The 72,089-nt window shown below is 36.2% G+C and overlaps 1 protein-coding gene and 1 long non-coding RNA gene across 7 annotated transcripts; one reads left to right on the forward strand and one right to left on the reverse strand.

The window, feature by feature from the left end:
• Window positions 1-15,219: 15,219 nt before the first annotated feature.
• Window positions 15,220-20,108, forward strand: LOC145121123 (Transducin/WD40 repeat-like superfamily protein). Of its 6 annotated transcripts, none has more exons than XM_079056904.1 (10): window positions 15,220-15,420; window positions 16,378-16,545; window positions 16,636-16,803; window positions 16,900-16,986; window positions 18,281-18,415; window positions 18,510-18,620; window positions 18,713-18,804; window positions 18,880-18,985; window positions 19,284-19,370; window positions 19,485-20,108. In XM_079056904.1, the coding sequence occupies exons 2-10, from the start codon at window positions 16,384-16,386 to the stop codon at window positions 19,896-19,898; spliced, it is 1,362 nt and encodes a 453-aa protein (XP_078913030.1). In that variant the 5' UTR covers window positions 15,220-15,420; window positions 16,378-16,383; the 3' UTR covers window positions 19,899-20,108. The 6 variants fall into 6 exon arrangements, with proteins under 6 accessions (XP_078913030.1, XP_078913032.1, XP_078913031.1 ...); XM_079056906.1 differs by having other exon boundaries at window positions 16,393-16,545; XM_079056905.1 differs by having other exon boundaries at window positions 15,220-15,382.
• A 290-nt stretch (window positions 20,109-20,398) lies between these two features.
• Window positions 20,399-23,101, reverse strand: LOC145121125 (uncharacterized). Its single transcript, XR_013714508.1, has 2 exons — window positions 22,706-23,101; window positions 20,399-20,658 (listed from the first exon to the last, which is right to left on the reverse strand). It is a non-coding gene; the product is annotated as an uncharacterized LOC145121125 (long non-coding RNA).
• Between the last annotated feature and the right edge of the window lie 48,988 nt (window positions 23,102-72,089).

Below are 72,089 nucleotides of genomic sequence, written 5' to 3' on the forward strand. Positions count from 1 at the left end.
AGAGTGGAAATATGAATTTAATTCTTTCATTTGTGGTAGTGTCTAAATTTTCCAAATAAGGAAAGATTCTCATCACCCAATTTTCAGTTTGATAGAAACTTGGAATCATGCAAGTTGTATAGTATGATGAATGAGAACTTTCAAGCATTGGAAAATTAAGACTAATTACTTGTTCACATGGATGTGTGAGTCAAGTAAAGGACTAAGGGATCAAGTACACATTCTTGTGCACTAATCAAGCCCACCACAAATGTAACTTGAGTGACACATCTTAAAGAAGGTTTATTAACACTAGTGAAATGTAAGAGTAAAAGGTTTTCTACTCTTGTACATTTGAGTTTGGTAAGTTGTGATGTTTTGGATAAAACAGAGACCAACTTAGGCCAATTGTGTTAAGTGTTTGTCTTGATTAGAATCAACACTATCTCTTGAATATTTGGCAAGAAAGTCTTATAGGTCAAGGAGACAGTGGGAGTCTAAAAGATCCTGAAAGGGTTTCAAGAAGTAATCAAGAATAAAACCTGTATTTCATCACTAGCACGCAACTAGAGGTTTATAACCTATCGTGTTGACATTTATGTGCCCATTCCAGTTAAGTTGGCTATACATTTGAGATCTACATGTTCTCAATTGTTTACATAGCTACTTGGAAGCAATGGCAGGCCCTTGAGCTGCCAGGTGGCAAGAAGTTAAGATTGCACAAGTTCAATCCATATGAGTTAGGATTTGTCACTAACCTAGTCTTGTGATTATGGTTTGAGAAATTCACATGGATAAGAACACATACACCATAAAATCTAAGTGTCATAAAGTTTCTCTCCGATTCATGAAAATGATGGTGAGGAAATTCTTTCACTAAGTAGATTTTAAGTAGATATCAATTGTGATATTTGCAGTTCTCAAAGTCGTTAGTGGAGCGTGCGTGGTTAACCGACACACTAACATTGACTTATGAGAAATGGCAAAATGTCTAAACAATTGAGACTATGATTATGGCATCCCTTTTCATAGTTCTGAAATTGTTTAGACACACCTGTGATCCATCTAAGATAAGGTGTATGATTTTGATAAAGTCTTATCAAAGCAATCTAGTATCAGAAATCTGAACTTTGGTAAGAACGTCAATAAAGTATTGACTTCTAGAGGTCCAGCTGTTTTCTGGATACATGTCAAAGCTAGTGGGAGCATAAGTGTTATGCTAATAATCATCATGTTAGTGGGAGCATGATAATTATGATAAGTATTGCAAGTTAGCAATGTTAATTATAGAAAACAAAAGTTTCAATTCGTGAGGTTGCAGGGGTTGAAAAAGTTGTTTTGTTATAATTAGGGGAGAGGAAATTATACTTCATTTCAATTCTAAAAAGCTTAGATTGAGTTTATAATCATTCTAAAGAGCTTATATTGAGATTTTAATCACCTTTAGTCAAAAATATATATATGAATTTCATGTTGGATTGGTTCAACTTAAAAAAATTCTATATATTGCGTTCTCAAAATTCGATTATGATTACGACATCCCTTTTCATAGTCAAATTTTGAGAATATGGCAAACAAAAAATTATTATGGCAAAAGACTGGTCTAGAACCATGTCTTTATGTGAAACATCATGAATCGTGTCCCATTTACTTTGGGTACAAGATCGATTACATGTGCTATAATATTTATCCTTTCTGAATTTTCCAAATGCCTTGGGGCATTAAGGGGAACAATGTCTAGAATTGGATATGACTAAAGTGATTAAGCAATTATCGAGGACAATCTAAGGTTTACCAAAGATTGGTTGCTTAAGGACAGTTGGAAGTATACTGTTAATATTGGAAGGACCATATTGACATAGTCTGAAAAGAGGCAACTCTTGTTCAGAAGTGGTAGTCAAAATGGGAATATAGAGTTGTCTTCATAGGTGGAAGCAATCTGTGTAAGGTTAAAGAAACTTAATGCAAGAAGCATGTTCAAAGCAATGCCCTTTGAATTTGAGACATCGTTTCCATGGAATTTCTCTCCATTGGAATACTCTGTAATGATTGTTTCCAAGTCTTTGTGGCTTTGTGCATAATCATTACAAGAGGAACAGTGCATATAAGTTTAAAATCTAAACAGATTTCGATAAATGTTAGGAATTCTTACATTTACGACGAGGATTTGGAAGTGTGAAAAGAAAATCATTGAAATTATGTTCAATCGATCTAGTTCACAAAGTAAGGATCATAGATAAACATAGAGTGCATACTTGGTGTATGGCAAAGCTATTGTTTAGAAAAACATAGTGTACATGCTTGGAGCATGGGACAACTAGTGTTTTTAATTCAAGTATAAAGTTGATAAAACCGAAACAATGAATAATGAGTAATCAGTATGGTGATAAATAAAAGTGGTCTATTTATATTCATAGGGTTTGATATCATATTTGATTCATTTATTCTTGTGTTTCACTTTGCATGTTTTGACTTCCATAATAACTAGGTTATTCTTCCGGATTGACTAAGTTATTCAAACCATCCACAGTCGGTCATATGTTGGAAGTAGATATGAATCAAGACTGTCATGGGTTGGCTTGTATAGGTCCAAGTTGGTGGACAAAGTTGTGCTACAACACTCATGAGTGCTCATAAGTTCTGAGTATTGGATTCAACCCGCGCTCATTTGAATCACTTCATGGATTTTATCACGAGTGATCATGAGACGATAATATCTTATATTCTTCAAACCTAGAGATATGAGTTGTTACTATGAGTTGGTTATACATTGATTGCACGAAAACGCATTTGGTAACTCGATGTTATAAAACGTGCCTTTGTGTATGATTCAACAAGTAGTAGAACAAGCCATATGAGTCGAAGTTTATCCATTCCTTTTACCTTCAGGATAAAAGCGATATCTGTGGGCCCCTCGATGATTTAGCGATGACACCCTAAGTTCTTGGCCAAGCCAGGACTGATTTGATTTGTTCAATCAGTCAGTCATCATAAATCAGAAATCGGGAAACAACAAATGGACAGAGAGAATGATTATAATCCATGTCTCAGTCCATATGATATCTAGAATGGAGGAATATATGATCCCTTATCTAATGGACAAGTCATTGACAAAGGTCAGAGTTCATTGACAAGGTCAGAGTTCGACAACGGCTTTAAGAGCTACGATTGCCAGTTAGGTTTTGAAGTGATACTCAATAATAGTTTTAGACTTATCCAAGTGGGAGACTGTTGGATTAATGTCTAAGTCCATAACTATAATTGGTATGTACTTGACCCAACTTGGCATGGTCCATTTGGGTTGCACTTCACCGAAACAATTTATATGGATAATCCTTTGAGAACAGCATGCTTATGATTTATATTAATATATTATAAGTTCTAATATATTAATATATAATCATATTATTTAATTAGTATTGATCAAGAATTAATTTATAATTAATTAAGTGATCAAAAGGAACTAATTAAATATGGACTCTTAGATATATATGTGTTGTGGGCCAAGTTCATTTAGGTTGGGCTAAGTCTTCATGGATAGTCCATGGAGCTTTAACCCATGGATCCTAGGAAATGAAAGGTCATGGGTATTAGGGTTTAACCCTAATCCTCCACACTATATAAAGGGTCTTATGGTTCATGAAATTAGGCTAGTGGCTAGTGTGGATACACTAAAGAGGGCAATAACCGATTTCATAAGTGTGAGCCAAGTATCCATATTCTCTAAAGTCTTCCAAGGTGTTTTGGTGATTTGTGATTCCACTTGAGGCTTCCACACTATTGGGGCTAAGCTCTTAAAGTTCAAGATTTCAAGCTTCATTAAAAGGTATGTATTCTAACTTGTTATATTACCCAACTATCAAGGATTGTATGCTAGATAGGGTAATACCTTGGAATATTCATATTTGCATGTATAATAGAGAAAACATAGATCCAAGGTATTTAGGGTTGCATGTACACTTAGGAGTATTAGAATGCTCAAATCCCAACAATTGCATCGACGCCCCTCGCGGTCCTCGGCAATTTGGTGATAAAATCCATAGAAATTTGTTCCCACTTCCACTGGGGAATCTCAAGTGGCTGTAACTTGCCATGCGGACGCTGATGCTCGGCCTTAACCTTGTGACAGGTCAAGCACCTTTCCACAAACCACGCGACATCCCTCTTCATACAGGGCCACCAATACTCTCTCTTCAGGTCCAAATACATCTTAGTGGCCCCGGGATGGATCGAGAACCTCAATCTGTGTGCCTCTTCCATCACCCGCTCCCTCTTGCGGTTCTCTAGCATCACGGCCTCTGCCTGGGCCTCCCTAATGGTGTCCAACACCGGAGTCATCACCGTCAATCACATATAAGTATCTCGAATCGGGGCACTCTCTGCCCTACGACTCAGAGCGTCAGCTACAACATTAGCTTTGCCCGGGTGGTACAGGATCTCACAATCGTAATCTTTTACCACATCCAACCATCTCCTCTGGCGCATATTCAGGTTGGGCTGATCCATCAAATACTTCAAGCTCTTGTGGTCCGTGTATATGGTACACCGAACCCTATACAGATAGTGACGCCAGATCTTGAGGGCGAACACCACTGCCCCCAACTCCAGATCGTGGGTGGGATACCTCGTCTCATGAGGCTTCAGCTGCCTCGATGCATACACTATCACATGCCCCTTCTGCATAAGTACCGCACCTAACCCCGATATCGATGCGTCGTAGTACACCACAAAATCCTCCATTCCCTCTGGAAGGGATAACACCGGGGCTTCGCACAACCTCTGGCGAAGAGTCTCGAACGAGGTCTGCTGCTCCGGACCCCATGAAAAAGCAACGCCCTTCCGGGTCAACTTGGTGAGAGGCATGGCAATCTTGGAGAAATCCTTGATAAATCTCCGATAGTAGCCGGCCAACCCCAGAAAACTCCTGATCTCGGTGGGGGATCTCGGCACCTCCCAACTCATCACAGCCTCAATCTTGGCCGGATCGACCAATATCCCATTCTGGTTAACGAGATGCCCCAAGAATTGGACCTCTCGTAACCAGAAATCGCACTTGGAGAATTTGCCGTAAAGCCTCTCCGATCTCAATACTCCAAGGATCTCTCTCAAATGCTCCTCATGCTGCTCCCTGGATCTCGAATACACCAGTATATCGTCGATGAACACGATCACCGAACGATCCAACATCGGTCTGCACACCCTGTTCATGAGATCCATGAACGCTGCCAGTGCATTGGTGAGCCCAAAAGGCATCACCACGAACTCGTAATGCCCATAACGAGTCCTGAACGCCGCCTTCTGGATATCCTCATCACACACTCTCATCTGATGATATCCAGACCTCAGATCGATCTTGGAGAACCAAGACGCTCCCTGCAACTGATCGAACAAATCATCGATCCTCGGTAAGGGGTAACGGTTCTTGACCGTTAACTTGTTCACTCCCGGTAATCGATGCACATCCGGTGTGAACCATCCTTTTTCTTTACAAAAAGGATCGACGCTCCCCATGGCGAGCTACTCGGCCGAATAAACCCCTTCCCCAACAGCTCCTGAAGCTGTGAGGATAACTCCTGCATCTCTGGTGGCGCAAGGCGATAGGGCGCCTTGGCGATAGGTGCTGCCCCCGGAACCAAATCGATACGGAACTCTACTTGCCTCTCGGGAGGCACACCCGACACTCCTCGGGGAAAACATCCGGGAACTCACGCACTATCGGAACCTCATCGACCGATCTCGGCCTCTTCGCATCAAACCTCGTATCCACCATGTAAGCCACAAACCCACTACAGCCCTGCTGTAGGCTCTGCCTCGCTCTAGCGGCCGAACAAAACGCTGACCCAGAACGGGTACCCTCGCCGTACACCGTAAGAACTCCCCCACTAGGGTCTCTTATGGTCACCAGCTGTCGCTCGCAGTCGATAACCGCTCCAAATCTGCTCAACCAGTCCATGCCCACGATAACACAGACATCTCCCATCGCAATCGGGACCAAATCAATCGGAAACTCAACGCCGAAGATCTCGAGTACACATCCTCGAATCACATCAGTGGCATACACCGCTCTCTCGTCAGCTATGGAAACCCGCAGAGGTCGACTCAACGCCTCTCGACGGATACTGATGTGCTGACTAAAGGCTAATGATACAAAAGATCGACTCGCACCTGAGTCAAATAACACCAAGGCAGGTACAAAACTCACAAGAAAAGTACCTACACATATCATAATATAAGCATAATATCTCAAACTCAAAATAAATACATGCAAGAATACATACCAGCCACGACATCGGGCGCTGCGCGAACCTCCTCCGCTGTCAACTGGAAGGCTCTCCCTCGTGCCTTCGGTGCCTCGGCCTTCACCCGCTGACTCTCGGTAGCTCATACAGTAGCAGGGGCAGATCCCTGCAATGCTCCCTGTGCTAACCCCCGCAGCTGCGGACACTCGGCCTTCTGGTGTCCGGTCTAGTTGCAGTGGAAACAGACTGCAAACCCCTTGGGGCAATCCTTGGCCATGTGCCCCTCCTTGCCACACTTGTATCAAGACCCTGCTCTACAAATCCCCTCATGACCCTTGCCGCACTTGCCACAAGTGCGGCCCTTCTGGTTCCCTGATCTCGAATCGGCGGGCTTGGCCCGCTTGGCTGCCGGCTGGGACTGTGCCGGTCGCCGATCCCTCTCCTGAGACTCCGCCTCCTCCCCAGCCTGAGTCTCAAGCTCTATCTCCCTCTTCCGAGCATTCGCCTGAAGCTCGGCAAATGTCCGGTACGACGAGTTCGCCACGAACTCGCGGATGTCTCTCCTCAAAATGCTCAGATACCGACTCATGCGTGCCTGCTCGGAAGACACGTGCTCAGGGCAGAACATCGCCCTCTCATGGAACATCCTGGTGATCACAGTAACAGACTCAGTACCCTGCTTGAGGGTCAAGAACTCCTGGGCCAACCGTTCCCTTTCCACCGGGGGAACGTACTCATCACGGAACATAGCGGTGAACCTCTCCCAGGTCACTGCGGCAAGCTCTGCAGAAGAATAGTGCGCTGTCACAAACTTCCACCAGTCCTTCGCTCCCAAGAGAAGCTGGTTCAGCGTGAACCGAACTCTCAGATGCTACGGACAAGAACACGTATAGAAGCATCCCTCGATGTCAGAAACCCATCTCATCGCAGCAATCAGATCCTGCGTCCCATCAAACTCTGGTGGCTTCGTGTTGCTGAACTCCCGGAACAGCAACGCATCACCACCCTGAGGTCTAGAAGCAGCAACAGTTGCGGTAGCTGCAGCGGCTGTAGCCTCAGTAACCGTTGCGTATCTCTCATCAAAGGTCTCAATCAATGTGGTCTTAATAGACCCAAACATCTCTGGAATCTCTGCGCGGATAGCCGCAGCCACCCCCTCGTGGATCATCTGACGAAGCTCCTCGTCACTCACACCGCTGGTCTCTGGTCTGTGGCGTGTCCCAACCATGATGTCTCTGAAATACAACATAAGAAATATCAGAGACTCGCTCGAGCATACTCATACTCGGCAACTCAGCCCTACTTGTTCCTCAGTACCCCAAGGATTCTTACTTGGACTGCGTGCTGATCCGATGTCTTCAGTAGTACGGACCCAATACTACCATCCACACCGCATCAGTATTCACCCCAAGTCCTCCTCCTAGGATCCCAAATCCCAAGTACTCTACTCTCACTATGCATAGGCTACTCTCTAGCAGACCTCTCATAAGCTCCTCGCTGCTATCTACTCACTCTCAAGCATCTCCCAGCAGCAAAACCCCTAGGCTAAGGCATCACGAATCAGGCCACTCTAGTCCTAATAAGAATACCTAGCCTACTCTAGCATGCATAACATATCATATCATATCTCATAACACATAATATAAGGGTATTTTGGGAAATCACCGTTCGGGCGCTGGCTGATCGTACACACTGCTCTTTTCAAAACCTTTTATTCCTTTAGAAAAATTTTGTTTTATTTCGAAAAGTTTCTCAAATCCTCAGTTTGAGTTCAATTGCGCCCGAAGGTGCATCCGAATCCCTCAAACCAATGCTCTGATACCAACTTGTATCATCGTAAATTCCAAAACAATTTTTCACTTTTAAAAATATAATTTCATTCATAAATATTATCAATCTCCATGTATCACATATCAATCCATAAAATTCACCCCAAGATCACAATACATAAAAACTCCACAAGTGTGTACTGATCATGCCGGCGCCTTCCCGCGATCCTCACTGGTACCTGAAACACATAACACAAAACACTGTAAGCATAAATGCTTAGTGAGTTCCCCAAAATACCACATATAACACATATTAGCCACTCGAGGCTATCACTCTGTGGGCCCACTGACCCTAACTCTGTGGACCCTCTGGTCCTAACTCTGTGGACCTTCCGGTCCTAACTCTGTAAACTCTGGAATAAACACAACATAAATCACATAGAAATAATGCAATGCAACACATCACATACATAGCATACAAGATACTCTGTCACTTAACTCTACTTACCACTCAAGGTAAAGTATAGTGAGAAGACTCACCTCGGATAGCTCGGTAAACCTCGAACTCAGAAATACTGATCTAGCCTTCGCCTAATCACATCAAATAATTACTCTAATTAATACGATTTTCAAGGACTAGGCTAATCCATCTCTAAGTTCTCTAAGAAGGGTAAAAAACCATTATACCCCGCCAATGGCTCACAAGCCCAAACATTGACTCAACCCTAAAAGTCAACGAAGTCAACTCTAGTCAACGGTCAAACTTTGACCAGATTCGTCGAGTGCATCCGGGCGACTCGGCGAGTCCACGCGGGTCCTCTGAATCCTTCTAAGCCTCACTTGGCACGTCGAGTCCCTCCTCCACTCGCCGGGTTTCTCTGCAACGAATCGCGGGGCAACCCCGACTCGACTCGTCGAGTCCACTTATGCACTCGGCGAGTTGCTCCCATGACAACACTCAAATGACCTTCCGAGGTCAGATCTGCTTCTCTAAACCATAGATTTGACTTCCCCATGACCAATAACCACGTAAAGGTCGAATCTTGACTCATATGAAACACACCCAAGGCTTCTTTTAGCGAAATAGCCTCTAAAATGGCAACCTAGGTTCATATCTCTAATGGAATAGCATAAAGCCAGATAGATAGGACTCTCTGGACCTCTTAAGGCCCAGATCTAAGAAGAACTCCACCTTGGGACCTCACATACTTCGAATCCAAGTTAAAGAAGGCATAAGAAAACCCTAGATTCAAGTAGATCACAAAATACACGAGATTGAGCACAGATTAATACCTCTAGCAGCCTCTTCTGATCAAATGGTGGTAGATCTGAGCTCCTCAATCTTCCTTGCTTGCCCTCCTTCCTTCTTTCTTGCAAAAATCACACTTAGAATGATGAAAACGACTCTTTCTCTCTCTTACAACGCTCTCAGGTGCTCTGGTGCTCTCAAGGGTGATGGTGGCCGCAAATGAGGGCCATAAGGTCCCTTAAATAGGGCACAGGCCCGGGGATTTAGGGTTTCAACCCACAGCGCCTACTCGGCGAGTCTGCTCTTGGACTCGTCGAGTAGTTCATTAAACTTACGTGGCCACCCCGCTTCTACTCGGCGAGTTATAGCACCAACTCGTCGAGTAGATCAAAGATTCACAAAATAAATAATTAAAATAATATACCTGAAAATCCGGGTGTTACAACGGTTTTAGTGTTTACGGTCCAATGACCTTACGGTCATGGAGTTCACGGTCTAATGACCTTACGGTCATAAGGTTTACGGTCCATGGGTTCACGGTCCATGGGTTTACGGTCATTGAAGGGTGTACGGTCTAAGGAGATACAACCGTAAACTCATCAATCTTGCACAAATGATGGTTTTTCGAGGGCTTCATTCAAAGGCATCGAGTTCTAGGGACCATGCTTAGCCTTAGGAAGGGTAAAGGCTATAAGAACACCCTTTATAAGGGTTTACGGTCTATGAAGATTCATAGGACCGTAAACTCTCTTGTTCATGCAAAGAGTGATGATCTTAAGTCCAAAATGAAGGATTGTAACTAGATAGATGTAAAGGAGGATGGTGCTTACGATTTGGAGGCAAATGGGGGTGTTTTCGGTCCAAAACACAACCGTGTTCTTGAGGATTCTTGAAGATAGCTTGAACTCGATGAAGGTAGAGAGAGAGAGAGAGAGAGAGAGAGTAGAGAGAGAAAGCCTTTGTAGTGTTTAAAGTGTGAAATGAAGGCCAAATACTCTATATATAGGGTAGAGTTCTCGGTCAAAAGAAGGGGAGTCCACCTGACCGTAAACGGGTTTACGGTCTACACGAGTTTACGGTCGTAAACTCATCCTGACCGTGAACTCGGTGATTTTCGAAGAAGTTTCAAGTTTTTCGCGTGATTCCCGGTTTATTCCGAATCGTATAAAATACATATTATTTATTTAAAACTGAAGATCCTTCCCAAACTAAGAAATTTGACGGAATTAAATAAAAACCCAAATTTTATTAACGGAAACTGGATAAGGATAACGGGAAACGTTTCGGGTTGTCACAATATATATATATTGTTTATAAGTTCATAATAACGATATTGAACTTAAACATTAGCTATAATTAAAGTATGGTAAGCATAACTCACTTACTAGGAGGTTTGGCTAGGAACCGGGCTCTGCGGGGGAAAAAATTCCGAGCCGAAAGCTCTTCTTCTCGGAGCCTTCTGGCGCTCAGGGATTCGCCTCTTAGCACTTGGGAAGTACTAAGGGTTGGGAGGGGCTAAGAGGGGTGTTTGAGAGAGAAAGAATGGGAAGGTGTGAGTTTTTGGGGTGATTTGCGCCTCTATTTATAGGCTGAGTCCGGTTCGAACGCGTGGCGTTCCCTTGCTGAACGTTGGGCGTTCGTGGCCATGTGTCATCATCTGGTGCCAAGCCGTGGTGAGGAAGCAGTGGCTCAGATCGTGCCACGTGTCGCTCCATAGTTACTCCAAAAACTAATTATCTTCTAAAATCCGTAACTTTTGAATACGAGCTCCATTTTTGACGTTCTTTATATCCACGTGTAGGTATTGACGGGATATACAACTTTCGTTTAGACTCCATCGGCTAATTTTTGACTTTATTTTTAAATTTATATTTTAACAGACTTAGACAGTTAAAATCCGTTAAAAATTCATAACGTTTTCATCCGTCGTCCGTTTTCGACTGTCTTTATATCTTTGAGCTCCTATTAATGAGATCTTCAATTCTCATTTAGTTTGTGTCGGCTGAAAATCGATCAATTTAAAATTTGATTTTCGGGCTCTGCACTGCTTTGCCAAATCTTAGAAAAATCATAACTTCCTCATACGAAGTCAGATTTGGACGTTCTTTTTACGCACACTTTCGGTTTAACGTATACTACGAATTTTGTTTAGATCGCTAAGGATAAAAAGTATTTTATCGCAAACTCGCTTTTTACGTCACACAACGTCGTGCCGGTTTTGTCGCAAAACTTCGACAGGTCATAACTTCTTCGTTATAACTCGGATTTCAGCGTTCTTTATATGTACAGAACCCTTGTGACATATAGTATAACTTGGTTAAGAGTATTTATTTCTAATAATCTTCTATCAAAAAGTCATTTTTGATGCTTATTGTCTCTAAATTGACTAGCCCGAATCTGCGGGTGTTACAATTAGCTCCCCTTAGGATGATTACTTCCCGGAATCATCAAAGAAAAGGGCTTGTATAATAACTACATACGTTATCTTTTCATCCTAGGTAATAACCGTAACTCTTATTTCTTTTCTAATGAGTTTCTAACTCTTGGACTTCTTGACTGTTGGCGATGCTCAATCTTGCATCTGCTCCTTGTACTATATTGGACTTTCAATTGTAACCTTCGAGTTACAATCTCGATTCCTATTGGAAACTCCTTCTTCTTCATAACAGGATTAGGATAAGTTATTTCCTTCGATTACCATAAATAGCCCGATGTGTCATGTTCTAATGACCTATCATCGTATGATGCAACGCTTAGACTCAGGTCTTTTAGAGTCAAATTCCAGAACCGATTATACCTTCCTTCATGATCCAATGTGATATAATCACATTTAAGCATGTAGCACTTCTAGCTACAAGTTTCTTACCTTAACAATGGTTGTGATGCTTCTATTGATCGCTTCGATTATTTTTCATTTCAATATTCTGGCTTAAGTCAGATGCTACATCGATCTTGGTTCTCTAAACCACATAGAATACATATCTTAGTCGGAATCGATATGATATGACCACTAGGGTCGGAATAACAATCATCTTCTTAGTCATTACCGAAACGATGGTAATGACAGACATGAACACAACATAATCAATTATTAGCGCCTTGGTAACTTCGTGACTTTCCCTGATCAAAGTGTGAGTCATGTGCTTCCGGTAGTATAGACCTCTACTACCTTTCACACCTACTCATACTTGTCCCAAGTATTGTCTCGCAGTCCCCAAGTTCTTATTTCCTAAAATCACAAAACTATTTAACACATACAAATGTGTCCAAATAATCATAAAAATTTCCCTAGACTCTACTAGGACTTCTTTTATGCGTATCTTCAATCATCAATTATGCTTCAACTCGGTTAGTGGTGGAAATGCCAGATGATGGGATAACTTCATGGATTATACCAAAAATCTTTCTTTCTGCAAATCGAAAGTGTACTTCTCCCGTACTAGACGTATTATTTATTAGACGCATTCTAAAGGCAAGATACCCCTCTCACGGTATCTTCCGATAGGTATCATTCACTATCATCAGCTTTTTTATTTACTCTATTTGCTCAGTCTGGTACGAGTCCTTATCATGACGTTCCGTACACCGTAATAGTTGTTCAAGACGAGAAATTTAATATAGAGAAGGTTTAGACGCATAATCCTCCTTATTACTCCGAAAAGTTACATGCCAGTTCTAATACCGTAACTAAACGTTTAGAAATCTGAACACATAAAATTTCCAGATCCGGTTGGCAATAGGCTATAGATCTGATCAAACAATAGCATCATAAAGCATATAAGGCATCTCATAGCATAAATCATTTAGCACATAAAAGTAATTTAGGTATTTCCCCTAAATAAGCTAGTGCTCGTATCTATTCAGGCATACTTCCTAAATATAGCATACACTCATATCACAATCATCGCTTAACATTCTAAGTTTAAGTCTAGAAATTTCCTAAAATTCCTAGTTCGCTTAAACTAATGCTCTGATACCAACTGTGACATCCCCAAATTCACGGTCATTTTAAAATTTTTATTAATGCTTATTTTAAAATTTTTATAACGATATTTAACTTAAATATAAGGTATACTTACAGTAGGGTAAGCATAACTCGCTTACTAGGAGGTTTGGCTAGAAACCGGGCTCTGCGGGGGCAAAACTTCCAAGCCGAAAGCTCTTCTTCTCGGAGCCTTCTGGCGCTCAGGGATTCGCCTCTTAGCACTTGGGAAGTACTAAGGGTTGGGAGGGGATAAGAGGGGTGTTTGAGAGAGAAAGAATGGGAAATGTGTGAGTTTTTGGGGTGATTTGCGCCTCTATTTATAGGATGATTCCGGTTCGAACGCGGGGCGTTCCCTTGCCGAACGATGGGCGTTCGTGGCTAGGTGTCATCATCTGGTGCCAAGCTGTGGTGAGGAAGCAGTGCTCAGATCGCGCCACGTGTCGCTCGCTAGTTACTCCAAAAACTAATTTTCTTCTAAATTTCGTAACTTTTGCATACGAGCTTCGTTTTTGATGTTCTTTATATCCACGCGTAGGTATTGGCGGGATCTACAACTTTGGTTTAGACTCCGTAGACTAATTTTTGACTTTATTTATAAAGTTATATTTTAACAGACTTAGACAATTAAAATCCATAAAAAAAATCATAATTTTTTCATCCGACGTCCGTTTTCGACTGTCTTTATATCGTTGAGCTCCTATTAATGAGATCTTCAATTCTTATTTAGGTTGTGTCGGCTAAAAATCGATCGATCTAAAATTCGATTTACGGGCTGTGCACTGTTGTGTCAAATCTTAGAAAAATCATAACTTTCTCATACGAAGTCGGATTTGGACGTTCTTTTTACGCAAACTCTCGGTTTAACGTATACTACGACTTTCGTTTAGATCACTAAGGCTAAAAAGTATTTTGTCGTAAACTCACTTTTTACGTCACACAACGTCGTGCCAATTTTGTCACGAAACTTCGACATGTCATAACTTCTTCGTTATAACTCGGATTTCAACGTTTTTTTTATATGTACGAAACCTTTGTGACATATACTATAACTTGGTTAAAACTATTTATTCTTAATAATCTTCTATCAAAAAGTTATTTTTGAGGCTTATTGTCTCTAAATTGACTAGCCCGAATCTTCGGGCGTTTCATCCAGAACCTTTAAGCATCATATTTGGTCCTTGTTGAGGTCATTAAGTCATAAAGTTTGGATCTTGTGGAGTTTTATCCTCTCATACAAGTATTGGTGACCTTTTATGAAGATTAGGAAGTTTAGATTATGGTTTGGACCTCATTAAGTCATGCAAATTCATAAAGTCAGGAACTTTATGACTTAAGACACCCCTTAAGGGTCAGATGTGGCCCCTGACATATGTATGAAAGACCATGATCTGGACCTGACAAGTGTATGAAAGATCAAGATCTTGCCCTTGACATTTGTATGTAGGATGTTAGTTGTCTTTGTGATACTTGCATGGAAGACCAGGATGTGACCCCCGATACTTGTTTGTAAGACCGGGATTTGGCCCTTGACATTGCAAGGAAAGACCATGATTTGGCCCATGGCAAAAAGTGACTGTAAGACTATGATTCGACCCATATCATTCACTATTGTTTGTATGATATGTAGTATTTTGGGAAACTCACTAAGCTTGTTTATGTTTAAAAATGTTTTTAGATACTTGCAGTTCCAAAGAGAAGATCCCGACTTGACTGCACTGCATCTCCCGAAGGCTTTTTCCGTATTGACTATTTTTTAGTCTATTGTGATGTTTAGATGTCTTTTTGAAACAAATAAATAAATGATTTTGGTTTATTTAAAAGAAAGTTTTACTAGTATTTATTTACTTAAAGTAAAACCCAAAAAGGACGGGTGATGACTAATGAACTTCTATGTAGGGTCGAGTCACGAGTCTCAGTCGTAAGTCGACGTCCAGGGACCCACAGTCCCAAACCTTCACCCGAACCTCCTTCTATAAGTATGGCCCACTCGGCACTATACAAACTCCATTTTGCTAAATCCTCAGTTTTCTCTCTTCCATTCCAGACTCTTCTTTTCATCTATTTCACATACATTTGTTCATTCTGGTCTCCGATCGGACTTTTCCATCAATCTTAGCCGGAATTTTTAACCTCCGGTGGCTGATCTCATCCTATCTTACCAGTAAGATCTCCAGTTTGACGTAATTCATCGTATTTTAGGTATTCTTTTCTTTTGCAGTAATTTGTTTTGTTGTTTGTAGCCTAACGCGAAGACTTTAGCCCGTTCATAATCTGTGTGGTTTAAAACTGAATATTAGTGGTGAATTTAGGCTGTCGTGTGCTTTTTTGCTTTTGCTTATAATTTTTCCTTTGTTGATTTCATTTCGTTATGTTCGTTGACAGATCCTCCAGTTTTGACTAGCTCGTGGACTTTTTTTAGTAAATCTTATTTATGCTTTGATTAGAAGTAAAATTTATTGTCCTCAAAGCATAAGGTGATTCATGTAGCTTGTTCGTCATATTATGATCGTGAATTTGGCGTTACGTATTGTTTTGCTCTTTTTGCTTTAATTTTATCAGTTTTGTTGGCCGATTGGTTTCTAATTACATTGGTGAAGTGAATGCGTATTTTTCTGTTCATCTATGTTCGTCTTGTCGTATGTGATTATATTTCATCCACACCTGCGATGATCAATGCATGCAAAGTTGTACGTCAAGCATTGCGAGTTGTACTTTATGCATTGCAAGTTGTACGTTATGCATGAGAAGTTGTACATTATGCGTGCAGGCGACTGGAAGCCCAATACATTCTGGTTATACCGTTTTGGCTATTTTCTCTATGCTTCTGAATCCTATCGACGTTATTCCCCATTTAATTTACTTTGAGGCCAAACTAATTATTTTTCAAGTTCCTGATTTATGTGTTTTTTTAAACAAAAAAGTTGATTCCAAATTGATCTAATATATGTATTTGATAAGGGTTTGTCTGCCTTCGTAAAAATTTCAATAAATCATATCAACTCTGAAGCTGAAAATTGGTCTTCTAAACCTTATAAATCAAATCATACCTCTTTTTCGTTCTTTCCTTTCACTAAATACCCCTTTGTTAAGATGATTTTACCCTTTTCTTGTGCAAAAGGGGAACAAATTTTGTTTAAATAGACCTAATATTTGTAGGACAATATGGCGCAGTTTCAGAACCAAGAACTTGAGTATATGATTGACGATGAATATTATGATATGACCGATTTTGAGCACAACAACAACAACAATAACAACAATCGCCTGCAAAAAAGTTGTGCCGAAGATTCAATGGACTCAGATTTCGAGGACGATTTTGACCAGGTATAACATATGCTTTCAGTAAACATAAAGTAGAATTATTTCTTGAAATTCTTGATCTTCATTTACAGTTGAGGTTTTTTGATTTATCAGAACAAGTCAAAAACGGATACATCAGCTGAAGAAGCTAGAAACGGGAAAGATATACAAGGGATTCCATGGGAGAGGCTCAATTTTACAAGAGACAAGTACAGAGAAACAAGATTAAAGCAATACAAAAACTATGAGAACATTCCACACTCTCGTGAACATTTAGAAAAGGTATATTTAAAACTTATAATTCTTGTGTTCTTTTTTTCCCATTCCTGTTTGTACCTTATATAATTCTTGTGTTTCTTCTTGTTATATAATTTACAGGTGTGCAAGAAAGTAGACAAAAGTCAGACTCTTTATGATTTTCAGTTCAATACAAGGCTTGTGAAGCCAACAGTCGTTCATTTTCAGGTATACAACTTCACTCCTGGTTTAATTTTCCTTCTATTTATATGTCTGTGTATTGAAGTAGTATCTGTGTGGAAGTTTTTATCATTCATTTATTCTATGAGCTCAAGTCAGTTTCACATTATGCACAGACTTTCTGTTTCTATAGTGAGCACCATTTGGTATTTAGTTGTGGAGTTTCTTTTATAACATTGATATTGATAATAAAGACAAGAACTTGATATGATATGAGACTTGGTTTTAATGTATAGGCTCAATTGAGCCTGAGTCTTGTATTCACTAAAAATCCTTTTTGTGCAGATTAAAATAAGTGCATTGGCATTGTTATATGATGAGAGTTTTAAATAAGATGTGCAATCCTGAAATTGTGCAAAAGTTGGTTCTTAATCCCAACAGCTGACCATATCATTCTTATGCTATGTTGTGGACATGGAAGCATTGGGGAGGTATATATAAATTGGACTCTTATGTTTGTACTTTGAATGTTGAGTTTAATAATTAATTCTACATTCTGCTAACAAACATTTGGATGCAGATGTGGGCCCAAAGGGTCTTATATTTGTGTTAATGTCCCTCAATAGCAGCCATCTATCACACATGTTTTCACTATAATCCATTAATCATATAATTATACTTAACGTGTGGTTGCTAAAAGAACATGCATTATACTTTGAAATCAATGTGACAAAAGACGTGAATACCCTTATCATTGAAAAAAGCCAGAAGCTATTCTAGTTGTGTCAAGTATAGGCTTCTGTTTCCATTTAATCAAGTGGTGGGTTGTTTTAGTTTTATAATAGGCTTTATTTATTTATTTATTTTTTATTTTTTATTTTTTAATAATAATACATGTTGTGGGACCCAGTATCACGTTTATATTTCAGCCATAGAAGCAGGGTGCCATTTAAATCAAGCAGCATGTGGATAAAGAAGCTCTTCATATGGTATGACAGGGTCACATTCTAACATTTATGAAAAAAATTGTCTCATGTAGACATTTTTTTTTCACTTCACCCGTTTTAGTGCTTAGCTGGCAACCTGGACCCACTTTCAAATATTCGTTTCATATATTTAGTTTAGTTAATTCCTTCACATGTTTCTTATTAGTTATTACTTTATTAGTACATTGCTATTTAATTTTCCTTGTGCTACATATGTATCAATTCCATGCTTTAGATGATTCTTTATATAATGTTTATAGTCCAAAAATACATGTTCGTAAGTTGCTTATGAGTAAGATGAGTGAATTTACCATTTTGCCCAGGGGTTAATTCTTATTTATTGTAAATTCTTTCAGCTGAGGAATCTTTTATGGGCAACCTCAAAGCACGATCTCTACCTTATGCAAAACTACTCAGTCATGCATTGGTCTTCACTTCTCAAGAGGGGCAAAGAAGTAATTAATGTCGCTATGCCCGTATTACCTACTTTGGTATGTAGTTATCTAAGTCTAACCATTATACCATTTTATCAAATCTCATTCTTGAAATTTCGCTCATCAACTCTATTAATATGTCAAATTACAGAAATACCCCGGGTCCTTTTCTCGTTCACTGTCGCGAGTCCAGGTCAGCACAATGGCTGTCAGGGATGACTTGATAGTTGCCGGTGGTTTTCACGGTGAACTAATCTGCAAGGTACACTTTTAAAAATCCATAAATTTTATAATTTAAAACTAAATCTATAAATTTTAATCAATATTTTTCTCGGTGTAAATAAATAAAAATAGTATCTCAACAAACCCGGAGTCTCGTTCGCCACAAAAATCGCAGACGATGAAAATGCCATAACTAACTCAGTCGACATATCTTACAGTTCAAGGTCAGTTTGACTTTGACCAAATATGACAGTACAGGACAAAACAGAACAGAACTGAACATGTTACTTTATGTGCAGTGGGTCAACGAGGGTCATGACCGCCAACAATGATGCACTTATACGTGTTTTTGATGCAAAAAGTTTTACTTGTACGAATAGCTTTAAGTTTCCATGGTCCGTTAATGTGAGTAAAGATAATTTATCAAATTTTCCTTTTTTTTAAATAAAACATTGAATAAGTTTCATTTTTGGTCACCATGTGTAAGATGATTTTTTCAATTTTGGTCGGAAAAAGTTTTCTTTTGCAAATTTGGTTCTTATTTAGGTCTTTCTAAGTGTCGTTGGGATGAAAATTACCAAAAATGTTACTAGAATCTCGAATAAGGACCAAAATTGAAAAAATCAGCTATACTCGGGGACCAAAAATGTAATTTACTCTTTAAATATTATTATTATTCTCATGGTTAATGATATATGTGTAGGACACATCCGTGAGCCCCGATGGTAAATTATTAGCGGTCCTCGGGGACAGCACCGAATGCTTACTAGCCGATGCCCATTCAGGAAAAGTAAGTTTTACTACTTTCTAATTAAAACACCAATTCTCTCATATTCTTACAGCAACCCGTGAGCTGATCCACACAGATACAGATAAAGATAAAATTTGATTTGATGATATGTAGGAAATTGGGAAAATGAAAGGGCATTTAGACTACTCGTTTGCGTCTGCATGGCATCCAAATGGACAAGTTGTGGCAACGGGTAACCAAGACACGACTTGTAGGCTATGGGATGTGAGGAATTTGTGTAAGTCTTTGATGGTGTTTAAGGGAAGAATGGGTGCAATTAGGGGGATTAGGTTTAGTGGAGATGGTAGGTTCATGGCTATGGCTGAACCCGCGGACTTTGTTCATGTATTTGATACCGAAAGTGGGTACGGGTCGGGTCAAGAGATTGATGTGTTTGGTGAAATTGGTGGGATTTCATTTAGCCCAGATAGTGAGGCTTTGTTTGTTGGGATATCGGATCGGACTTATGGGAGTGTTTTGGAGTTTAATCGGAGGCATAGGAATCAGTATTTGGAGTCAATGTTTTAGTCAAAAAAAAAACGTGGTTATGTGTTGTGTGGTGCCTTGAACAAGCGCTCGATATATATTTGTTTGCTGAAGCGGGTTGAGGCCATGTGTTTGTAAGCTCTGGTGTGATTGGTAGTTTTTGCTTGGTTGCGGTGTACATAATTGGAGTCTTTATATGTTTGTGAATTTTGGACCATGGAAAACTTAAATATTAAAAGTTTGTTTCCCTCACTTGAATTAATATTTGCTATGAAGAGCACATGTCGCTTTTACCATGATATTAAAAGGTATGTTAAAACTGAAACACTAGTAAAAAGAACACGGTATATTAAAATGGCTTACTTTTCCACTTCCGTATAAAGAAAATAAATTCACTAGTAAGAAAAAAGAGGGTGGTGCTAGTTCATAATTTATTAATTATGTAGTGAAGCTAGGCTGATAGTTTGTGTTACGTGTATAAAAAAAAGTTACTAACAAAAAAATATAATTATCCTGATAAGTCAATTTTGATAAGACTGTCGGATATAATATTTTTAATATTAATAAATTAATTTAAATTTTCATAAAATAATATTTATGACCGTTTATGAACATTTAAATTGGTTTAGGAACTGTTTTTGATAACATAATTATTAATTCTTCTCTTCTAATCAAACAATACCCAAATGGCCACGTGGCATTACATTAGCAACTCCAGCTTCAGTTTTCCCGCTCAAGAGTTCTAAGTGAATTTCCAACTTTGCCCTTATTTTCGAAAATACTGTCAATTCGAAAAAAAATCCTGTAATTCAGTAAAAATGTAAATAGGGATATCAGGATTTTTGAAATTCAAAATTTCAATTATATCATATAAATGTGCAACAAATCCGGAAGAAAATATGTGATAAATCTATCTATTCGAAAATTACTGTAAATTAGAAAAAAATAATGTAATCAGGAAAAATTTAAATGAGGAAATCAGGAATTTGAAATTTAAATTTTCAATCATACCATATAAATCTGCAACAAATTAGGAATATCAATCCCAATAAATAAGGCAATCGAATATCAATCCCAATAAATGATACAATCCAATATCAATCGAATATATATACACGTTAACATTACTGTTTACGTTCCTGTTTCAATCGAATATCAATCGGGTAAGCGACACTACATTGTTTTCTCTCTGTTTTTCTTATATCGAGGGTAAACTCATCGATTTTTTTTGTGTTTGCAATCTGTTTTTCCTATATCCAGGGTATACTCATCGACTTTTTAGTTGTGGACTGCATAATCAAGCAGGTCAGTTTACTGTTTCCACTTATTCATGTAGTTAAATATTGCACAACAATATACTTTACAAGTAATATCAACCCACTTTTGATTATTGAATTCTTATTTTTTTAACCTGTTAACCATTCCGATGAATAGCAACAATATACTTTACCTGGTTGAAGTATTTATTTTTAATGTTTCCCCTTCATTGTTGTTTCGTTTCTTCAGTATGTACCTATATCACGATTTGTGGAATTAAAACAAGTATATGTTTTCTTTTTATATGCTATAAATGCCTAAAATACTCCTCCCACTGTTAAATTACTCTTTAATTAAAACAAGTATATGTTTTCTTTTTACATTATCAGTTAAATAGCAATGTACTTTCTTTTTGGCTGTTGGAATTTTTTTTTGATTTTTTTTTAATTTTTTATTGGTTGATGATTAGAAGTGTCAAATTTAATGTAATCAATAAATTTTGAAATTCAATTTACTGTTTCCCCTTATTTACCCCTTATGAACTTAAACACATGATAACAATGGGTCTTTGTATCCATCAAAATCAATTAAATAGTGATGTACTACCTTTTTGTTTGATGTATGTATTTTTACTGTTTCCGTTCATTGTTGTTTCTTTTTGCCTGTTTGCTTTTTTTATATATAATTTTAATTTTATTTTTTTCGTTGTTGATTATAAGTGTCAATTAAATAGTTAGTTTTTTACAAATCTAATATAGAACAAACTAAATCTTATGTACCAAAATGATGACGAAAATACCCTTGTGATACTATGCCTTTTACTTATAAATGCAAGCAGAACAATTAGAGCACTTTTATAAAGGTTAAAAGGGCTCTTTTTGCAACCTAAGCTATAAATTTATAAATGAAATTTACCTTTTTTTTTTCTCTGAACCTTGAACATCTATCAAGGTTTCAACTGAAACCTTGCAATCTGTCAAATTTCTCTTTCCAAACAAACTCCAATATTCCATTTACAAATTTTAGTTTTACTGATTAGATCTTACTGCCATTTGCCCCAAATTAAAACAAAATAAAATCCATCAATTTTACCAAATTACACTAACACATAATTTATTAAAACAACTTATATATAGAACGACTTGAAAAGTATAAAGCCAGTAAAGTAAAGGAATCAAACAAAAAATGACTACCAAATGATATGTGTATTACACCAATGGCCACGTTTGCACATCATGTGCATTTCACATTACATCATGTATCATAGTCAAAGCAATGAATTCAAGTTATGAGTAGGAGTTATTATTTGTATCAAAGACTATCTGGGTATCCAAGCACTCCTACTGTGAATGCTCCCATCTTAAGGCTGCAATTGTGCGTGTGAATTTCATAATATTTTCATTTAACGTCGTCATAGCAGAGAAGAAATACGAAATAAACATTCCATTTTTATTATTTTTACCGAAATTCATGCATGATTAACAAAAAAAAAAAATTAATACTTTCAAAATTTTAAAACAGATTATCGTTCTCTCCACAACATTTCAAAAACAAAAGTTCAAACCTAAATTAAAAGATTATAAAACCCTAACCTTATTTTAGGTCGTTTCCTCTGAATCCTCTTTGATTTGACGATAGTAGCTCCGTTTTTGCATTCTCGATTCATGCTGTATTCTCCAACTCCCTACTACAGGTAAGCAATTCTTTACTTCTAAAAAATCGAAACTTTCAGTGAACTAAGAAGTCGATTTGTAGAACACGTTCGTCTCCGGTCCCCATTTTTCTGACCTTAATAGATCTGTGGCCTTGTGAGTTTAATAGATCGACATAAATGAATGAATAAGCTTTAACCCAACTATTGGTTTTCGTTCTTGATTTCTATCTATACAGATTGTTCGCCTGTGTTTGTCTTTCAGGCAGATATGTAAGCGTTGATGAGTACTTTCAAAAAACCATGTTTTATCTTCTAACTAAACAAAAATCCAGATTATACTCCATGTTTAAGTAAATTTGCGTAAATGGTCCCTGTTTCATATTAATCGACAAATATCTATTATATTACCTTGTGAATCATTAACAAAAGCTTATTTACGTTTTATTTACTACCATAAAATAAGTCTAATAAGATGTTTTACTATCTATAGTGATTATTATTTAAAATAGCCGCAAATAAGACATTAAATCTTGGTTACAAAATATTTATACTCATATTTTTTATATTTTATGAAACTTATTGTTACTTTTATATATATAAATATAATTATACTATGATCATAAATTACTTTTAGTTGCATGTGTAATTGTTAATCATGAATATTGTTTATATTTAATTACAAATTAAAAAGTATAATTCTATTTCAATTTATCATCCGTGGATTTCCACGGGTTTAAACCTAGTAACTTTATATATACGAGACAAAAGCAATGCTATTGGTTTATTTTTATTTTTTGTATTGTTTTAACTATAATATGATATGCTATTTTTAATAATATTAATTTAATTATTATCGTACAATGATTGAGATGACAAACAGGCAACAAGCTACGCTGCTAGGCCTTTTTGTATGACAAAACTAATTCTTTTAAAAACTACATCTATAGATCTAGTGGATATAACATTGCTATGCATGATCCGTTGTACTCTATTAAGAAGCTCTACCGCATCCGGCGCGAGGAAACCAAACGTATCAAATGCAAATGGTATGAACACATATTGATTTTCCATGCACGATATATTATGTTTGGTGACTTTGCCTGTAGCAGCTTTTAAAGTAGCATGTCCCGCCGTGAAACCCCCAACCCTCAAGCCCACGAGAGGGGATACCCCTGTAAGGTCCACACATGCGTGTTTCCCTCCGAACCATCCAAAAATAAAATGTCAGCCGGTCTGAGGGTTGACCTTCCTTCTGCCGGGCCAGTCAAGAAATTCACAGGTGCCTCTTTCTTAGCAGAAACCCCGACACGCTTAAATATGTCAAAGAAAACATCCCTAACCATATCATGCCTGTACTTGAACCCCGGGAGTTCTTTGCAGTGAACTGCATGCTCTCCAAAAGAGTCTAAACATGTCTTGCGACACACCAAACATATCTCGTCAGTTGGGAATATTGGAATCATGAGTCGATATTTGAGGATAGTACGATACTCCACAAGAGACATATGTTGTCCAAGCCCATATGTAGGGATAGCTAGAAGAAAATCTTGAGCATGTGGTGCACGTAAGCACTGGAGAACCGCTTTCTACCGAGCTGTCATGTCGAGCTGCACTTCCATATATTGGACAATTATACGAAAAATGGCACTCGCCAGTGTATTCTGGGATTTAGGGGGGGGGGTGTCTTTAGTAGTGAAACTGCTAAGGTCAAAATCCGGAAGCTTGTTACGAAGAGAAGCCAAGGCACAATCATAATCAGAATCCATACCATATATGCCGCTATCCCGTAAGATGTGGTCTTGTAATACCTAAGATTGGGGCCTTGAGGCGACAAAAACATATGAGGTAGCCTCTACTGCCGAGTATAAACCCAACCCACCAAACCTAATGGGTAAGGAAACAATTCGTCACTGTAATCTGTATGTCACCAAAGAAAGGGCCACCACAAACCACAATGTCCTTAATCGCCCCGCGCAACCCATTGTTAAAAAATATTGCCGCCTCCTCCATGTGAACGGGTTGGCACGTCCTCAGTCCAAAGAAGATCTTAGCAATACCCATACATGGAGCAAATTCATTGAATATGATATTTTATTTCATGATATTGGTTTTTATCTCTGGTATTTTACTCTCTAATAAATTTTAATTTTTATATTTAATATCTTAAACAATAAAATTCAATAAAACGATGATGTATCTTTTTCCTGTCAAATTTGGAGGTTCTTTTTTTTAGAAAAAAAAATACCAAAGTAATGTATTTTAAAAAGATATTTATAAAAATGGTGTGGTTTTAAAAATATTTACCATTTAGATTAAATTTTATACCAAATCAAATTTATAAGGTAAAAAAAACAAAAAAATTGAATTATCAGGGTAATTACCTTTTTGTTTCGTTCACATTTAAGTTTTTTTTTGCACACATCTAGGTAACGAACTTGTTAAAAGTTTTCACATATGACCGTTATAACCGTCTGTAACTTGTTATCCAGTCATAATGGTCATATGCGAACACTTCCAACAATATATATATATATATATATATATATATATATATATATATATATATATATATATATATATATATATATATAGAGAGAGAGAGAGAGAGAGAGAGAGAGATAGAGAGGTTCGATAGAGAACAATTATTAACAAGTAACCAATGAACCAATCGTGAGCGTCGAAATTTAAAACGATCAAAGACCAAGGAAATGGATGTACATTTGTACATTGGACACACATACACCCGATTATACCATAAAACTCACCAGTTTACCAAAAAACCCACTTATTTTTTTCGTTTAAATTTTTTTAAGCCATGTCTTTTATCGGAAAAAAAAAATCCAAATATACCGTTGTTCATGATTTCTCGTCCTCTTTCGATAAAGATCAATGTTAATATATAAAAAACAATTTTTTTTTTGAAAAAAACCAACTTCGTTTTGTTGTTTTTTTTCAATATTTATGTTTATTTTTATCTAAAAAAAACTAATTATACTAAATTTTTTTTCTCTATTAATTAACATCAACATCGATTAAAAAAAAACATCGATCAGTTCAGATTCACGGTGTGAATTTGAACTGTAAATATTTCAATTTTAACATTCACAACGTGAATCTGATATTATTCACATTGTGAATTTGAGCAGATTCACAATGCGAATCTATACTGAATTTTTTTTTTTTTTTTGTTTTTGTTTTTGTTACATTTATATGATTCTATGTTTAAAGAGTACCAAAAAATATGTCTTTTGATATATTTATTAAAATTTTTCGATAATATATAGGCCTTAACTTTTCAAAAAACAAAGAAATGAAGTGGTTTAAAAAAACATTTTTTTATATCAATATAAATTTCTATGGAAAGAGAACGAAAAATCATGAACAATGATATATTTGATTTTTTTTTTGATAAAAAACATGGCTTAAAATAAATTAAATGAAAAAAAGTGAGTTTTGTTATAATCCGGTGCATGCATAGGCGGAGCCAGGATTTTAATAAGGGGGCATACATCGTAATAAGATCGAAAACTTTTCTCCACGATCACCAATTATAGAATCAAATTTTATCTCTTAAATTTAACATATCATATTTTTTAGGTTTACATTTCCTGGTTCTTCAACATTACTCTTCTTTTAGGTTGTAGGCCTATATTATCTTTCCTATTATTATCACTAACAAGATGCTATGTGGATAATAAAAGTTATTTTTTTGTTTGGAAAAAAAAACTAATGGCTCTTTAGTTGCTCCTGATTTATCATTTAATTATACAAGACCAAATTACTCCTAATAAAATTATTATTAATTTATAGATTACAAAAAGTTAAAACTAGCTTCTTCTATGTTATTGATAAATAAACTTAGGAATCTTGCATAAAAAAGATAAAAATTGGAGTTGTCGTTAAATGGCCACCGCCACCGACTTTTAACAATTTAAATGGTATTATAATTAAAAGAAATTGAAAGTGTGGGGTTTTAAACTTTCAATGCCTTACCCTTTATACGACTTAGTAGTTTTGGAGGAAATCGGCTTAGAACTAGGCTTAGGTGTGCCAAACTAAGTTTATTTTACATTAAAGGAGATGGGATTAGGGGGGCGGGGAGACATCCGGCAGCCCCGGTACTGTCTCTGTCCATGGGTGCATGTGCGTCCATTGTAAAAGTCTACAACTCTTCCTTTTCGTTGATCGCTTTAAATTATGACGCTTTAGATTGGTTCATTGCTTCTTTGATTAATATCAGTTCTTTATTAAACTTTTTTCATATATATATATATATATATATATATATATATATATATATATATATATAGTAGACCCTAAACCCAACCCTATTAAGTTATGTCTTAGTCGGGTTTTGGGTCAGTTGAGTTTTTTAAGTTTAGTAAACACTAAACCCGACCCTATTAACATATGGGTTAGCTGGGTTCAAATGTGAAATGAATTAATGTTGTGATGTATTAGTAAATAACTTATATGTACAGTGACTTAAAATGCAAAATGCTTAAAAAGATACAATTTATGATCACATTTACATATTACAGACACCACAACCGACTGAAAAAAAGAAAAAGATATACGCACCTCAACACCACACATACTGTACATACATGTTTTGATGCAGTAAATGTTATACTCCGGTCCTTTTTTTCCATTGAAATTTCTTGAAGTAATATATTTTCTAATTCCAAAGGAATAATAGTTACATCCAGAATAGAATTGAGTTGGTGTAACCCGAGCCCAAATAAAGCTATGATTCTATGAAATGATTTCATATATGTTTAGGGTTAAATCTTAATGACATTTTCGACACTATTAAATATGACCCTATTCGTTTTATACGGATTTGGTTCGGGTTGGTTTAATTGGTTAGGAATTTTTGACTCCCCTTTTCTTTTTGTAGGATTTTGCTTGCTATACTGGATGTTGTAGCTTTATAAATTGTATTATTACTCTTGCTCATGTGAGGATAAATCTGACAATTTCCTCTGTTTCTGCCTACATATATAAGATATTTTAAGATGTAAATGTCTTTCTTAGTAGCAGGGTCCGGGGAAAGAATAGGAAACATGATTTTGCCGTGTATATAGGAGTAGAATCGATAATTTGACAGCAAAAGTAATAAAAAATCCAATATAAAATATTATTTTCAAAGCCACAGGATAAGACTGATTCATTGATGTTTCAAAATTTAATGCTGGTTCGTTACCCATAGCTCCTCACTGCCACTTCACATATAAGTTACAGCCTTTAAACAATTGATAGAATTCATAGACCCAACAAAATAAAATAAAAGTTCAAATACTCACGTAACCTAACAATATAATTATTAAACTACACATCAAAGTTTAAAATTTATAATAAATAATAATCCAACATAAAAATTAAAATAATTTAGGATTTTTAGAATTACAAAATTATATAAAAATTTAGAATTTATATTCATAAAAACTGCCAAAATAAGAAGCTTTTTATTTTTATTTGTGTTTGTTGAGTAATCGGGCCTAAACATCGAAAGCCTAGACCCAAATACTAATTATCAGTTAAGACTTAAAAAGCAAGACTTAAAAATTAATAAGCTTTTTTTTAGGGTTATACGAGAAACAATTGATATTTGTTTTAAGAAAGCAAACAAATAATCAATAGATAGAATTAAATTGATCAAATTGTAGTTTGATTTAATATCAAGATTCTCCCGTTTGCTATAAACGAACAATAATAAAAAGTAGTAAACAAAGCCACATGTCGAATCTGTTCCAACCCATTAGAGAGAGTGATAACATTCCTAACATCTTGTCACATTATTTTTTTGACTGTCACCTCGCTAGCACATGTTTCTTAGCATTTCATAAGGAGTGGTAGTATCTCTAGCACTTTTTGCTTTTATTTTTTTTATTTTTTTCAAAGTTAAATAAATTATATTTTTTAATACACAAACATTTCATATTAAATAAATTTAATTTTTTTGAAAACACAAACAATTAATATTAAATAAATTATATTTTTTTTTAAAACACAAATATTTCATATTAAATAAAAAAGTTACAATAAATTAAAACTTAAAATACCTAGAATCACGAGTTAATAATTCAAACCACGACTAACATGACTTAATACCTAGAAACACGACTTAATATATAAAAAAACACTTCATAACTAAAGCGGTCTTCTTTCGAAAACTGGTCTTCCTATTCGTTTTCCGGTGGCATATTAAGATCAAAGTTGTCAATCGTCAAAATATGATTGGTCAAATGGCGGTGAAGATCGACATGAATTACTGCATTGTTGACTATCCTCATTCTCTCTATCCATTCTTGACCACTATATTCAAATGGTTGTGTCTCGGGGATGACTTCATTCTCATCGTACAAATATATCGCGTTTCCTTCATGTTCTAGTATCATATTATGAAATATGATATACATATACATCACCCCTGTCATATTAGAAACATCACGAAACAAAGATGCTTTGGAAACTATCTGCCAACGCTTTTTAAGTGCTCCAAACGCTCGTTTGATATATTTTCTCGCTTTTTCTTGGACTCTCTTAAATCTGGACCTTTAAGGGTCATTCAGACATGACAAAGTTTTAATGAAAATAGAAAGGCCATGATACATCCCATCGACAAGATAATACGTAAATTTGTATTCCATTCCTTTGAGTACAAATGACGAATCTGGGGTAGTATCGTCATACACTGTGTTGAATATTTGTGAGTTACTGAGAATATTAACTTCATTAATCGAACCGACACTACTAAAATAGGCATGCCAGAACCACAAATCTCGTGAGGCTACAACTTTAAGTACAACCGTAGGATAATGATAATTGCCCTGCGTGTATTGTCCATGATATGCATTTAGACAATTTCTATCTCTAATGCATGCAATCTAAACTTCCTAACATCACAGGTAAACCATGCACATTCGCATACAACTTTTATATGTCACTAGAAGTAAGATGACGCAAATATCATGGACCGTACAAAGACATGACAAATCTGCAAAATTCCCGAAGACTTTTCTCATGCGGTACGTACAGACATCCTAAAAGTTTCGTCTAGTGATATGGTTATTCATTATCATGTTTATGATGTTTATCATGTTTATGATGCTTATCATGTTTATGATGCTTCATATGCATATGTATATATTCTTATTAACGATAGATTGAATATGCAAACTAATAATAAGAATAATAAGAACGTTACTTAGCTCTGATACCAATTTTTTATAAACATGCTCTGATACCAAATTGAAAGACATAATGCGTCGCTCTGATACCAAAATTAAAGACATGACGGAATTAATAAAAAGATTAGGATAGGATTATACCTGAATGATGCGTCGGGATGGATTGACGATGGATTGTTTAGATTATATGAATAATCTTGGGTATGTTTGGATAGGGCTCTGCTATTCAGAAATAGAACAACTATTTCAACAGAGGAAGAACTTTGAGATCAACTCAAGTCTTAAACACTCAAACTTAACTTGTTTATTCCATATGGGCAAAGGCCCTATTTATAGGCTCAAAGGAGCCGAGTACAATAATTGAGTTGCAATCGTTTGATTGCAATATGACAAACCTATTTACATTATAGCCCCCTAGACTATTGAGGGACTTACACACTTTATGTTACATCACAATAATACAATAGACATATAATAATTATCCTACCGACACTTTAATTTAATAACAATCCTTTCCATATTGAAAGGACACGTATCTTCAATAATGTGTCTTTAATAATAATGGTTTTTTATGTCATTGCTTACGTCATTCCTCCCGCCTCCGAAAAGACATATTTTTGAATAATGTTTGCTTGTGTCATGGCTGACGTTAATCTTCCATGAATGGTGCCTCTTTCATAATCGAGTAGGAATGTTTTTAACTGTTTCTCTATGATGGCTTCCATTCTCTTGTCAATGTGTCTGCTATATGATTGTTGGCGCTTTTGATATACTTGAGATATGGATGAAATTGATGTAATTGTAATTGCCACCGGATCAATCGTCCTCGACAGTAATCTTCTTGTAACTTATACCGCCAAAAGCCAAGTAGATACTTGGAATCTGTGCGTAATTCGAATCTGGTTTGGAGTAGCTCGACTTTCCATTTTTTCAATGTTCTGAGACATGCTAGTGTTTCTCGTTCAAGTGTGCTGTAATTTTGCTCCGTTTGGGAAAATGTTCCCGATATATACTTGCATAGTTTTTGCTCGTATTTATCTGTTTTTAATACTTCAGATGATACATCTGTATCAGTGTATGCTTTTGGTGATATTTTCATATCACTGTATACTTTATCATTGTTTACTTCGGATGGTATTTTCATACCAATGTATGCTTTATCATTGTATACTTTTGATGAGTTAGATATGAGGTTTCCCTCACTATCTAGACCCAATAATACTTTTCCACGTATAATTGCTTTTAGGCATCCTGCCCAAGTGTCTTGTGATGCATCTGTTTCTACAATTAGGAAATCATCTATTTTTGCATTATATAAAGTAGGGAGAACTTGAATGTTTTGTTTTATATTTTGTACTAAAATAGTATCTGTATTGGTCCAAGACCAAGATATTTTTTCTGATATTTTCTTTTGTAAAACTTTTCTTTCTTTTGCTAAATTTTTTAAAAATCCTTGTTCTGCAATATAATTTAAACAACCAAGAAATCGTTGTATTTGTTTTCTATTTTCAAGTTTATTAGGAAACATATTTAATTTTTCTCGTATATTGTCTGTTAACGATAATTGACCATTTTCTCCAATTTTTAAACCGAGATATTCAACTGTAGTTTGAAAAAGTTTTGATTTCTTTTTTGATAAAACTAAACCCTTTTCTTTAATTCTTTGTAAAACCTTGATGACTGCATCAATGTGTGTTTGTTCGTTTCCTTTTGTAAAAACAATTATATCATCAATATATGCAAGACAAATATGATCTAAACCATTTAAGGTTTCATCCATGAATCGCTGATATATTGCTGGTGCCTGTTTTAAACCGAATGGAAGAACATTTCATTCATAATGCTTCTGAGGAGGACATGAGAAAGCGGTTAGTGGTTTCGTATTTTCATGTAAACGTAACTGCCAATATCCAGATTTTGCATCAAATGTACTAAAATGTGTATTTCCTTTTATTTTTTCTAAAATATATTCTTTTCGTGGTAATTTATATGAGTCTCCTATAGTAGCATCATTCATTTTTTTATAATTGATTACCATTCTTCGTTTGCCTCGTTTTATTTCATTATTATTTTCTACATAAAATGCAGGTGCTGAATGCAGACTCTTGCTAGGTCGAATGATTCCTTTTTCTAATAGTTCAATGCATTCCTGTTTGAATTCAGAAACATCTTTTATGCTGTATGGAATTTTATTTGGAACATTAACTTCATCATTAGGGTTTTTTAATAATATTATTATTTCTTGATTATTTTTATTTTTTAAATGATCTAGCGGGTTTTCGCTACATACTTCTTTGAGTTGTTTTTCAGCAATTTCTTTAGCAAATGTTAGTAATATGCGTAATTGAAAGCCAACCTCTTGTTTGATTATTTTAATAAGATCATAATGTTTGATAATTGCAGTTTTTATAATACCTTTTGTTGGATGATTGAGACTTATATCGTCATTTGTTTGTATAAATGGTTGATATAATTTAAGGAAATTATTTCCTATAACTAAATCTATTCCTGAATCATGTTGATATATAGTTGGAGTTTTAAATGGTGTTTTTTCAATTACTATATCTATATCTTTTCCTACGAACCAAATTTTATGAATTGATTTATCAGCAATTGTTATTTTTAATGGTTTTTCTAATTTTTCCCAATTTTTTAATATCTGTTTTCTTCCAAAACATAAAGTAGCTCCTGTATCTATATATGAAACTAATTCTTTATCTTGTATTTTGGTTGTAATAAAGGTACTATTTGGGTTAATATTTGTTTTTCTTTTACTCATTTTAGGATTAGTTTATAAATTTCTTTTTAATTGATGTTTTTTCTTGTAAAGCTTTTATATTAACAAGTTATGTTTGTTAGAGTGGTTGAAACATTGCGTATTGTTTTTAGATTTCGATTTTGTGATTTTTTGTTTTTATAACTCCATAATTTTTTATTTATTATTGTAATTATAGTATATTTGAGTTTTATTATTCATTTTTATTTTACCATGTGAAAGATCGTTTAATGGTAAGTGGTTTTTCTTTAAGTAGTGGTTTTTCATTGAGTGGTTCTTCTTTAATTGTTTTTATTATTTTTAAATATTTTTCAAGTAGATTTTTCTGTTGAGTTAAATTCTGTAATAATTCAGGGATTTGTTTTAATACAATTAAACTTTCTACTTCTATAATATTGTTTAATTTTTGACTAATTATATTTAGTTTTTCTCCTACTGATTTATCTTCTTCAGGATTAAGACCGATGTTATATATTGTTCCTTGTGGTAAATTTTGTGGTATTTCTATAATCATTTCTTTATCTGGTATACATGGTTTTGTATTTTGATATGATCCTTCAAGTGTTTTAAAATATTTTAGAGAATTACTAGATGATTCTGTCATATTCTTAAACTTAATGATCTAATCATTTCTTTAATATCTTCTAGCTTTTCATCGTTATTTTCATTAGATGTTGAAGACTGACATTCTGAAATAGAAGATCTACCTATTATAGTTGAAAATGGAGGTTCTATAATTGGACTTCTTTTTATTAACGGAGTAGTTATTATTGGTTGAAAATTAGTTTCATTGAATATTCTATTATTAGTCATATTTGGTGATTCAAGGGATAATAAAGGGGTAAATAATTTATCTATATAAATTCTATCTTCTGTTTTAAATGTAATACTATGATGAGAATTTGTTAATGCATAATTTATTTGATATGTAATAGTAAATGGATGATTACCTTTTATCATAAAATTTTGTCTTAATAATTTATATCGTACAGTAATACTATTACTTAAATTTTTATCTTTAAGACTTAATCCTAATTGAATATTAATATCAAATTTTATTTTTCCTTCAATTAAATTACCTTCTCCTTTTGCAATAATACTTTCTTGGTTATTAATTATACGATCATCTCTAATTTCTAATTCTATTGGTGTATTTAAATTACTTACAGTACTTTTTAAGATTATTTGAATAGTTGATATATGAATATAAGCAATTTTTATTCTATCTGTTTCTTTAATATGAGATAATCTATTTCTAATTTGTTGTTTATTTATTATGGGTATAGTAATATTTCCTTGAGTTAATTCTATAGGTATTGCTTGTTCTCCTATAATTTTTCCATAATATATAATATTTTTTCTAGAAAAGAAGTTTTTAAATGTGTTATATCTAAAATTGTGTCTTTCGGATAGTGTGAAATTTGATTTTCTTATAGCGTCTTTATTGATGTTATTTTTATTAATTAAAGCATCAAAAGTGTATCCAGATTCATTTTCTTCGTTATTAATAACTATTGGTGAGTTTTCTATTTCTTGAGACATACTTATAGTATTAAATCTTCTTACGATAAATATTTTAATTGTTGATAACTTTTTTTTAAATATGAATATTTAAAAACAATGGTTATTCATTATCATGTTTATGATGTTTATCATGTTTATGATGCTTCATATGCATATGTATATATTCTTATTAACGATAGATTGAATAAGCAAACTAATAATAAGAATAATAAGAACGTTACTTAGCTCTGATACCAATTTTTTATAAACATGCTCTGATACCAAATTGAAAGACATAGTGCGTCGCTCTGATACCAAAATTAAAGACATGACGGAATTAATAAAAAGATTAGGATAGGATTATACCTGAATGATGCGTCGGGATGGATTGACGATGGATTGTTTAGATTATATGAATGATTATATGAATAATCTTGGGTATGTTTGGATAGGGCTCTGCTATTCAGAAATAGAACAACTATTTCAACAGAGGAAGAACTTTGAGATCAACTCAAGTCTTAAACACTCAAACTTAACTTGTTTATTCCATATGGGCAAAGGCCCTATTTATAGGCTCAAAGGAGCCGAGTACAATAATTGAGTTGCAATCGTTTGATTGCAATATGACAAACCTATTTACATTATAGCCCCCTAGACTATTGAGGGACTTACACACTTTATGTTACATCACAATAATACAATAGACATATAATAATTATCCTATCGACACTTTAATTTAATAACAATCCTTTCCATATTGAAAGGACACGTGTCTTCAATAATGTGTCTTTAATAATAATGGCTTTTTATGTCATTGCTTACGTCATTCCTCCCGCCTCCGAAAAGACATATTTTTGAATAATGTTTGCTTGTGTCATGGCTGACGTTAATCTTCCATGAATGGTGCCTCTTTCATAATCGAGTAGGAATGTTTATCATGTTTATGATGCTTCATATGCATATGTATATATTCTTATTAACGATAGATTGAATATGCAAACTAATAATAAGAATAATAAGAACGTTACTTAGCTCTGATACCAATTTTTTATAAACATGCTCTGATACCAAATTGAACGACATAGCGGAATTAATAAAAAGATTAAGATAAGATTATACCTGAATGATGCGTCGGAATGGATTGACGATGGATTGATTGTCTGGGTTTGATATGTTTATATGAATATATGGATATGTTTGGATAGGGTTCTGCTATTCAGAAATAGACGAGCTATTTCAACAGAAGAAGATTGAGAACAACTCAAATCTTAAACACTCAAACTTAGCTTGTTTATTCCATATGGGCAAAGGCCCTATTTATAGGCTCAAAGGAGCCGAGTACAATAATTGAGTTGCAATCGTTTGATTGCAATATGACAAACCTATTTACATTATAGCCCCCTAGACTATTGAGGGTTACACACTTTAAATCATATCCTACAAACTAGACATCATATTCGATAGTGACATATAACCTATCGACATATGACACTTAATCTACTGACAATGACAAATACCAACAAATACAAATAATATACAAATTATAAAATACATCCTTCCACAACGAAAGGACACGTGTCTTCAATAACGTGTCTTCTTTAATAATGGCTTTTTATGTCATTGCTTACGTCATTCCTCCCGCCTCCGAAAAGACATATTTTTGAATAATGTTTGCTTGTGTCATGGCTGACGTTAATCTTTCATGAATGGTGCCTCTTTCATAATCGAGTAGGAATGTTTTTAACTGTTTCTCTATGATGGCTTCCATTCTCTTGTCAATGTGTCTGCTATATGATTGTTGGCGCTTTTGATATACTTGAGATATGGATGAAATTGATGTAATTGTAATTGCCACCGGATCAATCGTCCTCGACAGTAATCTTCTTGTAACTTATACCGCCAAAAGCCAAGTAGATACTTGGAATCTGTGCGTAATTCGAATCTGGTTTGAAGTAGCTCGACTTTCCATTTTTTCAATGTTCTGAGACATGCTAGTGTTTCTCGTTCATGTGTGCTGTAATTTTGCTCCGTTTGGGAAAATGTTCCCGATATATACTTGCATAGTTTTTGCTCGTATTTATCTGTTTTTAATACTTCAGATGATACATCTATATCAATGTATGCTTTTGGTGATATTTTCATATCACTGTATGCTTTTGGTGATATTTTCATATCACTGTATACTTTATCATTGTTTACTTCGGATGGTATTTTCATACCAATGTATGCTTTATCATTGTATACTTTTGATGAGTTAGATATGAGGTTTCCCTCACTATCTAGACCCAATAATACTTTTCCACGTATAATTGCTTTTAGGCATCCTGCCCAAGTGTCTTGTGATGCATCTGTTTCTACAATTAGGAAATCATCTATTTTTGCATTATATAAAGTAGGGAGAACTTGAATGTTTTGTTTTATATTTTGTACTAAAATAGTATCTGTATTGGTCCAAGACCAAGATATTTTTTCTGATATTTTCTTTTGTAAAACTTTTCTTTCTTTTGCTAAATTTTTTAAAAATCCTTGTTCTGCAATATAATTTAAACAACCAAGAAATCGTTGTATTTGTTTTCTATTTTCAAGTTTATTAGGAAACATATTTAATTTTTCTCGTATATTGTCTGTTAACGATAATTGACCATTTTCTCCAATTTTTAAACCGAGATATTCAACTGTAGTTTGAAAAAGTTTTGATTTCTTTTTTGATAAAACTAAACCCTTTTCTTTAATTCTTTGTAAAACCTTGATGACTGCATCAATGTGTGTTTGTTCGTTTCCTTTTGTAAAAACAATTATATCATCAATATATGCAAGACAAATATGATCTAAACCATTTAAGGTTTCATCCATGAATCGCTGATATATTGCTGGTGCCTGTTTTAAACCGAATGGAAGAACATTCCATTCATAATGCTTCTGAGGAGGACATGAGAAAGCGGTTAGTGGTTTCGTATTTTCATGTAAACGTAACTGCCAATATCCAGATTTTGCATCAAATGTACTAAAATGTGTATTTCCTTTTATTTTTTCTAAAATATATTCTTTTCGTGGTAATTTATATGAGTCTCCTATAGTAGCATCATTCATTTTTTTATAATTGATTACCATTCTTCGTTTGCCTCGTTTTATTTCATTATTATTTTCTACATAAAATGCAGGTGCTGAATGCAGACTCTTGCTAGGTCGAATGATTCCTTTTTCTAATAGTTCAATGCATTCCTGTTTGAATTCAGAAACATCTTTTATGCTGTATGGAATTTTATTTGGAACATTAACTTCATCATTAGGGTTTTTTAATAATATTATTATTTCTTGATTATTTTTATTTTTTAAATGATCTAGCGGGTTTTCGCTACATACTTCTTTGAGTTGTTTTTCAGCAATTTCTTTAGCAAATGTTAGTAATATGCGTAATTGAAAGCCAACCTCTTGTTTGATTATTTTAATAAGATCATAATGTTTGATAATTGCAGTTTTTATAATACCTTTTGTTGGATGATTGAGACTTATATCGTCATTTGTTTGTATAAATGGTTGATATAATTTAAGGAAATTATTTCCTATAACTAAATCTATTCCTGAATCATGTTGATATATAGTTGGAGTTTTAAATGGTGCCTTTTCAATTACTATATCTATATCTCTTCCTACGAACCAAATTTTGTGAATTGATTTATCAGCAACTGTAATCTTTAATGATTTTTCTAATTTTTCCCAATTTTTTAATATCTTTTTTCTTCCAAAACATAAAGTAGCTCCTGTATCTATATATGAAACTAATTCTTTATCTTGTATTTTGGTTGTAATAAAGGTACTGTTTGGGTTAATATTTGTTTTTCTTTTACTCATTTTATTAAGGTATATGAAAGAAAATTAATTGGATTGTTAGTATTTTTTATTTTTAATTTTCCAATTTTTACTAGTATGATTTTTGTTTTTATAACTTCATAATTTTTTATTTATTATTATAGTATATTTGGGTTTTATTATTCATTTTTATTTTACCATGTGAAAGGTCGTTTAATGGTAAGTGGTTTTTCTTTAAGTAGTGGTTTTTCATTGAGTGGTTCTTCTTTAATTGTTATTATTTTTAAATATTTTTGAAGTAGATTTTTCTGTTGAGTTAAATTCTGTAATAATTCAGGGATTTGTTTTAATACAATTAAACTTTCTACTTCTATAATATTGTTTAATTTTTGACTAATTATATTTAGTTTTTCTCCTACTGATTTATCTTCTTTAGGATTAAGACCGATGTTATATATTGTTCCTTGTGGTAAATTTTGCGGTATTTCTATAATCATTTCTTTATCTGGTATACATGGTTTTGTATTTTGATATGATCCTTCAAGTGTTTTAAAATATTTTAGAGAATTACTAGATGATTCTGTCATATTCTTAAACTTAATGATCTAATCATTTCTTTAATATCTTCTAGCTTTTCATCGTTATTTTCATTAGATGTTGAAGACTGACATTCTGAAATAGAAGATCTACCTATTATAGTTGAAAATGGAGGTTCTATAATTGGACTTCTTTTTATTAACGGAGTAGTTATTATTGGTTGAAAATTAGTTTCATTGAATATTCTATTATTAGTCATATTTGGTGATTCAAGGGATAATAAAGGGGTAAATAATTTATCTATATAAATTCTATCTTCTGTTTTAAATGTAATACTATGATGAGAATTTGTTAATGCATAATTTATTTGATATGTAATAGTAAATGGATGATTACCTTTTATCATAAAATTTTGTCTTAATAATTTATATCGTACAGTAATACTATTACTTAAATTTTTATCTTTAAGACTTAATCCTAATTGAATATTAATATCAAATTTTATTTTTCCTTCAATTAAATTACCTTCTCCTTTTGCAATAATACTTTCTTGGTTATTAATTATACGATCATCTCTAATTTCTAATTCTATTGGTGTATTTAAATTACTTACAGTACTTTTTAAGATTATTTGAATAGTTGATATATGAATATAAGCAATTTTTATTCTATCTGTTTCTTTAATATGAGATAATCTATTTCTAATTTGTTGTTTATTTATTATGGGTATAGTAATATTTCCTTGAGTTAATTCTATAGGTATTGCTTGTTCTCCTATAATTTTTCCATAATATATAATATTTTTTCTAGAAAAGAAATTTTTAAATGTGTTATGTCTAAAATTGTGTCTTTCGGATAGTGTGAAATTTGATTTTCTTATAGCGTCTTTATTGATATTATTTTTATTAATTAAAGCATCAAAAGTGTATCCAGATTCATTTTCTTCGTTATTAATAACTATTGGTGAGTTTTCTATTTCTTGAGACATACTTATAGTATTAAATCTTCTTACGATAAATATTTTAATTGTTGATAACTTTTTTAAATATGAATATTTAAAAACAATGGTTATTTATTATCATGTTTATGATGCTTATCATGTTTATGATGTTTATCATGTTTATGATGCTTATCATGTTTATGATCCTTATCATGTTTATGATGCTGCATATGCATATGTATATATTCTTATTAACGATAGATTGAATATGCAAACTAATAATAAGAATAATAAGAACGTTACTTAGCTCTGATACCAAAATTTTTATAATAAGTGCGTCGCTCTGATACCAAATTTTTATAATAAGTGCGTCGCTCTGATAAACATCATAAACATGATAATGAAAAACATAGTGCGTCGCTCTGATACCAAATTGAAAATCATGGCGGAATTAATAAAATTAGGATAGAATATACCTGAATGATGCGTCGGAATGGATTGATGATGGATTGTTTAGACTATATGAATGATTATATGAATATGTTTGGATAAGACTCTGCTATTCAGAAATAGAACAACTATTTCAACAGAGGAAGAACTTTGAGATCAACTCAAGTCTTAAACACTCAAACTTAGCTTATCTATTTCATATGGGCAAAGGCCCTATTTATAGGCTCAAAGGAGCCGAGTACAATAATTGAGTTGCAATCGTTTGATTGCAATATGAAAAACCTATTTACATTATAGCCCCCTAGACTATTGAGGGTTACACACTTTAAATCATATCCTATAAACTAGACATCCTATTCGATAGTGACATATAACCTATCGACATATGACACTTAATCTACTGACAATGACAAATACCAACAAATACAAATAATATACAAATTATAAAATACATCCTTCCACAACGAAAGGACACGTGCGTCGCTCTGATACCAAATTTTTATAAACATGCTCTGATACCAAAATGAAAAACATGGCGGAATTAATAAAATTATGATAGAATATACCTGAATGATGCGTCGGAATGGATTGACGATGGATTGTTTAGACTATATGAATGATTATATGAATATGTTTGGATAAGACTCTGCTATTCAGAAATAGAACAACTATTTCAGCAGAGGAAGAACTTTGAGATCAACTCAAGTCTTAAACACTCAAACTTAGCTTGTTTATTTCATATGGGCAAAGGCCCTATTTATAGGCTCAAGAGAGCCGGTTACATAATTGAGTTGCAATCGTTTGATTGCAATACGACATACATATTTACAATATAGCCCCCTAGACTATTGAGGGTTATACACTTTATGTTACATCCTAGACACTACTTTTTGACAATAATAATTATAAAAGACAAATGACAAATAATTACATTTCCTTTCCATATTGAAAGGCCACATGTCTTCAATAATGTGACTTTAATAATAATGGCTTTTTATGTCATTGCTTACGTCATTCCACAAATTTTTATAATAAGTGCGTCGCTCTGATACCAAATTGAAATCGTAAGTGCGTAGCTCTGATACCAATTTTTTATAAACATGCTCTGATACCAAATTGAAAAACATGGCAGAATTAATAAAATTAGGATAGAATATACCTGAATGATGCGTCGGAATGGATTGATGATGGATTGTTTAGACTATATGAATGATTATATGAATATGTTTGGATAAGACTCTGCTATTCAGAAATAGAACAACTATTTCAACAGAGGAAGAACTTTGAGATCAACTCAAGTCTTAAACACTCAAACTTAGCTTGTTTATTCCATATGGGCAAAGGCCCTATTTATAGGCTCAAAGGAGCCGAGTACAATAATTGAGTTGCAATCGTTTGATTGCAATATGACAAACCTATTTACATTATAGCCCCCTAGACTATTGAGGGTTATACACTTTATGTTACATCCTAGACACTACTTTTTGACAATAATAATTATAAAAGACAAATGACAAATAATTACAATTCCTTTCCATATTGAAAGGCCACATGTCTTCAATAATGGCTTCTTATGTCATTGCTTACGTCATTCCTCCCGCCTCCGAAAAGACATGTTTTTGAATAATGTTTGCTTTTGTCATGGCTGACGTTAATCTTCCATGAATGGTGTTTCTTCTGTGTTTTCTGAACAGTGACTGCAATTATGTCTTGGAGCATGCATAATATGTTTGCAAAGTTGTTTCTTGATATCATCGGGTAATTCAGCCAGTTGATGAGAAAATTTTTCGAAAGGTTGTTCGAATGTTTCAATTGCTTTCATTGCTTTCGGAGTGATTTCATTGTTTGTTAAAGAGTAGATAATGAAAGTTTTACTAGCATAATTTACTCTGATTCTTGACCTTTGATCTTTACCGTTGCCAATGCATGATGATGCTAAATAAACACCGGCAAGTGCAAAGATTAGATGTTCTTGTGTTGGTGATTCACGGGGTAGATCATCTTTTGTTGGTTTTGAGCCGTTGCTTATTCCCATGTTTGCAAAAGTAATACTTGGGACAATTAGTTGAGAATCTTCATCAAAAATTGGGTAGCTAGAATGCATTTTGATGAATAATCCTCTTTCTTGTTTTGCAAAGCGTATTTTATAATTTCTGATGATAGTTTGCACAGCAGAGGGAAATTCGCTGATGCAGTGTAAATTGGTGCCTTCTAGATAGATAGTGTCGATGAATCCATGAATAAAATAATCCCATAAAGTCATAGGATCTGATAAATCGGCTAGGAAAACTGCTTTAGGGCATGGGCGCCTGGCTACTGGGTAAAAGCCCATTAAAGAATGGACCTCGGTGTAGGAAACGAGGCTATCCCATAATTCAGCGAATTTTTTGGCAGATGGTTTTTTCATGGCTTCTTTTTCTTTGGTTGATAGAATGGATTCAAGGGCAATTTTTGCATTTAATTGGTTAAGGGATCTTGGGATGGATACATGTTTTTGTGGTGTGAAGCTGGTTATAGGTTTTTGTGGTGTTAGGAGAACTGTTTTTGAACATTCTACGTTATCTTTTATCACTGCTTTGTATGCTTCGTTGTATGCGGCTTCTGCTTTATTTTTTGTTTTGTAACTTTTGTGAATAATATTTCTTCCAAGAATATATGAACTGGCAATTCCCCAATTGTCATATATTCCTTTGTTTTCTCCGTTGAAAATCACGTACCATTTCTTTATATTTTGATCTGCTTGAAGTGGTGGGTATTCTTCTGGATTTTGTATTATAGGTTGTTTTTCTGACTTGAGCATTGTTTGTGGCTGACTATCATCGGATGAAATTTCTTGAATGTCTTCTTTTGGTTGCTTCGTTGTTGAACTGCTAGCTGCTTCTTCTTTAGGTACTGATTGGGATGATAGAATTTGTATTGTTTGTAGTAGTTGTTCTTTTTCTCGTCTGACTGCTTCGAGTTGTCTGACTAATGATGCTTCTTGCTCTTCTTTTTGTTTGAACTGGTGTTTGATTTGCTTCATGATTGCTTCCATTTCAGTATTTTTGTGGATTGAATATTTGCGTCTCTTGGGTACCTGAATAATTGCTGAAAATTGTTTGATATGAAAATTTTCATATCAATGTATGCTTTTGGTGATATATTCATATCAATGTATGCTTTTGGTGATATTTTCATATCACTGTATACTTTATCATTGTTTACTTCAGATGGTATTTTCATACCAATGTATGCTTTTGGTGATACTTTCATATCACTGTATACTTTTGATGGGTCAGATATGAGGTTTCCCTCGTTATCTAGTCCCAATAATACTTTTCCCATAGGATTATGTATCTGTATCTTAATCAGAATCAGTTGTATATGCATAAATATCTATATCTGAATTTATATCTGAATCTTCTATGGGTTCGTATCCAAGGTCGTATGCAATTTTTAATATATTTGTTTCTTTTTCTTTTTTAGTCTTTTTCGGGCATTCATAAGCTTTGTGTCCTTCTTCTTGACATATCCAACATTTACAGTCTTTTTTATTCGATGGGCAATAATTTGTTTTGGATTGATATTTTTGTTTATATTGTTTTCTATTTCTATATTATTTTCTTGAGTTTCAGATGGAATTTCTAATGCTGCAAATAATTTAGTTAGTGTTTCTACTTTTTCTTGTAAAGTTTCCATATATAAAATTTTTAGTTTCTTTTTTCTAGAGAAGTAGTTGTTTTTTCTATCATATTTAACAAATTAATTTTGTTATTTTATCTTCAAGATTTTTTATTTGTTCTTGTTTCCAATTTATACTATTATTTATTATATGTATTGCTTCAATATTAGATATACAATTTATCATTGATATGTCAGAATCTATTTTTAAGTCTAAAAGAAATTTTTTAGATTGTTTCAATGTTTTACGAAAAAATTTTAATTCTTGTTTATTTGTATCTAGACTTGAAAAACTCATGATTATAATTTTATAATAATAATAGTTTAGTTTCGTTTTAGATTTAAAGTTACGATTAAAATTTATTTAATAGTAGTGTTTAAAAGACATATGTTTTAGAATACAAATAGTTTTGTTTTTAGACGTCGTATTTGCTTGTAACGGATTTTAATACTAGTTCTTATGAAATATCTAACATCATGAATATGGTTATTGTTTAAAATCGTACCTTGATTATTAGGTTTGTAAGAATCCTTGAGATTTTTCTTAGAATTATTTATAGATTCTTGGATTTGTTGTATTCTTAAAATAATATTTCTATTAGGAATACAATTCATCAAAATTTTGTTAGACATAAATATATATTTCAAGCATGAATTTGATTATTAAAAACGAGTATTATTTTAATAAAAATTTCAAATTTTGTAGAATTAATAGTTAGAATAACTCGAAATGATACTATCATGAAGAAATAAAAGTGATTTAACAATTGAAAATATCTTGAGATATATTTATGGTATTAAATCTTCTTTCGATAAATATTTTAATTGTTGATAACTTTTTTTTTTTAATATGAATATTTAAAAAACAATGGTTATTCATTATCATGTTTATGATGCTTATCATGTTTATGATTCTTATCATGTTTATGATGCTGCATATGCATATATATATATATATATATATATATATATATATATATATATATATATATATATATATATTCTTATTAACGATAGATTGAATATGCAAACTAATAATAAGAATAATAAGAACGTTACTTAGCTCTGATACCAAATTTTTATAATAAGTGCGTCGCTCTGATACCAAATTGAAATCGTAAGTGCGTAGCTCTAATACCAATTTTTTATAAACATGCTCTGATACCAAATTGAAAAACATGGCGGAATTAATAAAATTAGGATAGAATATACCTGAATGATGCGTCGGAATGGATTGATGATGGATTGTTTAGACTATATGAATGATTATATGAATATGTTTGGATAAGACTCTGCTATTCAGAAATAGAACAACTATTTCAACAGAGGAAGAACTTTGAGATCAACTCAAGTCTTAAACACTCAAACTTAGCTTGTTTATTCCATATGGGCAAAGGCCCTATTTATAGGCTCAAAGGAGCCGAGTACAATAATTGAGTTGCAATCGTTTGATTGCAATATGACAAACCTATTTACATTATAGCCCCCTAGACTATTGAGGGTTATACACTTTATGTTACATCCTAGACACTACTTTTTGACAATAATAATTATAAAAGACAAATGACAAATAATTACAATTCCTTTCCATATTGAAAGGCCACATGTCTTCAATAATGGCTTCTTATGTCATTGCTTACGTCATTCCAATTTTTTATAAACATGCTCTGATACCAAATTGAAAACGTAAATGCGTAGCTCTGATACCAAATTGAAAAACATGGCGGAATTAATAAATTAAGACAGAATATACCTGAATGATGCGTCGGAATGGATTGATTGTCTGGGTTTGATATGTTTATATGAATATATGGATATGTTTGGATAGGGTTCTGCTATTCAGAAATAGACGAGCTATTTCAACAGAAGAAGATTGAGAACAACTCAAATCTTAAACACTCAATTTTAGCTTGTTTATTCCATATGGGCAAAGGCCCTATTTATAGGCTCAAAGGAGCCGAGTACAATAATTAAGTTGCAATCGTTTGATTGCAATATGACAAACCTATTTACATTATAGCCCCTAGACTATTGAGGGTTATACACTTTATGTTACATCCTAGACACTACTTTTTGACAATAATAATTATAAAAGACAAATGACAAATAATTACAATTCCTTTCCATATTGAAAGGCCACATGTCTTCAATAATGGCTTCTTATGTCATTGCTTACGTCATTCCTGGTACCACAATTTGAAAAAGTAAATGCATAGCTCTGATACCAATTTGAAAAACATGGCGGAATTAATAAAATTAGGATAGAATATACCTGAATGATGCGTCGGAATGGATTGACGATGGATTGTTTAGACTATATGAATGATTATATGAATATGTTTGGATAAGACTCTGCTGTTCAGAAATAGAACAACTATTTCAACAGAGGAAGAACTTTGAGATCAACTCAAGTCTTAAACACTCAAACTTAGCTTGTTTATTCCATATGGGCAAAGGCCCTATTTATAGGCTCAAAGGAGCCGAGTACAATAATTGAGTTGCAATCGTTTGATTGCAATATGACAAACCTATTTACATTATAGCCCCTAGACTATTGAGGGTTATACACTTTATGTTACATCCTAGACACTACTTTTTGACAATAATAATTATAAAAGACAAATGACAAATAATTACAATTCCTTTCCATATTGAAAGGCCACATGTCTTCAATAATGGCTTCTTATGTCATTGCTTACGTCATTCCTCCCGCCTCCGAAAAGACATGTTTTTGAATAATGTTTGCTTTTGTCATGGCTGACGTTAATCTTCCATGAATGGTGTTTCTTCTGTGTATTTTATAATTTCTGATGATAGTTTGCACAGCAGAGGGAAATTCGCTGATGCAGTGTAAATTGGTGCCTTCTAGATAGATAGTGTCGATGAATCCATGAATAAAATAATCCCATAAAGTCATAGGATCTGATAAATCGGCTAGGAAAACTGCTTTAGGGCCTGGGCGCCTGGCTACTGGGTAAAAGCCCATTAAAGAATGGACCTCGGTGTAGGAAACGAGGCTATCCCATAATTCAGCGAATTTTTTGGCAGATGGTTTTTTCATGACTTCTTTTTCTTTGGTTGATAGAATGGATTCAAGGGCAATTTTTGCATTTAATTGGTTAAGGGATCTTGGGATGGATACATGTTTTTGTGGTGTGAAGCTGGTTATAGGTTTTTGTGGTGTTAGGAGAACTGTTTTTGAACATTCTACGTTATCTTTTATCACTGCTTTGTATGCTTCGTTGTATGCGGCTTCTGCTTCATTTTTTGTTTTGTAACTTTTGTGAATAATATTTCTTCCAAGAATATATGAACTGGCAATTCCCCAATTGTCATATATTCCTTTGTTTTCTCCGTTGAAAATCACATACCATTTCTTTATATTTTGATCTGCTTGAAGTGGTGGGTATTCTTCTGGATTTTGTATTATAGGTTGTTTTTCTGACTTGAGCATTGTTTGTGGCTGACTATCATCGGATGAAATTTCTTGAATGTCTTCTTTTGGTTGCTTCGTTGTTGAACTGCTAGCTGCTTCTTCTTTAGGTACTGATTGGGATGATAGAATTTGTATTGTTTGTAGTAGTTGTTCTTTTTCTCGTCTGACTGCTTCGAGTTGTCTGACTAATGATGCTTCTTGCTCTTCTTTTTGTTTGAACTGGTGTTTGATTTGCTTCATGATTGCTTCCATTTCAGTATTTTTGTGGATTGAATATTTGCGTCTCTTGGGTACCTGAATAATTGCTGAAAATTGTTTGATATGAAAATTTTCATATCAATGTATGCTTTTGGTGATATATTCATATCAATGTATGCTTTTGGTGATATTTTCATATCACTGTATACTTTATCATTGTTTACTTCAGATGGTATTTTCATACCAATGTATGCTTTTGGTGATACTTTCATATCACTGTATACTTTTGATGGGTCAGATATGAGGTTTCCCTCGTTATCTAGTCCCAATAATACTTTTCCCATAGGATTATGTATCTGTATCTTAATCAGAATCAGTTGTATATGCATAAATATCTATATCTGAATTTATATCTGAATCTTCTATGGGTTCGTATCCAAGGTCGTATGCAATTTTTAATATATTTGTTTCTTTTTTCTTTTTTAGTCTTTTTCGGGCATTCATAAGCTTTGTGTCCTTCTTCTTGACATATCCAACATTTACAGTCTTTTTTATTCGATGGGCAATAATTTGTTTTGGATTGATATTTTTGTTTATATTGTTTTCTATTTCTATATTATTTTCTTGAGTTTCAGATGGAATTTCTAATGATGCAAATAATTTAGTTAGTGTTTCTACTTTTTCTTGTAAAGTTTCCATATATATTGTGTGTATTAAAAATAAAATTTTTAGTTTCTTTTTTCTAGTGAAGTAGTTGTTTTTTCTATCATATTTAACAAATTAATTTTGTTATTTTATCTTCAAGGTTTTTTATTTGTTCTTGTTTCCAATTTATACTATTATTTATTATATGTATTGCTTCAATATTAGATATACAATTTATTATTGATATGTCAGAATCTATTTTTAAGTCTAAAAGAAATTTTTTAGATTGTTTCAATGTTTTACGAAAAAATTTTAATTCTTGTTTATTTGTATCTAGACTTGAAAAACTTATGATTATAATTTTATAATAATAATAGTTTAGTTTCGTTTTAGATTTAAAGTTACGATTAAAATTTATTTAAAAATAGTAGTGGTAATTATAATAGTGTTTAAAAGACATATGTTTTAAAATACAAATAGTTTTGTTTTTAGACGACGTATTTGCTTGTAACGGATTTTAATACTAGTTCTTATGAAATATCTAACATCATGAATATGGTTATTGTTTAAAATCGTACCTTGATTATTAGGTTTGTAAGAATCCTTGAGATTTTTCTTAGAATTATTTATAGATTCTTGGATTTGCTGTATTCTTAAAATAATATTTCTATTAGGAATACAATTCATCAGAATTTTGTTAGACATAAATATATATTTCAAGCATGAATTTGATTAATTTGATTATTAAGAACGAGTATTATTTTAATAAAAATTTCAAAATTTGTAGAATTAATAGTTAGAATAACTCGAAATGAGATTATCATGGAGAAATAATATAACAATTGAATAGAATATCTTGAGACATATTTATGATATTAAATCTTCTTTCGATAATTTTTAATTGTTTTAATAATGATGATTTTTTGAATATGGGTACTTAAAAATAATGATTATTTATTTTCATGTTTATGATGTTTATCATGTTTATGATGCTTTATCATGTTTATGATGCTGCATATGCATATATTCTTATTAACGATAGATTGAATATGCAAACTAATAATAAGAATAATAAGAACGTTACTTAGCTCTGATACCAAATTTTTATAATAAGTGCGTCGCTCTGATACCAAATTTAACGACATGGCGGAATTAATAAAATTAAGAAAGAATATACCTGAATGAAGCCATGTCGTTAATTTTGGTATCAGAGCATGTTTATAAAAATTTGGTATCAGAGCTAAGTAACGTTCTTATTATTCTTATTATTAGTTTGCATATTCAATCTATCGTTAATAAGAATATATACATATGCATATGCAGCATCATAAACATGATAAACATGATAATAAAATGCATAACTCTGATACCAAATTTTTATAATAAGTGCGTCGCTCTGATACCAATTTGAAAAAGTAAATGCATAGCTCTGATACCAATTTGAAAAACATGGCGGAATTAATAAAATTAGGATAGAATATACCTGAATGATGCGTCGGAATGGATTGATGATGGATTGTTTAGACTATATGAATGATTATATGAATATGTTTGGATAAGACTCTGCTATTCAGAAATAGAACAACTATTTCAACAGAGGAAGAACTTTGAGATCAACTCAAGTCTTAAACACTCAAACTTAGCTTGTTTATTCTATATGGGCAAAAGCCCTATTTATAGGCTCAAAGGAGCCGAGTACAATAATTGAGTTGTAATCGTTTGCAATGACATAAGAAGCCATTATTGAAGACATGTGGCCTTTCAATATGGAAATGAATTGTAATTATTTGTCATTTGTCTTTTATAATTATTATTGTCAAAAAGTAGTGTCTAGGATGTAACATAAAGTGTATAACCCTCAATAGTCTAGGGGGCTATAATGTAAATAGGTTTGTTATATTGCAATCAAACGATTGCAACTCAATTATTGTACTCGGCTCCTTTGAGCCTATAAATAGGGCCTTTGCCCATATAGAATAAACAAGCTAAGTTTGAGTGTTTAAGACTTGAGTTGATCTCAAAGTTCTTCCTCTGTTGAAATAGTTGTTCTATTTCTGAATAGCAGAGTCTTATCCAAACATATTCATATAATCATTCATATAGTCTAAACAATCCATCATCAATCCATTCCGACGCATCATTCAGGTATATTCTATCCTAATTTTATTAATTCCGCCATGTTTTTCAATTTGGTATCAGAGCGACGCACTATGTTTTTCAATTTGGTATCAGAGCATGTTTATAAAAAATTATCAGAGCATGTTTATAAAAAATTTGAGGGGGGGTTCATATGCTAACATATGAAATACAACAGTAAATTTGTTTTAGGTATGACAAGAATACAAGATTTACATCATGAGTCTCTTGTGTTGAATGATGCATTTCAACTATTAAGATCTCACTGAGGACAACAATAGATAATTACAGTGAAAGTTAAAAAATATTAAAATGCAAAATGATAAACTTCAACACTTAAAAGACAAGAGAATTAAACAAGTGATAATGCATAATTAAGATGTCTTGAACTTTGAATTGATAAAATGTCTCTTTGCTTGTTGTGCATCTTGTTAAAAGATAATTAGATAAATGTTCAGGGGGTGTTCCAAATGAAGTTTTTGTGAATTTTTAGCTTTTAAATTAAAAAAAACTTTATGTTTGGTGTTTGACGGTATAAATCTTTTAAATAAAAGGGAAATATTTAAAAGAGTCTCAATATTTTTATTCAGTTTATGAAAAAGTCATGAATTTAATTTTTTTAACAAAAAAATCCAATTACAAGATAAAAAAATTCAAATCAACCATTTTTACGGATAAATTATTTTTTATCGTGTTACCTTCAAAAAGTGCTATTATTTTGGTCAGGTTTATGGAAAAAGTCCCAAAATTTTATTTTACTTCAACTTTTTTTCTATGTACTCTTTTACAAAAAAATTAATAATTTTAGATAATAAAAAATTGCATGATTCTACATTTTTAGGACTATTTTTTATGATGTAAATAGAAAAGAGTATTATCATTTTTGTACAAATTGGGTCAAAAGCAAGTTTTTGATTGGATCACTTGTCATGTTATAAAACCACAACGTTATATATTAACATGTCTTATATGAAGGTTAAGAAAGGAAAATTGTGCCACTATGTATATCCTAAATTGTTTTATAGAATTACCAAAAGGTAAAAACAGAATTATTCAAAACTTCCAAATCCCATTCTATATTTCTGTATTCTACTCCAAGCACGGAATTTCTGGAGAGAATGAAATATTGAGAGGGAAATAATTTTTTTTGTCATCATATCATCAAGGTTTTCGATGTCATAATTTTAATTAATTAACAATTTTACAAAACAAGATTTATAATTATATTTAAATTTAAATTAGATATATAATTTTTAGCTGTGATAGTAATTACTAAATCATTATATTAAAGATGTTTTGGAAAACTAATATATTTTTAAATTTTTTTAGTGATATATATATATATATATATATATATATATATATATATATATATATATATATATATATATATATATATATATATATATATATATATATATATATATACCAAATGACTTCTAGCCCAACGGTATCTGGTATTGTCCTTCCTCTTTGTGGTCAAGGGTTCAAGTCTCGTCTTTGACATAGGTAAAATTAAGTGTTAGATTATGAGTAAATCAGATTTGCAGATTAAAAGAAAAAAAAGAATGAGTAGACCAACAAACCGAATAAAATGATTTTTTTTTTTATTAAAACCACCTTTTCCTTTGCTTGCATAGTTGAATCTGAAAATTGGAGATCGACACATTGTAGTTGAAGGATTCGAATTGGTGAATAGTGTGTGTAGTTCGAATTGATCTCACTTTTGTTTAATTTCTTTCTTAGATCTCTCCATGTTCCTTCAACAAATTGTATCTTCTACACATAAATACCAATGACTACCCACTCCATTTTGCCAATAGCAACCCCCATCCCTGGTTATTGGTTATTATGGGTATCCGAATAGAACTCTACAACACAGAAAAGGAAACTACCTTTATATATCAATCATTTATCCATGTTTTCTAGGGTTTTGGGTAACAATTGACTTGATCTCTAGGACGTCTAATAAACATTATGTGAAGGTTATGTACACTCCTCATGGATGGGATGTCCTATTTTACACATTTGGCCAATGATGCATGCTCTTCACTAATAGTTGAGTGTGTGGTAATGATACCGAGTATTTCAAAATTTAGGTAAATAATAATATGAACTTACGATAATAAGAAATTGTTACGTTGCTGAAAATATGGTTAGGAAAGACATGATATTGGTATAGGGGTGACACAATAAGGATTAAGATTTGATCATTTGTTCCACTTATTGTGAAATAAAAAAAAAATCAAATCAAGTAAAAATCAATGTAACTATGTATTTTTAAGCAAATAATACTTGATATAAACATTTGAATCCACAGTAATTACAATATGTACCTCTTACTGACAAAAATATTCAAATTATGGAGGGTACACAAACACTATTACACTCACATAGGGGTACACAGATCATTTGGAGGAATTTCCCTATATTTAATCTGAAACAAACATCCAAACCTCTCCAAAACTGAGTAGAAATGATCACCATTAGTGTACCATTATTCCGTTCTTTATTTTGGCCCATGTCTTCCATGTATTAGATACGACCCATATTTATTGTATGTATTTTCTAATATAAACACATCAATGATAAGGGATCATTATGACATGATCATTCCTTTCTAATTTATCACCCCCCCCCCCCCCCCCCCCCCTTTTTTTTTTCTTTATCCTCTGGGTTATATCCTAGTTGCCGAAATCATCCTTCCACCGACCATGTCTCTCCCAATCCTCTTTCATTCTTTCTCCATCGTGACCACAACAAAGCCTCGTAATCTTACAAACATTAAAGTATACATTCCATTCATATTGGACTTGGAAAATGATGTATGAAGAGAATTATTTGAAACTTACTACAATGATTTCAGTGTTTCTGATCATCTTGCTAAACCGAATGAAAACGTATCGGTGGCCGGTCGCATTCCAACAAATCTAAATGTTGTTGAATTGACTCTGTTATCAAGAATGGATTCATAACCAAGAACCATTACTAAAAATGGTGGTTCGATTTTTATTTCCATTAAGCGAATGCAAATGGTTTAGTTTCATTTTTATTATAAAACATTTTCATACATAACCGAACTGAACCACTATATGTAATAAATATATAAAAAATTTAATAATGATATATAAAAGAGGTTATTAGAAATAAGGAATTGAAGCTAAAAAGAATATGAGATACTGAAAAACTAAAGTTACCGTTATAATATATAACAAATAATAATGAACTTTCACTTTTTGCTATTAAGCAACATACTTTATGATTTTTTACTATTTATATCAATGTATTTTTGTTTTTCATTTTTAATAGCAATGTACTTTCAATTTTATGCTATTTGGACAATTTGATTAATCAATATTATCTGCTACCCAAAGTCATTAATCAATTAATATCGTTAACTAAAACCAAATGTAATTGATAACCAATGACAACCTAAAGACATTAACGATCGTAATGGCTATGTTTTGGTCTATAAACGAACCAAACCACCCCATACACACCCTTAATTACATATGATATTGAAGAAAAACACAACCGATCAATAAGTACGGAAGAACCTAGAAACCTTTTTTTGCAACAACAAGAATGCTAAAGTCATTCAACTTGATAATGAACTTCACAATGTTGTTCTTGGTGATTTCAAGATCATTGTCTATTGTACCTGAATCATAACGATAATTGAACTCCTTGACAACATTAACACTACTATCTCGGAAAAGAATCTTGTCTCATACACCATTAATGGACTATCTCATATGTTTATTACATAGAGAGCTTAATCAGCCGTCATGTGCCTTCCCATGTGTAATATCTCAAATTCCAGAGTATTTTTTTTTCATTTTTAAAATAAAATAGACATCCTTCATTATTAAAGTTACATTCAAGTCAAACCAATTGTTCATAAACCATTATGCAAAAATAAGAGTTATAAGGAAGACAATGTGAAGTCTCGAATTATAAAACTGTTGATGTGTGTGTATAGTCCCGCATTCGCAAACTGATAAGTACTTGAAAAATATTTAATCCACAACTTTAACACAAAACTTAGTGAGTTCCCCAAAATATCATATACAACACAACAACATAAAACTATGGGTTATCAGCAACCCATGGGACTATCAGTAATCCCAATGGGCTAACAGCATGTCCTGCGGGCTAACAGCACACCCTTTGGGTTATCAGCAACATTGGGGACTTTTAGCAGTCCCAATGGGCTAACAACATGCCATGTGGACTAACAACACGCCCTTTGGGTTATCAACAACCACAGGGACTATCGGCAATCCCAATGGGCTAACAGTACACCCTGGAGCTATCCGTAACTCAATAACATATAACAACAATCAACAAATAAGACCCAACTAGTCAACATGCGCACACACTATGGCATAAGTAATACACTGAGAAGACTCACCTTGCGGATAGCAGCTAAAACACAACATCTCACACACAGGGTAGACAGGTACAACAAGACAGCTAACAACAATAGGGAAGTACCCTCTCAATCTACACCCTAAAACCATAATTTGACCAAAAGTCAACTATGGTAAAAAAGCCAACGGTCAAGGTTAAAGTCAACCTCAAAAGGTCTCCATGTTGTGACCACCCATAGGTCACGTCGTGGGCACTCCATGACAAAACATTCGGGTCATCCCCCAGTCATCACGTCGTGGCGACCTAAATGCCACATCGTGAAAACTAGGTTTCAACATCTAAAAAGATTCAACTCTTAATCTGTTAAGCCACTCGTTCTAACTTTCCAAAAACCTTCATAGAGCCTAATATATCACAAAGATCGATGCTTTTCAATCATGCATGACCAATGCAATACCATGGCTCAAACTTAGGTCAAATTAAGAGAAAAAGCACCAAGATCTCATGCTTGGAGTCCAATCCACCATCAAACTTTAGATCTGAGACTTATGATTATCAAAGGACTTCAATGATCCATAAAGTTGCTAACTTGATGGATTCCATGCATTCAACTCAACCCAAACATGGAGAAAAGTGGAAAAAACTTAGATCTAGCATGCTTAAATGAGAAAGACAAGAACTTGAGGACTTACAAAGGTCCAGAAACAACACAAGGTGGTGAGGAGGATACTAGCATGCTGAAATAATGCACCAAAGGAACCTTCTTATTTAAAAAAGAGCTAAAAACCACCAAAAGAGCTCTCAAGATCAATGATGGAGGCTAGATTTCATTATGGCAGGAAGGGAGGTGATGGAGGCTGAGGGTGTGCAAACGCTAGCCCCTTACTTCCCTTAAATTGTAACGCCCAGTTCCTGGTATGTATTTTAATAAGAATTATTCATTTTTGAAAAGGGACTCGACGAGTTGGAGGCCCCAAACTCGTCGAGTAGGAATGAGATATTTTTGGAGACTTGAAGCCTACTCGACGAGTTGAGAAGCCTCGACTCGACGAGTAGACCTGCCAGAGTGAAACCCTAATTTTTAGGGTTTGCACCATATTTAAGGACCTTAACACCCCCATTGTGGCCTCCCTCATCGCCTCCCTTAGTCCAGAAAACCCTAATTCGAGATCTTGAGATTTGTGAGTGTGTGTGAGTGAAAAAGGAATGATTCCTTGATATTTTCTTGGAGTAGAAGCTAGAAGTGCTTGGTTGAGGGAATGAGCTTTGGATCCAGAAGAAGAACTTCATTTCCAGTTCATTTGAGGTATAAAGCCTATACCTTGTCTATTTGTTTACTAGATCTCTCCATGGGGTAGTTTAGGGCCATATGGAGCATATTATAGAACCATTCATGGATGCAAGGATGTTTTGGGGTAATAACTTCAGATCCAGAGTCTTTGAGGGACTCCATGTGTAGCACCTGGTTCTTGGTACGTATTCTTTTTATTAATTCTTTAAATATTTTGCATTTTGGCCTTGGACTCGGAGAGTTGAAGGACCAACTCGCCGAGTAGAAGCGAGAAGGGACGCGAGACTTAAGTGATGAACTCGGCGAGTCGGGTCCCGGACTCGGCGAGTAGGTGCTGTTCGGACCAAAAACCCTAATCCGAGGGTTTGCACCCTATTTAAGCAGTGATATGACGGCCATATTGTCCCTTATGCTCCCAAAACACTTCTCATTGAAACCCTATGCATTGTTGAGGCCATTTTTGGTGTTCTTGTGTGGTTGTAAAGCTTGGAAGGAAGAAAGGAGCTTGGAACCTGAGTTGGGGACAGTAGATCCAGAGATTTTACTTCATTTTCAGCAGCTTCAAGGTATAATGCCCCTGTCTTGACTCATCTATGTGTTATTCATCTTTAACTTGGGATTTCTTTGGATTGCTAAGTCATGTTTTGGTATTGGAAGTGTGGAGTGGGTTTTGACTTCAGATCTGGGCCTTAAGAGGGGTTTCATGGCATAAAGGTGCCAACTTTAGGGCCATGAGAGCCCCATGCACATTGTAGGACACTTTATGTGGATTTTTGAGCTAAAAACCCCATGCATGTGCATCAAGTTTGGAACTTTACGTATAAAGTGGACATTAGGAGGCCAGATCTATGGTTTTGGTGTGCTAGATCCCATTTAAATCAACTGTATGGAATTGGTCAAGACTGGACTCGGCGAGTCCGTTCTTGGACTCGGCGAGTCCAAGGCAATCTTCTTAGAACTCGACGAGTTGTTCATCAACTCGGTGAGTCGAGGACAGATCTTGTTCATCAGATGAAGGTGGACTCGACGAGTTGTTCATCAACTCGGCGAGTCGGGTGAGTTTTCATGTGACGTTCATATGAGAGAAGAGTTCGTCGAGTTGACGACCCAACTCGACGAGTAGAGTCGTGGATAAGGACAAATGGAAGGTTAGGGACTCGGCGAGTTGGCTAGCCAACTCGGCGAGTCAGGTCAACTGGAAGTTGACTTTGACTTTGACTTGACTTGATCAGGGGTAAAATGGTCATTTTACCCAAAGAGTAGATATCAGACTCTGATTGTGTGTTTTGTGGGATTTATAGCCGGAGGATTTCCGGAGCAACAGCAACAGATAGAGAGTTCCCGCACAGATCAGCAGCTACTACGAGGTGAGTTACCTTCCAGTAGCGGTGGGTCTACGACCACAATGCCGGCCCACCAGTAGGGATCGTATGATAGATGTTTGTCTTTGTGATATTCATCTGTGTTGCTACTACCTGATATGTTATATGCTAGCGTGATATGATATGTGATAGTGATAGAGATTCGGTTGTTAAGAGCGAAGGGTAGGTTAGGCACCCCAGATATGCCTAACAGTATGTTATGATATGTTTAGCTGCTAGCATGATATGTTATACGAGATAGAGGTAGTAGAGGGGGGGAATGGTCCCCGAGATTCGGTTGTTAGCGCCGAAGGGTAGGTCGGCACCCCAGATATGTCTGACAGTAGATATTGCTATGATATATGTGACAGTAGTAGTAGGGGTGAAGTAGTCCCCGAGGTTCGGTTGTAGGACCGAAGGGTAGTCAGCACCCCAGAATGGCTCAACATGGGTAGGTCAGCACCCCATAATGGCTTGACACGGGTAGGACGTCACCCCAGAATAGCCGCACGGGTAGGTCGGCACCCCAGAATGGCCGTACCGGGTAGGTCGGGCACCCCAGAAATGCCTGGCAGTATGTATGCTATATGATTGTATGGTATGTGGACGATGGGGGGGGGGGGGGAACTCACTAAGCTTTGTGCTTACAGTTTACAGTTTTGTTTCAGGTACCTCTTCAGCGAAGGGGAAGGAGTTGGCACGGTAGCGGCACATCATACACACACGCATTGGTTTTTCCGCATTATGAGATGTTCTGGGATTGTACTCTGACATTATTATTATTTTTATGATTTGGTTTTCAGACACGAGATATGTTTTTATGAAATGATATGATCGGTTGATGTTTTACTACAAATGTTTCGCAAACCACTTATTTTAAATGAAATTTTTGGGCATGAAAATTGGGTCGTCACAAGTTGGTATCAGAGCCCTGGTTTGAGGGATTCGGACACACCTTCGGGGGTGTCTGGACTCAAATCGAGGGATTAAAAGATTTTTATAAAGAAATGATTTTCTAAAGGCTAAGTAAAAGAGTTTTGAGAAAGAACAAGGTGTGTGATGTGCGCGACCGGCCGAGCTCAAGTAAGTTTTCCCCAGAGTACCCATACAAGTTCATGTTATGATTTACCAGTTTCAGTAGAACTGCATGCTAGAATAGGACTAAGGATCTAGGAATGATGCCTTATGTGCCTGCTTTATGTGCTTCAGCTTTATGAGAATTGCATGCTAGTATTGAGTAGACAACAGTATGATAGCCTGTTTAGGTTATGCCTGATAGTATGAGCTTAGCATTGTATGCTAGTACAATTTCTTGTTATGAAAATAGATTTGCTTGAGTAGTTTCCTTTGTCTGAATGCTGCTTGCTTTGTGCTTTTAGGAGTTCTAGCTGTCTTTCACTAACTAGTAAATGAATACGTTAAGTTACATATTGCAAGGACTAAATAATTCCAGAAGGTTGGGTCTAGCCCTATTTCGCAGCTCTTGTTTGAGTCCAACCGTTGTAGGGTAGGATCTCTCATTCGAAGAATTATCTAGTCTGAGTAATATGTAATAGTATTCGCGAGCTAGTTAGGGGAAGAAAGCAGGGACTTCTTATGCAACTGATGACGGAGAGTGGGTTGGTGGTTACCTAGGGCAAGCCTAGGATGAGAGTAGCATGAGATCAGCAGTAGTAGTAGAAGGGACTTGGTGGAGTCAAGGCAGTTCTTGAGGAAAGTACGGATAGATGTGGAAGGTAGTATGGGCCCGTACTACTGAAAGCAGAGGATCCGTACTTGAATTGAGGAAGGCTGAGGCGAGACCAGGAACCTTGCAGTAGATGTGATCCCTCTAAGATGTATCAGTACCACTGACAGTTGTCGTTATGTATTGCAGAATGGTGGTACTACGTTCGAGGCCAGCAGTTGGCAGTTCGGGAGTGGGATCGGGTTCGGGTTCAGGTTCCGAACCAGTGGATGAGAGGCTACGCGAGTTCATCGTGTCAGAGATCACCAGAGGCATCCTTGAGTCGACCCCCATCATTTTCGGGTCGATCAAGGAAGGGATAGTTGAGCTGATGGAGGACCGCCTCAGGGCGTTTAGGAGTGACATGGCATCTGGCCAGTCAGGATCTCGCACACTGTCCTTTAAGGACTTCAGGAGCAGTGGTGCGACAGACTTCCACGGGGCGAAGGACCCCATTGTGGCCAGACGATGGATTGCAGACATTGAGTCTGCGCAGCTGACCAGCTTCTGCCCTGAGGGGTCGAAGGTGAGATATGCAGCAGGGTGTTTGAGAGACAGAGCTACAGATTGGTGGGAGTCTGTTGGTGGCTCATTGGGAGCCTTGGCTGTTGAGGCTATGACATGGCCGGACTTTGTGACCTGGTTCAGAGCAGAGTTTGCGCCAGCTGTAAAGCTTCAACAGCTGGCCAAGGAGTTTTTGGATATGAGGCAGACGACGGAGACTGTGGCGGAGATCACCGCCAAGTTCCGGGAGAGGGCGTTACTGGTGCCCCAGTATGCGGGTGATGAGGATATGAGGAGGACTCGCTACCATGACATGTTGCGAGCCGACATTCGGGAGCATGTCAGTTTTTCAGCTTGCCCTACCCTGGATTCTATGATTGCCAGGGCAAGGGAGAGGGAGATAGATCTGGAGCACATTCGGAAGAGGAAGGCAGAGGAGGGACAGACGATAGGGGCTTCGGGAAAGAAGCCCAAGGGATCAGATGGTAGGCCGAAAGGCCAGTCAGGACCGGGCCGCTGCAGGAAATACGGCAGGCCACATGAGGGGGCATGTAGATTGGGGTCGTCGGGCTGCTATAAGTGCGGCAAGACGGGGCACTTCAGCAGGGATTGTACCGCCCCTGCACCTGTTATTCAGACGTCTGAGTTGTTGTGTTTCCACTGCAACCAGAGGGGCCACAAGAAGGCCAACTGCCCCCAGTTGACAGCAGCAACAGCGCCAGTGAAGGCGCCAGCTCCAGCGACCCTGCGGATTACAGATGGCCGGCCGGGCAAGGCAGAGGCTCCGGTGGTGAGGAGTCGGGCATTTCAGCTGACTACCGAGGAGGCACACGCCGCACCCGATGTGGTGACGGGTATGATTCTTTCCCTCTGATTTATTTATATGATGTTTATGATATTGATATGTGCTCTGTTTAGGATCGTTCCATGTGAACGGTATCCCAGTTCAGGTATTGTTTGATTCGGGTGCTACCCGATCGTTTGTTTCTCTTGCGCTTAGCAAGAAGTTTTCTGAGTCTTCGGGCATGTTGGATTGCCCTCTAGAGGTCGAGATTGCGGACGACCGATCAGTGCGAGCATCTGAGGTCTTCCGAGATTGTGTACTGAGATTATTTGAGGAGCGCTACCTGGTGGATTTGGTTCCCATACCTTTACGGGGGAACAAGGTGATTATCGGTATAGATTGGCTAAGCCCCAACGGGGCGGTGATAGATTGCGCACAACAGCTAGTGCGAGTCAGGACCCCAGGTGGGGGAGAGTTAGTGATTCAGGGCGAAAGGCCACAGCGAGGACCAGCTTTGTGTTCAGCAGCGAGAGCTAGGCGTTACCTTCAGCAGGGTTGCGCAGGTTATGTCGCGTATGTTATGGATACCCGGGAGGCGGGTAGGGCGACGGTGGGCGATGTGCCCGTAGTACGAGAGTTCGCGGATGTATTCCCCGAGGAGTTGCCAGGGATACCTCCGGAGCGACAGGTAGAGTTCAGGATCGACCTAGTTCCTGGTGCGGCTCCGATAGCCAAGGCACCATATCGGTTGGCTCCTCCCGAGATGCAGGAGTTGTCTACGCAGCTGCAGGAGCTGCTAGACAAGGGATTCATCAGGCCGAGTAGTTCGCCTTGGGGAGCCCCGATTCTGTTTGTGAAGAAGAAGGACGGGTCGCATCGTATGTGTATACACTATAGGGAGCTGAATAGGGTAATGGTGAAGAACCGTTACCCACTCCTGAGGATTGACGACCTCTTTGATCAGTTACAGGGGGCATCTTGGTTCTCCAAGATTGATTTGCGTTCAGGGTATCATCAGATGAGGGTCAGAGAGGAGGATGTATAGAAGACGGCGTTTCGGGCGCGTTATGGCCACTATGAGTTCGTGGTGATGCCTTTCGGGCTCACCAATGCTCCTGCCGCGTTCATGGACCTCATGAACCGTGTGTGTAGACCGATGTTAGACCGGTCTGTGATAGTATTTATTGATGATATCTTGGTTTACTCCAAGACGCAGGAGGAGCACGAGGAGCATCTGCGAGAGGTTCTAGAGACTTTGAGGGGGGAGAACTTGTATTCCAAGTTCTCCAAGTGTGAGTTCTGGTTGCGCGAGGTGCAGTTTCTTGGGCACCTTGTCAACCAGAACGGGATTTCGGTAGATCCGGCCAAGGTGGAGGCCGTGATGAGATAGGAGGTTCCGAAGTCTCCATCTGAGATTTGGAGTTTCCTGGGATTAGCTGGCTACTATCGGAGATTCATCCAGGATTTCTCCAAGATAGCCTTACCCCTGACCAGGCTAACGAGGAAGGCCGTGGTCTTTCGTTGGGGGCCTGAGCAGCAGGCTGCATTCGAGACACTGAGACAGAGATTGTGCGAGGCGCCAATCTTAGCCCTGCCAGAGGGCATGGAGGATCTCGTCGTGTACTGTGATGCGTCCATCTCAGGCTTGGGCGCAGTATTGATGCAGAGAGGGCATGTTATCGCTTATGCTTCGAGGCAGCTGAAGCCTCATGAGGCGAACTACCCGACGCATGATTTGGAGCTGGGGGCTGTTGTGTTCGCCCTCAAGATTTGGCGTCATTACCTCTATGGGGTTCGTTGTACGATTTACACGGACCACAAGAGCTTGAGGTACCTCATGGATCAGCCGAATCTAAACATGAGGCAGCGTCGGTGGTTGGACGTGGTGAAGGATTACGATTGTGAGATCCGTTACCATCCGGGGAAGGCCAATATGGTGGCCGATGCGCTTAGCCGCAAGGCGGCACCGATCAGAGATATCTGCATGCGGATGACACTAGTGACCCCGTTATTGGAGCAGATCCGAGAGGCCCAGTAGGAGGCTATGAAGGAGGAACATCGGAAGAGTGAGCGTATAGTGGGTCAGGTTTCCTCCTTCGACTATGACAGCAGGGGATTATTGATGCTACACCGCAGGGTGTGGGTTCCATACCACGAAGGCATGCGCCAGGTTTTGATGGAGGAGACGCACAAATCTCGATTCTCCATTCATCCCGGGGCGACGAAGATGTATAGGGATCTTCGTCTTGACTATGGGTGGCCCTGCATGAAGCGGGATGTGGCATGGTATGTGGAGCGGTGCTTGACCTGCAGGAAGGTCAAGGCCGAGCATCAGAGACCACACGGCAAGATGCAGCCGTTGGATATTCCGCTGTGGAAATGGGAGGATATTACGATGGATTTTATCACCAAGCTTCCTAGGATCGCGCGGGGAGTGGATTCGATTTGGGTCATCGTCGATCGATTGACCAAGAGCACCCACTTTATCCCGATTCAGGAGAGCATCTCAGCCGAGAAATTGGCCGATATCTATATCAGAGAGGTGGTGGCGCGGCATGGAGTGCCAGTTTCGGTGATTTCGGATAGGGATGTGCGGTTCACTTCCAGGTTTTGGAATAAATTCCATGACGAGTTGGGTACTCGTCTGCATTTCAGCACCGCCTTTCACCCGTAGACGGATGGCCAGAGCGAGCGGACCATCCAGACTCTGGAGGATATGCTGCGGGCATGTGTTTTAGCCTTCGGAGGTAGTTGGGATACCTACCTTCCATTGGCAGAGTTCTCCTACAACAATAGTTACCACGCGAGCATCGACTATCCTCCCTTCGAGATGTTGTATGGGAGGAGGTGCAGGACCCCGATATGTTGGGGCGAGGTTGGCCAGAGAGTCATGGGGAGCACCGAAGTGGTGCTCAAGACGACGGAGAGGATTCAGCAGGTCCGGAGCAGGCTTCAGACTGCTCAGAGTCGGCAGAAAAGTTATGCCGACAAGCGTCGTTCGGACCTGGAGTTCCAGGTCGGGGATATGGTTCTCCTGAAGGTGTCGCCTTGGAAAGGCGTCATCCGATTCAGGAAGCGGGGCAAGTTGGGCCCAAGGTACATTGGACCATTCAGGGTTGTAGCCCGGGTAGGCAAGGTGGCGTACAGGCTGGATCTGCTAGCCGAACTCAGTCAGATCCACATCACTTTCCACGTCTCCCAGCTGCGGAAGTGCCTGGTGGACGACTCAGCAGTGGTGCCCCTAGAGGATATTCAGGTTGATGACAGCCTGAACTACATTGAGCGGCCTGTGGCGATTCTCGACCGGAAGTCGAAGGATTTGAGGAACAAGAGAGTGGAACTCGTGAAGGTGCAATGGCAGCACCGGAAGGGGTCGGAGTGGACTTGGGAGCCGGTGGACGAGATGATGGAGCATTATCCCGAGCTGTTTCAGGAACGAGCAGCAGACTTTGAGGACGAAGTCTAAAATAAGTGGGGGAGATTTGTAGCACCTGGTTCTTGGTACGTATTCTTTTTATTAATTCTTTAAATATTTTGCATTTTGGCCTTGGACTCGGCGAGTTGAAGGACCAACTCGCCGAGTAGAAGCGAGAAGGGACGCGGGACTTAAGTGATGAACTCGGCGAGTCGGGTCCCGGACTCGGCGAGTAGGTGCTGTTCGGACCAAAAACCCTAATCCGAGGGTTTGCACCCTATTTAAGCAGTGATATGACGGCCATATTGTCCCTTATGCTCCCAAAACACTTCTCATTGAAACCCTAGCCGTTTGTGCATTGTTGAGGCCATTTTTGGTGTTCTTGTGTGGTTGTAAAGCTTGGAAGGAAGAAAGGAGCTTGGAACCTGAGTTGGGGACAGTAGATCCAGAGATTTTACTTCATTTTCAGCAGCTTCAAGGTATAATGCCCATGTCTTGACTCATCTATGTGTTATTCATCTTTAACTTGGGATTTCTTTGGATTGTTAAGTCATGTTTTGGTATTGGAAGTGTGGAGTGGGTTTTGACTTCAGATCTGGGCCTTAAGAGGGGTTTCATGGCATAGAGGTGCCAACTTTAGGGCCATGAGAGCCCCATGCACATTGTAGGACACTTTATGTGGATTTTGAGCTAAAAACCCCATGTATGTGCATCAAGTTTGGAACTTTACGTATAAAGTGGACATTAGGAGGCCAGATCTATGGTTTTGGTGTGCTAGATCCCATTTAAATCAACTGTATGGAATTGGTCAAGACTGGACTCGGCGAGTCCGTTCTTGGACTCGGCGAGTCCAAGGCAATCTTCTTAGAACTCGACGAGTTGTTCATCAACTCGGCGAGTCGAGGACAGATCTTGTTCATCAGATGAAGGTGGACTCGACGAGTTGTTCATCAACTCGGCGAGTCGGTGAGTTTTCATGTGACGTTCATATGAGAGAAGAGCTCGTCGAGTTGACAGCCCAACTCGACGAGTAGAGTCGTGGATAAGGACAAATGGAAGGTTAGGGACTCGGCGAGTTGGCTAGCCAAATCGGCGAGTCAGGTCAACTGGAAGTTGACTTTGACTTTGACTTGACTTGATCAGGGGTAAAATGGTCATTTTACCCAAAGAGTAGATATTAGACTCTGATTGTGTGTTTTGTGGGATTTATAGCCGGAGGATTTCCGGGGCAGCAGCAGCAGATAGAGAGTTCCCGCACAGATCAACAGCTACTACGAGGTGAGTTACCTTCCAGTAGCGGTGGGTCTACGGCCACAATGCCGGCCCACCAGTAGGGATCGTATGATAGATGTTTGTCTTTGTGATATTCATTTGTGTTGCTACTACCTGATATGTTATATGCTAGCGTGATATGATATGTGATAGTGATAGAGATTCGGTTGTTAGGACCGAAGGGTAGGTTAGGCACCCCAGATATGCCTAACAGTATGTTATGATATGTTTAGCTGCTAGCATGATATGTTATACGAGATAGAGGTAGTAGGGGGGGGGGGGAATGGTCCCCGAGATTCGGTTGTTAGGGCCGAAGGGTAGGTTGGCACCCCAGATATGTCTGACAGTAGATATTGCTATGATATATGTGACAGTAGTAGTAGGGGTGAAATAGTCCCCGAGGTTCGGTTGTAGGACCGAAGGGTAGTCAGCACCCCAGAATGGCTCGACATGGGTAGGTCAGCACCCCAGAATGGCTTGACACGGGTAGGACGTCACCCCATAATAGCCGCACGGGTAGGTCGGCACCCCAGAATGGCCGTACCGGGTAGGTCGGGCACCCCAGAAATGCCTGGCAGTATGTATGCTATATGATTGTATGGTATGTGGACGATGGGGGGGAACTCACTAAGTTTTGTGCTTACAGTTTACAGTTTTGTTTCAGGTACCTCTTCAGCGATGGGGAAGGAGCTGGCATGGTAGCGGCACATGATACACACACGCATTGGTTTTTCCGCATTATGAGATGTTCTGGGATTGTACTCTGACATTATTATTATTTTTATGATTTGGTTTTCAGACACGAGATATGTTTTTATGAAATGATATGATCGGTTGATGATTTACTACAAATGTTTCGCAAACCACTTATTTTAAATGAAATTTTTGGGCGTGAAAATTGGGTCGTCACACCATGGCACAAAGGTGCCAACTTTATGGCCATGGGAGTCCCATGCATGATATGAATCACTTTTTAGGGATTTTTGAGCCAAATAACCCATGCATGCACGTAAAGTTAGAAACTTTACGCGATATATCGACCCTAGGGAGCCAGATCTACGTTTTGGATGCATTAAGCCCGACTAAAATCGACTGTATGGATTTAGACTATGGGGGACTCGACGAGTTGTTCATACAACTCGGCGAGTTGGGTCGTGGTCCCCCAACTTTTTCTGTAGGTAAAAGGTCCCGGCTATGCTTTGAGGATGAACTCGACGAGTTCATGAAAGGACTCGACGAGTAGGATCGGGATTTCAGGGTCTTATGGATTATGGAACTCGACGAGTTGATGGACCAACTCGACGAGTTGAGTCAACCAGGATGTTGACTTTGACCTTGACCATTGACCAAAGTTGACCCTTAAAGGGGATTATGAGTATGAAAGATGTAACAAATCGTAATTTCAAACCTATGTAATAGTTTAGGTCAATGTATAGTTCTTTTTATAATAATAAAGAGAAATTTTAGCATAATGTGCATATTTACATAATTGACCCTCAAAAATAAGTTATTTAGCAATCTCGATTGGGACGAACCAAGTGATGGAGATTGTAACAAGGTTTCCAAAAACATAAAGAACACTAAAATCCGAGTTATAACGAAGAAGTTATGACTAATCGAAAATCCGCGACAAAACCGACAAAACACTATTCAGTGTAAAAACTGAATTTTTGATAAAAGGCTTTTTAGCCTTAACAATCTAAATGAAAGTTGTAGTTTATGTTAAACCTAGAACTTTCATAAAAAGAACGGAAAAATCTGACTTCGTATGAGGAAGTTATGATTTTTCTAAGTTTCAGTATAGCAGTGTACAACTAAAAACTCGAAATAAAGATCGAGCGATTTTTAGCCGACACAACCTAAACGAGAATTGAAGGTCTCGTCGGTAGTAGTACAATGGTAAAAAGACAGACGAAAACGGACGTCGGATGAAGAAGTTATGAATTTTTAACGGATTCCCGTCCCAGTCTGTTTAAAATAATAATATTAAAAATAAAATCAAAATTAGCCGACGAAGTCTAAACGAAAATCGTAGATTATGATTTTACCTATGCGTGCATATAAAGAACGCCAAAAACGGAGCTCGTATGCGAAAGTTATGATTTTCGCAAGTTTGGCACAAAAATAAAGAAAAAATGGGAAAAACCGGGCAATTTCGCATGCCACGTCACCCTCGCACGTGGCAGCTGCTGAGTGGACCGAACCCATGCGTGGCACTTCCTGATTGGACCGCAGCTGAGGTCCACTTAGAAGCGAACAGCTTCGCAGGAGATGCCCCGGAGACACCCCTCGCACACGCCTCGGACCCTCCCCTTCGCACGTGTCTCCTTCCCATTGGACCGAGGGTTGGTCCAATCCGAGCCAGCCAGCAGCGAGCCTCCGGTCCGAAGAAGCCCCCTCGCCTCGCCACCTGTCCGACGCGTGTCACCTTCGCGCAGCTTCGGGTCTGAACCTTCGGACTATATATAGCATGCGAGGGTTCCAGATTTTTTACACTTTTTCACCCCAAAAATCATTCTCTTTCACATTTTCCACTCCCCTAAGCTCATATACAACCCCTAAAGCCCCGATATCAAGTCTCGAACCCTAAGCAAGCCTCGAAGCCTCGAGATTCCTGAGAAGTAACCTCTCTCCTGTCGAAACTCTGCCTAATTTGAGCCGGTTTCTCGACAAATAAACTCTTTTTCGTGAAACGAAACTCTGTCCGGTTCACCATCTATCAAGTGAGTTCATACCCCCGTATTTTCATAATTTCTACTGTTTTAAGGGGGGGGGGGGAATACAAGCATAACACAAGAACTTTGTGTTATAAAATCATGATTCAAATCATGATAAAATAACATTAAATTATCTAAAAATACTCAACACATCAAACTCTTTTATAATCTTATATTTTTCCCCAAAAATCATATTTATATATATATATATATATATATATATATATATATATATGTATATAAATAAGATTTAAAAGGCTTAGGACTGATAACTCATTGTGGGTCCTTTTCCTTGTTTGGATGTGGGCTTAAAGTACCGGTTACTTGTCCGAGTGTCGTTTAAATTTTACTTATATATAAAATTGTATATGTATATAAATATAGTAGTTATTTCATCAGTTTAACTACCTTTGTAACATGCTGAGCAAGGGATTACATGCAAACATGGTTAAATACACAATCAGGGAGTACATATAAATTATAATAGGTATAATTTATACATAGAACAATAATTCATGATACAAGTATACTAGAATACACAAGAAACTAGGGTTTTGATACAGAACAAATCAAGGTTTACACTTATCAAATACATGTTTGGAAATACTAATTCAAGGACATACTGTCAATCATTATTTCAGAATGATTGGGTTTTGATTCAAAGAATATACTGTCAATCATTATTTCAGAATGATTGAGTTTTCAAACTAATATACATGTAACGTTTATATGCTTTTTATGAGACACTAGATTCAGGTTGTTTAATTCATTTTAGACAACATAGAAAAGTCCTGACATTATAAACAGAATCTCCAGCTGGGGATCGAAACAAGCGTGTGTAGATCTATATCGGGATTGACAACCCCGCACTCAGGCTGCTAGCTACAGTTAGATGAGTGGCAATTGTTATCACCAGTTTAAACGCCCACAAAGCGTTTGTTTCAGGCCATCAGTCATAGTATGGTTATAATAACTCATTAAAAAGATATTAACAATACGTTAGTGTATAAATAACTAAACGAAAGTACACCTTCAAAGTACTAGTTTACAGAATACAAAATACAAAGATTCAATACAGTTTTCAACAACAGCTGGTGGAGCCAGGCACACTCTCAGTTACAAGTTTTCATAAGTAATACAAATACAAAACATTAATACACAGAGAAGGGTTTTGTGGGAATAAAACTACTTTTCATATACAAACAGAAAATATAGGATTTTCTGGAACAGTTTACATATACAAGATACAGAGATACTCTTTCAAACATAAACATTTATGTACTCACTCAACTTTATGTTGATACTCTCTTTTCAAATTACTTGTATTCTCAGAGAAATAATACACAGGTACTCCCCGAGCTTTTGAGAAGATGGAGCTTTGTTGAGTCATATCTTCTTTTGTATAACTATATTTTGGTTCAATATACAATGATTGAACACATGTAAATATTTATATTTTTTTTAAATACAATGGTTGTTTCTACTTTGATTACTATGATGTATGTGTTGTGATACTACAATTCAAGTCCTCCACCCCAGACGTTTCCGCGGTCTGGATTGGGGGCGTGACAGATTGGTATCAGAGCATTGTTTATAGTGAACTCAGTATATCAATCAATAAAAGATATACAAACTATAAATACATCGGGGCAAGGAGCTCTGACTACAAGTATACTTTTAAAGATTTAAGTATTTTTATAAGAAGTATACTAACACTCACAAGTAAAGTATCACAGTCATAAGAGCACACTCATACTTACAAGTATAATATCACAATCATAAGAACTTAAAAGTATTTGGATGTTGAGCACTATAGTCAAACCTGAGCAGTTATGTAATCATATCTGGAATTAATATAGCCTGATCAAATATATTGATTTAAGATATGACCAACATGTGTTTGGGAGTGATAGTAGTGTTGAGACATGTCTAAAACTTACCATACATATTCAGAAGAACTATGGAACAGAATACAAAGATTAAAATACTATGGAGAGTATTTTACTAATCTTATTTCTAATACAGAACCTATGGTTGCACCCAATTTACCGGGAGACCCCTACAATCCACAGAATGCAGGCTGGATCACAGACTCAGACGAAGAACCCTTTGAGGACAGCGAGTCAAGTGGTACGGATACAGAGCCACAAGTCTGCAACCCTGGGGAGCGTCCCCAGAGGCAAGAGGACGCAGAACCAATACCTGAGTGGGGCCAATACATAAACCATTGGAGTCAACAAGACGGCCAACGCCCTCCATACGGAATTGCACGAGGTTTCTATAACGTATCTAGAGGAGGAACTGCTGACAGAGCTCTTCCAGTTATAGTAAACCGAATAGCCCGGCAGTTCGATCAATCAAGGATGTCGATCAATCGAATCCTAGAGGTGAATGTGGTTACGCAGGCAAACACTGCAGATATCCTTCGTCTTGACGAGATGCAAGATGACACCCAGCACCATACTGAAGCCCTTCAATGGTAACTTTGTGCTGCTGAATCAGAGATCAGAGAACTGAGGGAGCACCAAGCTGCCCAAGAAAGGCGTTGGAAAGCGCAAGACGAAGCAGAACCTAGCAATCGTCGTAGAAACCGTCGCAAGTAGTGTTCGCACTACTTCTACTTTCTACTTTCTATATCGAATGTGTATACTACTTTCTATGTTATGTACAAATCAAGTATCAATAAAACGATAAGCACTTTACTTCAACAAGAGTTATTACAGTTTTCATAATCATCTTATTCCAAAGTTTTGGATCACAGAAACGTTCCAGTGTTATTTTTCATGCTTTCACTACGACCGCGGAAATGTTATTTTCGGTAGGTCGGTTTGATGTCGACACTTTCTCAGTATTGGAGTATATTATAATCCTGCTTTAAGGTCAAGTTTTCTGGACCTTATATACTTAATATACCAATACAGTTGACATGTACATTCATACTTTTTGAAAAATAACCATTCAATTTCATATTATCCTGTTGCAAGTTGTACTTGCAGTGGATTTCTATTTCCAATTCTTTGTAAGATTCATGTTGAATTAAGTGTTTAGTTCAGAGATATCAAATTCATATTCCTTCTTGATATCTCACTATCTTTTTATCTATTTGACTTTTATAGCAAGAGATGCCTCCTCGTAGAAATCCAAGACGTAGGTGAGTTACCTTCCAGTAGAAGTGGGTCTAAGGCCACAATGCCGACCCACTAGTAGGAGTTGTGAGTTAGATGATTGTCTTCGTGATAATTGTCTGGTATGCCACTATCTGTTATGCTATATGTGTTAGTATGTTATATTACTATGTGGTAGTGGTAGGGGTGAAACAGTCCCCGGTTACCGGTTGAAAGATACCGAAGGGGAGGCCAACACCCAGTTATGCTAGACCGTTACCGGTTGAAAGATACCGAAGGGGAGTCCAGCTCCCAGCTATGCTAGGCAGTTACCGGTTGAAAGATACCGAAGGGGAGTCCAGCTCCTAGTTATGCCAAACAGATACCGGTTGAAAGATACCGAAGGATAGGCATTATGTGTTTATATGGTATGTGGTATGATGGGGGAACTCACTAATCTTTGTGCTTACGGTTTTCAATTTTGGTTTCACGTACTTCCTCTTCGAAAGGAAAGGAGCCGGTATGGTAGTAGCGCATCATATACATGATTTTCTGCATATGAGATTTCGGGGATTTGTACTCTGACATTGTTTTATCATGATATGATTTGACCATTGGTACTCTGGTTTTGATATGAATTGATACAATGGTTGTTTTCAGACAAATGGTTTTATAATTATTATATTTAAAATGAAATTTTTTGGTCATGATTTTTGGGATGTTACATAAATAGGGTGGAAAACATAGGAAAATTAGGGTTAACCCTCAGATGGCCGCCACATCGTGACCACTTGCTCATCACGTCGTGGCCCACAAGATTGGATGTGAGTTTCTTCATTTGGGATGCCACGTCGTGACTTATCATTTTTCTCAAAAACCATGCCTTTGACTCCTTTATACCATCCACTGATCTATTCTGGAAAACAAGTGTTACACCACGTTCATGGAGATGTGATTTATGCTTTTACTAGAAGAACAACGTATCTATCAGTTCACTCAGTCATAATTCAACCCACCCACACAGATCATTTATCTTGCACTATGATTCTTGCTACCAAATTCAATGACCACCAAATAAATATCATGACAGTGGTTAACTCGGTGGCACAATTGCGAAAAAAACGGAGGTGGCGATCGTGGTGGTGATTTTATGAATCAACAAAACACAGGACAATATGGGAAATGGTATGGTTGGTATCCTTATTCCTACCCCCACCTTAACGTCCATTGCCCTCCTGTCCGTTTGGGCCTTCACAGTAGCAATGATTCCTCTAGCATACTTCAACATTGTTGGTTGTTCGTAGATCTTTAGTAGCATAACCAACCCACTAATGATTTTTCCATCTATACTTATCTACTATTTGGACACCAGTTGGTCCATATGATTACAATCGACATACCTAGTCCTACACCGCGAATCAACCAAAAGTTCTACCTTTATGGACTTGGTTCGAATCTCCGACCCACTACTCCTCATACAAGGCCACATA

The sequence above is a fragment of the Lactuca virosa genome, chromosome 6, assembly GCF_052849685.1.
Source record: "Lactuca virosa cultivar CGN04683 chromosome 6, Lactuca_virosa_CGN04683_v6, whole genome shotgun sequence".
In the NCBI taxonomy this organism is placed as follows: Eukaryota; Viridiplantae; Streptophyta; class Magnoliopsida; order Asterales; family Asteraceae; genus Lactuca; species Lactuca virosa.

Coding starts and splice junctions, on each gene's coding strand:
- LOC145121123 (XM_079056904.1), top strand. CDS start 16,384: ATGGCGCAGTTTCAGAACCAAGAACTTGAGTATATGATTGACGATGAA. Junction 16,987..18,280: donor CAACAGTCGTTCATTTTCAG/GTATACAACTTC, acceptor AAATTCTTTCAG/CTGAGGAATCTTTTATGGGC. Junction 18,416..18,509: donor TGCCCGTATTACCTACTTTG/GTATGTAGTTAT, acceptor GTCAAATTACAG/AAATACCCCGGGTCCTTTTC.